The sequence below is a fragment of the Nicotiana attenuata genome, unplaced genomic scaffold, assembly GCF_001879085.1.
Source record: "Nicotiana attenuata strain UT unplaced genomic scaffold, NIATTr2, whole genome shotgun sequence".
Classification (NCBI taxonomy): Eukaryota; Viridiplantae; Streptophyta; class Magnoliopsida; order Solanales; family Solanaceae; genus Nicotiana; species Nicotiana attenuata.
In genome coordinates this window covers 78,578-149,961 of record NW_017670552.1, presented here as the reverse complement: position 1 = coordinate 149,961, position 71,384 = coordinate 78,578, and the positions used below count along the sequence as shown (strand labels likewise).

The window sequence follows — 71,384 nt, the reverse complement described above, 5'->3', positions numbered from 1 at the left end:
CTTAATGAACTTTGAAACTTCAAACTTCTACAACCGATACCGAAACCTATCAAATCACGTCTGATTGACCCCAAATTTTGCACATAAGTCATAATTGATATTACGGACCTACTCCAACTTCCGGGATCGGAATTCGACCCTAATATCGAAAAGTCCACTCCCGGTCAAACTTTCCAAAAATTCAACTTTCGCCATTTCAAGCCCAATTCGGCTACATACCTCCAATTCACAATCTGGACACGTTCCAAAGTCAAAAATCACCCGACGGAGCTAACAAAACCGACGAAACTACATTTCGGACTCGTCTTCACACAGTTCAAACTACAGTCAAAATCCTAGGACTTAAGCTTCTGTTTTAGGGACTAAGTGTCCCAAATCACTCCGAGACCAAAAACAAAACTTCCTGGCAAGTCACATAAGCAATAAATCATACGGAAAAAGCGGTAAATAGGGGATTGGGGCTAATACTCTCAAAACAACCGGCCGAGTCGTTACAGGAGCAACCTGGCTAGGCCTGGTCTGGGGCAAGATTGGGGACCTAGCCAGGTTTGGTGCGAGATTGGGGACCTAGCCAGGTTTGGTGCGAGATTGGAGACTTGGCTAGACGAGGTATGGGGCAAGATAGGGGACCTAGCCTCCTACATGCCTTGCACCAATTCTCCTTTCTTTCTCTACTCTTGTACTTTCAACATCGTTGTATGCACTTTTTATTCTTCTTCGCGTTCAAATGGTTCTACACATAAAATCAATTCAGTTATGCTTAAATGCCATACAATTTATCATTAAAACACCAAAATATAAGGTAAGTAGCGTACTAAAAATATAGAATTATAGCCAAACATGAGTCATCATCTCCAAAGTAAAAAATTTTAAACAGTCAGAGGACAACAATTTTACATACTCTTTTACACTTAACACTTCGATACAGTGGCGGAGCCACTCATTGGCAAGGGGAGTCAATCGACACTCTTTCGTCAGAAAATTATATTGTGTATATACGTTATATTCTTAATTTATGTATTTATACTATACATTGACTCCCCTTGATTTCTTTGTGTGCTTATTTATTTATATTTTGACTCCCCTAGTTAAAATCCTGGCTAAGCTTCGATACATAAAATGTTGCACATGTGGCATCAAAATTGTTCCGCCAATATCTTTGCCACAATCTCAAATATAAGTACATTAGAGGAAGATTCCATGTTCAAATAGCAAATGGCACATGTACAATTCGATTACCTCTACAAAAGAACAATCAATCTTTTCCGGAACAATCAAAACGGCTAGAAAGAAAGGAAAGAGAAATGCCAAAGAAATTAAGCAAGGTGTCAATTGGAATACGTACGTCAACTGGAAGCCTCCACCAATTGTTTATATAGATACCGGTCCAATATGGCAACTCACGATCACACATTTCCCAAAGCAAAAGGGATAAAACACACGGGAAAAGGGAAAACAATCAGTAACTGTGAAACAAGATTAGTCATAATCTGTAGTACCTTATATGTCAAGATAATACCGACAGACGGAAAACAATTCGAGAAATTATACGTTCACAATCTCTGAGAGACATTGATGAATTAAATTAAAAATTGTTACTTGATTTTCACCGAGATAGTCAAACTTTGTGTTAGTGCTTCATCTATTATATTACTGCGGTATCAATGGGTAAAAAGTTAAAATGATGAAGAAGTCTTACCATTTTTGTAGCCTCAAGTTATTTAAAAAAGAAAAAAGAAAAAAGAAAAAAGAAAAAAGAAAAGCACATTGTAGTTAGAACTTAGAAGTCATAGGCTATAGAAACTCATGTCATGAGAAGCAAAGCCAAAGAAAGCGCTCAAAAATACTAGTTAACGAAAAGGAGTCAATCATATCTTTTTGGACTTGGGTTGCAAATGGCTAATTCGGGCATGTTTCACGTGCCCCAATCTGAAGTTACCATCACACGAGCACCACGCACCAACTCACACTAAACATGCTTCTTTTTCTTCTCTCCCATCTACCCTCACACACCAGCCATCCAACCATTTCAATCAAGACTCTTAGTCTTAGGATAGCACATAATATAATGTTCATTAATACACATACTTAATTATTTAACAAACGGAAGAATAGTGAAAATCCGACAAACTTCCATACAGAATTTTAATTGTAACACTTTGACAATCAGTTTTTCCTTGGGGAATAAATTTTTTTTTTTTTTGCGTCTGGAGCTGTAAATAATAGGTAGAATAGCCTTTTGAATTGTTAAAATAAACACGATTGCGTAAGTGAACTTTTTTTAGTTTTAAAAGAATAAGTATCCGATCAGATGCTAACCCACACACGTGTTTTAATAAAACTAGTCTCAGGGTACACGCATTACGCATGTATCCAGGTTAATGAGTATTTAATTTAAAAATTAACATAAATATTATATTAAACATTTTGTTTTAATATAATAAAAGACAAATTCTAGAAGTTCATGAAACTGCTAAATGTTGATCATTTTATCAAACTCAATAAAAGACGGAACTTTGTGTGGTTTAAATCTTTGAATCTTTATTGTAATTTTTATATATAAATTTTGATTTGCTTTAGAAGACCCGATAGAGTTGTATTCACATTACTCGCAATAGCATTTTAGTCCTGGTATGACCTATAAATTCTTTTAGGAGCCAACTTGAAGAGGCTAGCTTTAATCAAAGACACCTTTCATAGCCTTTCTTTTTTAGGGAAGGAGAAACTAAAAAGACGTTAAAAATGATAGCTCATGATACATATAGGACCATGGTCGATATTATGTAAAAATATTTGTTAATTGTTTCGATCAGTTTATATGGTTGTCCTTTCATTCACGGCCACCTTTTTCATTTATAAAAATGTTATACTATATTTCTGCTTGATAACTCTCAAGTATTTTGCATCCCCAATTGTTGATGACTAATTACCTATCAAAAGTTTGTTTCGCTGCTTCTTCCAATTGATCAAAGCTGCAATTTGTTACCAAAAACTCAACTTAATAAAATAAATTATTGATTATCTAATGAATGTCACTTGGACTTCTAAATACAGCACATAAAAGTGCTCTAGATTTACTATCCCGTTAATTATGTAAAGTTCCATGTAATAGTTCAAATTTGGAATGACTTTTATAAGGTAAAATTTTGATTTAAAATCGTCAAATTATAGGATTCCCAATATAGTATTTAAAATAGGAAAAAATCAATAATCAACTTTTTAGTTGATTTCACATTCCTAAATATTAGGAATATAATTATTTTACTATTTTGTCGAATGTATAATCTATTTTGAAAGGGTAAAAAAGGCGAACGACATTTCACTAAGAGTCTTCGTGCTTTTAATATAACTAGTCCCTATATTCGTGCCACGCACAAAATATTTTATATCAAATGTCACAAAACACGTAACTAAATTATAAACTTTCACTTACCTAAAAATTCCAATTAATAAAGTTTCAATACTCAGTTCCTTCAAACAAAAAAAATGTTATATAATCGAACAACTCATCTTCTATACTATATTAAAAGTGGGAAGCCCTTAAGTCAAAAGTTAAATTACTGTTTTACCCTTTTTAAAAATTCAATTACCCTACTTATTCTTTAAAAAAAACGTTAATTATAATATTATTCTAAAGGGTTGTGTATGTTAAAATATTTCATATTAGCAATGAGAGTCTTATTTAATCGTGCCTTTTCATGCGCTCATTTACAACGAATAGAAATCGAGCGCAAACCTTAAATGTATAAATCCATTCTACAATCATTCACTTAACACAAATTTGTATAATTTATTAAACTTTAAAGTTTTCGCTAAAATGCTCAACGCCAAATTCTATCACTTCTTTTTGTGCTCTCAATAGGAGCTTTGGTGTGCAGCATTGATGCTACAAAATTACCTGATGAAATGTATCTCAAGTAATTTTGTGGCTGAAAAGGATACAAAGGTACGAATTCTTTTTTTATATCCATAGTTTTGTATTATTTTGAATTATCGATTTCTTTCCGTGTATGTTGAAGGAAAACAAATTATATTAGTATACTTGGTATCTGTTGAAGTACAATTTTGAATTTTTTTTTTCTTTGCATATGCTTGTTTATTTAGTATTCATAGATTGCAATCATAATAATATGTTTCTGTTTTAATTCCTTTCCTTGATTTTGGAGATTAAAACAGAGAGATAAGTATGATCTCTTTATGATTTTCCCCATTTATTTGTTCACGTGAAGGAAAAAATACGACCAACTTTCTTAAATTTTAAAGGTAACAATTGGATCAAGTACCTTGATTAATAATATATATATATCTTTGTCAATTGTCAGATAATTCTTGCTTTGTAATTATAAAGCTCAATAAAGGTGGAGTGAAATATAGGGATGAAGTTTCTTCCTTTGTTTGTTAGCTAAATAAAAATAAGAATCCTCATTTTTTTACTGTCTTTAACTTTTATTATCTATTTCTCAAATATAATTTTCATATTATTTATGTGTTTATTTAAGAAAATATACTTATTGAGTTGCGGGACACGTGCATCGTGCATACGTTAAATTTATATTGCATAAAAAATAAAAAAGTTAATTTTTTTTATTTCTCTTATTTAAATAAATATCTTACTTAATAAAATTAAGAAAAATTAAAAATCTTTAAATTCAAAATGATGAGTTGTGACTGTTGGTTTAATTTAGCACCAACTAGATGACTACTGACAACTATGTAACACGTGCTTCAACTTCGACAAGGATGTCATAGCATTACAAAATTCACCCATGCCATTTCTCTGGAGGCGCCAAATTCGGAACGATATTTACTTTCGAAAGAGGCATTTCTGTTCCCATATCATTTGCTAGGCAAGGACAACTCTAATTTCATCCATAAAAAATACGAAAAATGACTTTCACTTGCACGTCATTTTTTTTAAGCAACTCAAACATAAATGCAAAGAGAAATAGTATCCTTAGAATAGTTGAAACTCCTCCAAGATTATATATGGGGAGGTTGCGGTAGTATTTCTAACATGGTTTTCCTTTTTTTCTTTTAATTTCTTATCTTAGGACTATGGAGATGAGAAAGCAAATTAAAGGAGGATAGGAAGTTCCGGTGGCTAAAGAGACATTATAAAAGTATTAAATCAAGGAAGACGCACAACAAATTAGTAAACAAAGAACTTTATTGGTTAGACCGGAGGAACCATAATAACAAAATAATGCAAAGAAATGCTTGGAACAATTCCAATCGAATTGGCAATTGTCTTTATTAAAATCATATTATCTAATTAAACTCTGATTATTAATTAAACTCTAATTGTTTATTTTATAGGTTCAGAAAATATTTTGAAACATCTTGACCTCGAGGAATAAGTCACCATATGTTTATCCATATTAATCATTTAGAGAAACTTATATTTTAATCATGTATTACTCAAAATTTTATTTTAATAATTTTAATATTTATTTTACAAATGTACTATATGATTTAGCTTACACGTGCAACGCACGTGCGGAAAAACTAGTTAATAAAATTTTGAGAACAATATTAGGACAGAATGGAACTAAACATTATGAGTGTTATGTTAAAAGTAGTAAAATCATTTTAAAATCCAACTTATAAAGATATTATTTTGCTTCAATTTTGTAACTACTCCTAATAAATTTAATTTTAGTATTTTTGAAAATATTTGACTATAAAATTGATTTAACTTCCACTAAATTGGAATGTATACTCTACATTTACCTAGAGGAAAGTTTAGTATATTTAATCTTACGTTTCTAATTTCTTATAAGTAGTTTTATCGATAATTTTTAGTTGAATTTAAGGTCGTAAATATTGGATAAACTGATTATACGACAATCTTATCCAACATAAAATTATCTTTAGAGGGAACTTGGCTTTGAAAAGACATAAAAATCGATCAACATGATATATTTAATTACGAAAATTTTTAATTTAATATATTTTACTATAGTTTCAACATTTAATAATTACCTATTGAGCGTAAAAATATAAAGCTAATGAGTAATTAAGTATAAGCTCTTTGATCATTCAAATTTATAGCTTGTTTGGCCAAATTTTTGGGAAGCCAATTTTCTTTAAAAAGTGATTATTTTGAAAATTAAAACATTTGGCCAAGCTTTTAATGGGAAAAAATCATCTTTGAATAGCAGCAGAAGCTTTTTTCAAAAGGTTAGAAACACTTTTGAAACTTAGCCAAACATAATTTGATGCTCTAATATCGGAAAAGGTACTTTTCAAATTACCTAATAGCAGTCCAACACAAATTAAAATTTTATATCCATGTGTAGTTTAAATCGAATAAGAAGTTTATCGGTGGATAATGTTTCGAAATTACAATTACATCCATTTTAACTTGGTTCGTTAACAAATATTTTAATTTTTTAAGGGTATAAAAGTCCAGCAATATTATATGGATATTTTTGTCGCTCAACTTTTAGTGTAAATTATTCGTGCTTTTATAATAATATAGATATAGATAGATATAGATATAGATTAGAGAAAACAAACTACAATTAAGAATGTGTTAATAGACTCCTTCTACGCTATGCTCTCGGCGCACGTTAGTTAAACATACGCCGCCTGTGTAGCCATGGCGAAAGGGAGAGGCGGAGAACGAGGACGACCTCAAAAATACTCGTTAACTACTCTTGTAAGCTCGATGGTAACTGGAAATCAGCCATTGTTGGAGAAAGCAGCACCAGAAGCAACTCCACCTTCATCAATTCAAACTGCAGATCCAGCTAATTGAGGTGTTGCATGTGAATCTGGTTCTACTTCGAGCCATCCTAACATCTCTAAGAGACTAGATCTAACTTCTCCAGTGTCAATTAGTCATGTAGCAGCTACATCGAAAGTTCCAGTCAATGCAACAGTAAATGTGATCAATCCAGCTCAAAGTCAAGTAAACTCCCTAGGCTCGTCGGAGAAATCAACAGAGGCAGAGGTGGTGATAGCAAGTGAACCTGCACCTAAAGCTCCATGGACAACCTTGTTCCAGAAGAATCGATTTGCTACGAATGGTTTTTCACTATCCTATATTCCACCGCAAATTGTTGATCGTCAGCCGATGGTTCAATTAGACAAATCAGAGGTAGAAGAGGAAGAGAACAAATGGAGGTGTGCATTGATTGCATATATTTTAGATGATGGACCAGGGTATAATGCGATGAAAAGGTACATTAATTTATATTGGTCACATGTTGCTGAGCCTGATCTGTTTTACCACGATGAAGGCTATTACATAATTAGATTTCATACTATTGAAGATGCTCGTGAAATACTATGTGTTGGTCCTTATTCAATAGCCAATAAGCCTATTATTCTAAAACCATGGACCCCGGACTTTAATTTCACTAAAGAGTTTCCTACTGTTATTCCATTGTGGGTCGAATTTCTAAAGTTGCCTATGTCTTTTTGGGGAGTTGGCTCACTCAGCAGAATTGCTAGTGTAATTGGGAAGCCTATATTTGCTGATGAGTGCAATACTAAGCAGACTCGGGTATCCTTTGCTCGAATTCTTATTGAGGTTAATGTTACAACAGAGCTGCCATATGAAATTGTGGTTATGGACCCAACTGGAAAGAAGTTTTTGCAAGTTGTTACCTATGACTGGACCTGCCTATTGTGACAAGTGCTTGGTTGTTGCACACAAATGTTCAAATCAAACCAGACCCGTGATGAAACAGCCAATTCAGTCTAAGAAAGTAAGGAGTAACAAGGCGTTCATACAGGAATGGAGAATTAAAGGTCCTATACCTAATGCATCTGAGCCACTGAATATAACCTCATCTGAGACTCAACAACAAGGTGTCAACAATTTGGAAGTGTCATGACCCAACTTAACCCCTCCGAAGATGTCGTGACGGCTCCTAGTCTTTACGACTAGGTAAGCCTAATATTATGAAAAACTTAAAGAAAACACTATTATAAAATTTTAAAACATATGTTAAATAACAAGGATAGAGCCTCCCGGTATATACAAAACAATCTCCCAGGAACCGGAATATCGCCAAGTCACAAGCTTCTATAATCTATATAGCTCTATACAAAAGTCTGAAGGTAAAAAAAAAGGAAATCTCTAGGAGGGAATAGAAGAGGACTCCGAGGATCTGCGGACGCGGGCAGAAATACCTTGAAGTCTCCTGGAATCAGCAAGCACGCACTAACCTCAAGGCTGATAGGTCGTACTTGGATCTACACACGAAAACATGTGCAGGAAAGGGCATGAGTACACCACAACGGTACCCAGGCCAAGCCTAACCTCGGTCAAGTAGTGACGAGGTCAGGTCAGGGCCCTACCGAAGTGTGTGTGTATGTGTGTGTGTGTGTATGTGTGTGTGTGTGTATGTGTGTGTGTGTGTGTATATATATATACACACACACACACATACACACACACACACATACACACACACTTCGGTAGGGCCCTGACCTGACCTCGTCACTACTTGACCGAGGTTAGGCTTGGCCTGGGTACCGTTGTGGTGTACTCATGCCCTTTCCTGCACATGTTTTCGTGTGTAGATCCAAGTACGACGGTACCCAGGCCAAGCCTAACCTCGGTCAAGTAGTGACGAGGTCAGGTCAGGGCCCTACCGAAGTGTGTGTGTATGTGTGTGTGTGTATATATATATATATATATATGTGTGTGTGTGTGTGTGTGTGTGTGTGTGTGTGTGTGTGTAATGAGTTAAGCAATAAAAGATATAATAGAGGTTACTATAAAATAACTAAAGATATTACACAATTTTAACAGTAAAGGGAGCCATCGGCTTAGAACAAAGTAAACACAACAGGAAACTCTCCCGGGATACCGTCCCGTAGGCTCCGAAATGATTATGCAGTACAGGGGGATCTCCCGAAATACGTCCATGTTGATACCCAATTTTTTCCTGTATATTTTTATATGCAAAATATCTTTAAAAATAGCATATATATGCATATATAAGTATGTCCAAGCATCTTACTATTTTTCCCATAATTTTTAAGGTTTTTAAATTGATTTATTTCCCTTTTTCATCCATAAAAATCCAATGATTATTTCCAAAATTATTATTTTGCTAATTCATTTATTGGAATTTTATATTTATATTAAAATATGGCTAAGGTATTTTTTACACATTTTTTTACAAATTTATTTGATATTTTTAAGGATAGAATTGCATAATTGCAATATTAGCCATTTTTAGGTTTAAATTCTTCTCATATTCATAAAATGAGATTTCATATTTTTAAATGGATGATTATGTATTATAGATCATTTTGGTGCTTTCAATTTATTCCCAGAAATCAATTTACTATTTTTTATAATTTTAAAAGGAAAAATTGGCTATTTAAATAATAGCCCAATTTGTTTCCATTTTAGCCTAAAATATGACCCCAAATTGGACACCAATTTCCAGCCCAATTTAAATTAAAACCCGACCCAGGCCCCAATTACCCCTACCCGACCCAAAACCATATTAAATCTTGGCCCTTGATCTAAAACATCAACGACCCTCATCCGTTCTTACCATTTTAAGCCAAACGACCCCCCCAAAGCCCTCATTTGCCTCACTCGTCTTTATCTCTCTAACCTCTGGTTCTCTCTAGAACCTTCTCCCTTCCCCTCCTCTCCGATAAGTTCCCTTCATCTTCTCTGACCACCTTTTGACCTGAATCCATGGTGGTTTCACCACCCACCAAGCCACCTATGGCTCCTTACGTTTGGTTACTGAATTTTCATGACTTGACCACGAAGAGTTGGTTCCAGACCTCTGTCGATTCAAGTTCCATGGCCATCTCCGGCCTTGCTCCGGCAAGCCGTGTCTGTTCGAGCCTGGCCTCAACTCCTCCTGCTTAGATCCAAGCCTTTCTCACCGTTTGGGTTCCTCTGAAAACCCTAGCTTTGAGGTTTTTCTGATCTCTTTAGATCTGTTCCAGATTTATGCTTTCCCTAAGTTTTAAACGATTTTCTGATTTTTTTTCAAAACAAAAAAAGTTATGCTTTCAAAACCTTTATTTTCCGATCTAGGGTTTTAAGTTATGTGTGTTTCTCTGATTTTCTTCTTCTCTTGTGTGTTCTCTAATATGTTTCTCCTGCTGTGTTCTTGTTAAATCTCTTCTACCATGTTCTTCTATTATGTTGCTCCTACTGTGCTCTTGTTAATATCTCCCTACATGATCTTATTTGTTTCTTCTACCAATTCTTCTACTGTTGTTTCGCATATTATTTTTCGCTTTATTTCTCATGAGTTTCTATTACTGAAAAGCATGTCGAAGGTCCCAGTTCCTTTCTGAGACCTTTGAACTTGTTTCGACTAGTATCTTTTGCTGTCTTGATTACTCGCCCTCTCATCTCAGCACTCGATTGATGGTAAAACCCTAAAGTTTAGGGGGTTCATCCGGGTTTGAGAACATTGGCTATGTGATATGTTTGTTCTTCATCTTTAAAGCTGTCTGATTTCAGAAACCCTAACTATTTCGAGGTTCTGAACTTGTTTCTCAACTGAGTCTCGAAATTCTTTGTCTCAACCTCTGTCTCTTTAAGCAATTCTGATTTTCCACTAAAACTTTTCTAAGGTCTTTTACACTGGATCTTTTGTATGCTACTAGATGCTACTTCTCTTCTACATTGCTAACCTATGTGACTACCATGCTCTTATAGTCTATTATCTACTGATTTTGCATTGACACGTCATCTTCTTAACATGTTTGTATGCTCTTTATATGTGCTGAACTTCCCTCTAAAATGGCTTTCAAATTTTGATTAGTTTCAGACTTCCTTCTGTATAGGTTTGATTGATTTCTTTCCTTGTTTGCTAATTTCCCTATGACTCGATTTAAGTTATTTGACTTTCCTTAACTTTTCTGACTTGGTTCATTCATGGACCGGTGATTACAAAATCCTGATCCTTGGTTTACTGGCTACTAATTGATCTCTCTTACCTTATTTATGCAACCGTGTATTTCAAAAGCTCTGCCCCTAAAATAAACTTCTATGTATTTACCCCTAATTGCCTACTTTGCAGAAAATGCTTGTTTGATTTCTTTCCTTAAATAACTTTTACCGTTTGAATCTGAATTCCTTAATTAAAGGAAGTCTTGTGTGATTGATTCTTAATTGATATTCGGTTCCTTAACTGTTTTCTTACCTTATTTCTGCCTGATTTTCACACTATAAATGCACGACTCTTTCATTAACACACATCACTCCTTCATAGTCTTTCTGAACTCACACTTACACGCAATAGTATTTTCTCTTATTGTCTGCATCGTGGCCTGTTTGCAAGACTTACTGCTTTTCTCTACTTGTTTCTTTGAAATTGGTTCTGATTTAAGTTTCAGCACCACAACAATGTGTCTATCCCTGTCTACTTACTGCTTTTGTATAGTCCAGCATTACTGATTTCTTTTCCTGCTTGTTCTGTTATGAATCCCTATTCCCCACCCCCTTGTGTGTTTAAGCTATGGTTTGGAGCATGGCAATATGTAAATTGTTGCATATGAATCAAACCTGATCCCTTGGTATCCTAGCCCCTAGTAATGTGTGTTTGGACAAGCTTATGGTATGCTAGCGTTCTCCATTGCTGGGCATGCTCACAGCCTGCCCTTGCCTCTTTCAATTTCCCTATTCCCCTGAACCCCTTATGTGTACTTATTTCCCTCCCCTTTTCCCCTTTCCCCTCTCAGAATTCTGCTTCTGCACTTGCACTCTCTCTTAGTCTTTAAGTTCTGCCCCCCTCTTGTGAGCCTTTCCTTGGGACCTTGAGTTCCCTCTGAACTTGGACACTTGAGGGCTGGCCTTTCCACACTGCACTTGTGTTAATCTGGTAATACATTTGGGTGTGAGCATTGCCCGGAGTCCCTTTGAAGCTCTTAGGGAACTTTGACACACTCAAATGGGAGAAAGGCTTTGGATCATGATCTTATGGAGTTGGTTTGCCTCATATTTCAGACATGAAGTCTGAATCAGGCTCTCCTTGGTTGTACTTGTATTTGTATTTTTTCTGATGTATTTTTTTTACTTTAATCTGGGCTGTAATAACTTGTAATAAACTCTTGGGGACGGCTAGTGAAAAGGGCGGGAAACTATGCATGCAAAGGGTAGATACCATGTCTATAGTTATTTTGAATTCTGCATATTCAAATGCATATAGAAATCATGCCTATAGGTACCTTTGAATAATTTCTGCATATAGAAATCACGTTCATAGGGTTCTTAAAGTAATTTCTACATTTAGAAATCATGTTCATAGGGTTTCAAATAACTCACGCATATAGAAATCATGCCTATAGCCCTTCTAGATCCTGTGTATTCATTATCATCTAGAAATTATGTCTATAAGTATCTAGAAATCTGAATTCTACATATGCATATAGAAAATATGCCTATAGGACATTTCAAATCCTGTATATTCATCTTTTCATCTAGAAATCATGCTCATAAGGTTGTAAAACAACTTCAGCATTTAGATATCATGTCCATAGGTTTTAACAATTTTCGCGCTTAGATATCATGTTCATAGGTTTAAAACGAGTCTTCTGCATTTTTATACCATATCCACAAAAGGCTTAAAACCAGCTACGCATAGAAAGTATGTCTATAGGAGCTATTAATTGAATCTGAATCGCTTCATTCGCACATAGAGCTAAAACCAGTAATAACGATGTATCATCATTTGCAGAACTTACAACATTCGTAAAAACTTGCCTTTCTTTAATAATCTGACTATCTTTTAACCAGTACGTATTCAGTTTATTGTTATTGCGTTCATAATTCAGTAGATACCATGCCTATAGGATCCTTGTCCAACACTTAGGCAAGCCTTAGGGTAAAATTAAATCTGTTTCTGTTAATAGCTACAACCAGCAGGCAGGCCGGATTCGGGCTTCTTATCTGAATTATGTAACAAATCAGTCTGCCTCAATCTTTAAGTTCTCGCATGTTTAATGCTTAATCAGACCTTAACTAGTACGTGTAAGTCATGCTAAATATGTGTTTCTTTGTTAAAGGGTATATATCTGAGCCTTTGCGTGTTATGTGCTTTTCCCCAACTTGCTATACATGTTTTGTATGTCGCCTTAGAATTTTGCCTTTAAAACCACAAATAAGCCTAATATCCGTACCTCCCTTAGGATTAGTAGTCCTAAATGCCCCGGGACTGATAGGATTGGGACGTGTAGTAGCATGCAATAGGTAAGCGAGACCATTCCATGCTTAATACCTTAACGGGTTGGGAAGGGTAGATATGGATATGATGACCACGCGATAATGTCACGTGTAGCCCCTCATTGAGGAGTGATTACCGGGCATTGTATGGGGTGATCCATATTATTAATAAACCTAGGACCCCCCTCCCTTTATCTTTCTTTCCAGTATTTTAAACTACTTTTTTTAAAATCAGCTTTTCTAATTGTTCTTTCAAACCTTTATGTGATAAAAATCCCCTCTTATTTGAGCCTTATTTGTCTATATGTTAATTGTACCCAAGTTCACAATAATAGTCTGGCCGGGAACCACACTAGTGGATTCTGAGGGGTGCCTAACACCTTCCCCTTAGAATAATTTCAAGCCCTTACCCTATCTCTGGTTATTCAAATCAAACCTCCTTGGTGTCCTAATGCACCCTAATCATTAGGTGGCGACTCTTTAAATTAAACCCAATCCCAAAAGGAATGAGTTGTACTCCCCAAATGTCACAAACCCGATTTCCGCGGAGGAAAAAGGGGCGCGACAAATCTTTGTGTTTATCTTAGTAATCAATTAATATGAGTTTTCCTTCATCTATTTCTTGTTTTTCTTCTTTAATTATGAGCAGCTAGACCCATAAGCTAGGGTTGTGGCTCAATCCTAGTGTGGGTAATTGATGGGTCTTGTATTTTAGGGCTTGATTGACTATGGGTGTTTGATATTTGGGCTAATTCCATGTTTAATTGTTAAATTAGTGGTTGCAAATACTAGTGTGTGTTTAGTTGACTTTTGCTCTTCTTGAGAAAGAGAGTCTAAGTCTCTAGAATTAGTCCAACAAGGAACTGGGGCGTACTCAAGAGAATTGATAGCCCTAATTAAAGGGTTAAACCGAGAGATCGTAATACCCGACTTGAACCCTAATTGCTTGTGCAAATTTGCATACCCAATTGATCTTGAGAAAGTCAATTCGGGCAAAATCACTCAAACCACCGAGAGGTGTAGAGTGGGTAAAGTCGTGCAACGGTTATATCATACTCCCCAAAAATGTCAAACGTGCCTTAGACTCAAGTACCCGTCAATTGACCACATAGGCGGAAGTCACTACCCTAGTGCCTTTTAAACCATTTGAACAATCCGTAGCATTATAACTCTTAGCTTAATCTAGTTGCAATTACCTTTTAAGTTTGATAAATAGTAGAAGTAAACAAAAACCTCAAAAAATTTTAGAAGTGTAACTTGGAACACATACGCAACTCTACACTAGATAGATACTCGATTCCAAATTCTAGCTCTCTGTGGATATCGATCCCGGCCCTAAATCGGGTGAAAGCTGCTCCGACCCTCTCTCGCTACTTAATTAGTAGTGCGGAGTAGGCCGCGATCAGTAAGCCCTTGAATTTCAGCTTCATATCGGCTCAAATCTCTTGGAGACTTAAAGAAAGCCTCATGATGAAGTATCGAGGCCTGCACAAACAGAAGGAAAAGAATTAGGCAAGGAGAGAAAAACACAAGTACGAAGATCGATGTTAACAAAGAAAATTAGGGTTACTCGATTCAAAGCTTGCTGGGCCTCATTGAAGAGACACGGTGCTCCCACCTCGTCCATCAGAGCTTGATCTTCCTCGGTGACCAGACCTGGAAGGTAACTGGCCATCCCTACAGGGGCGGCAAAAACTCGTGCATCCTCCGGGATCATAATAATGATAGTCCGTTTGCACCCTGGATCGACGCCGGGGGCCGAAAATTGGCTGGTCAATCTGAAACTCGAGAAAGATTCGCCCAAGCTCCTCCTTGGTATTTTTAAGTCATTCAAGTTAGCGACATCGTCGACCCCGGCAAAACAACCTTGGAAAAGGTTCTCCCCTCCGAGGGCGCCTTCTACCTGAGGGGCCTTCATGGCCTGAGCCTCCCGAACTTCCCCTTCCGAGAATGAAGGAAGCGGCGGGGAGCCTCCGATTTCTATTGCCCCAAGTGAGTCACTTGGGGCATTCTCTTCATTTCGAAGGGCCTCGGAGCCGGCCCCTTCGGACATACCCGCCGACTGCTTATTTCGGCGGGAGACATCTTCGATCTCCAACAACTCGGGGACTTTGCCCGAGTCCTCTTCCAAGACCCCCTCGGTTCGAGGCGGAATCTCTTCAACCCTCACCGACTCAATGGCCTTTGGGGCCTCGGTGTTCCCCTTCACTCGGGCCACCAGCTCGGAGCCATCATCTTCATTTTCTTCTTCTTCTTCCTCCCTTAGCCGCTGAACTACCTCCACAGGCAGGGCGACGGTGTATTTCTTTGGCTTACGAGCCAGATTTTTCTTGGGCTTTGGATCCTCGGAGGTTGAGACCCTTTTTCTCTTCTTATCCTTCACCGGTTTCGGGACTGGGGGCGAAGTCTCCTCCTCGCCAGACGGAGGCCTAATCGGCACATCCTTCCCCATACCTGCAAAAGAAAAACGAGTATGAGGAGAAATTCAGACAATGATCAAGGTTGTCGAGATATGCAAAAAACTTACCATGGCTTCGGGCCTCCCATCGGCCCTTCGACAATTCGCGCCATACGCGCTCAGCGTGTGTAGACGTCGACACCAAGCTCCTAACCAAGTTCTCTAGATTGGGAATCTCACCCGGCATCCAAGTAACCACTGCACCACGTAAAACACCGGTAAGAAAGGATGAATAAAGAGAAGATAATAAATAGAAGTTAAAGGTGGAATTATACTCACGTTTCATATTCCATTTCTCTGGAAATGGCATGCTCTCGGCTGGGATCAGGTCCGATGTCTTCACTCGGACAAATCGGCCCATCCAACCCCGGTCTTTGTCCTCATCCGTGCTCAAGAAGACCGCCTTTGAAGACCGACGTTGAAGCTTTATTAGCCCACCTCGATAAAGTCGGGGGCTATACAAACGAATGAGATGATTGAGGGTGAAGGGAAGACCCTCGACTTTGCTCACAAAAAATCGAAGCAGTGTCACTATCCTCCAAAAAGAAGGATGAATCTGGCCGAGGGTGACCTCGTACCTCTTGCAGAAGTGCACAATGATTGGATCTAGGGGACCGAATGTGAAAGGGTAGGTGTAAACACTCAAAAACCCCTCCACATGCGTAGTGATTGACTCTTCGGGCGAGGGCACCACCACGTGCTTGTCTACCCAGTTACAGTCCTCTTTAACTTGCTTTAAAAGGCCACTGGTGATTGTGCATATGTACCTCGACATCGGCTCACATCGGCCCAGAACTGAGGATGTCTTTTCAACTTTGAAATCGGAGTCAAGGACACACGACAGAGGAAAGAATTCTTCAGGGAGTGGCTCCGCCGCTGGTTGTTCGCCGGCCGGCTTAGACGAGGAAGCTTTTTCTTTCTGCGGTATAGTTTTGGATGTTTTCACCATTTTGGGTTTGAGCTTAAAGAAAGAAGAAGAGAATAAGACTTGGTGTTTTGAGAGAAGGTTGATAACAAAACCTGGAGATTATGCAGAACGGAAAAACTTTAAGGATGTAAAAAGCTTTGAAAATGATAGCAGAGATTAAAAGTAAAGTTTGGGCAAAGAGAAGGAAATCGCATTTGTAGGATGAAGATGACGGTTCAGAACCGATAATGGCCGACAACAACTGACATGCATTTAATGCCTCGATATACGAACCAACAGGACGTTTCGGTCGCCTCTGCCGCTTACGTCAGGATGCTTACCTCATGGTAAATCGAGGGCAAATTCAAAGCCTCAATTCGTTTCTTGTCATTACACTCCAAAAAACGAGGGAACTATTTGTATACGGCTAAAATCGGGCTCACCCGATTTTACTGATTTATCGGGATCCGGGTGAAGGATCGAAGACTGGGCACCAAGGCACAAAGACTGGGTACCGAGTTCGGGATTCGAGATGGCTGTTGAGATCGAGGCCAGTAGTGATCGAGGCCAAATGGGATAGACAACGGGCAAGATCGATGACTGCATAATAACGGAAATGCGAGATATCTGTGACTGGTCGAAGATCATGGCGGTAATCTCGAAACTGATCAAATCAACGGCGGTTGTTTAGGCTAATCATGAGATTTACTTCCGCAATTAGAATTGTACCATAGATAAGATTCCTCTACTATATAAAGATGTTCTAATCATTTTGTAATCACTTTACATTCACGCATATCAAAGCAATACAATATTTTCTGTCTAGCTTATATTCTTGTTCATCAGCTTGCTTATTTCTTAATTATTCGGGCACCGACCAGGTTGAGGGCATTCAAGCTCGATGGCTGAATTACGTTTTAACACTGATTTGCTTTTTCTCATTGTTAATTTCTATCATTGATTTTTATATTCGTCAATTGATATTAGGTGAATCACGTGTCCTTAAAATCGCATTATAAGTTTAATTGTTATCCAAGTTTAAGGGTAAACAATCGTGTATCAGATTGACGTATCACCAAATCTTTCCTTTCCCCTTACTGTATTTCTTAGAAACTTTCAAAGCAAGCGAATTTCTTACCTAATGTCCAATATGGCAAAGAAAACCATGTAAAGGGAGTATCTAAGATTTCCTTTCTCCACTTTTATACCATGAATGAAGAAGCATATGTAAAGACGAAAGAAAATATCACCAGCTGATACTTGATACCAGAGAATATTCCAAGCCAAATGCGTGAGAGAATAAAAAGTTTCTTGGCCATTTTAATTGATCATTAACTTGGTAGTCTCAAAATCATTAACTACTTACTATAGGGTGCACACAGTCTACAACTAAATAGCGACAAATTGGAACAGAGTAGAATGCTAAAGTCATTATCATTCTAACGGTGGCTTATTAGAAAGGATTACGATAAGTAGAGGGCAAAATCAGACTTGTCGAGCATGCAGAAAAATGCCCCTTTAAGCAACTGGCTGCTCAAAGCTCCGGGAGAGTACCGACTGAAATTTACTTAGAGGTATTTTTGTATGAACAATTCCTTATTCCTCCCTCACAAGGCCCTTGTCCTCTTCCCAAAGCAGCTGCTTATCTGTTTATCCGACCACATATGCCTCTTTATGCTGACTTCACTTAGTGGCTCCTCTATCTGCAGGATTAGAGGCAACCTTTTGTAATGGTACATCTTGAGCATTGGATAAAAGCCAGGTGATACTGAAGGCTGAAGCTGCAACTGACAAGAAAACTGGCTAACCTCAAAGAACTAGAAGCAGTTTTTTCTACTGATGCAATGGTGCATCTTCCTGAGACTTGTATTATAAATCGATCTCCATTTCTTGAGTAGCACTTTGACCCTTCTCCATAGCTGTCGTAACGCCACTTTCAACAGGAACTTGAGCCTTCCAAAATGGTGGTGGCCAAGATATTTGAGTTGTATGGACATTATCTTTGCTCTGGGGGTCCTCCTTGCCTCTGATCTGGGGGGATATATCTAATGAATCGCCTAGTTTAGCAGGCTTGTCCCTCTCAGACGAAGTTCCTTCAACTAAATCAACTCTAGCTGTCGATGAACGGCCTGTAGCAATGGTAGCTGTAGGAAAAGCCTTCTCTGGTGGAACGACAGGTTTATAGCTTGATGGTAGGAGATCATCCCAGTTCTCCAAAAGCTCCTTGTAAACCTTACGAAGAGTAACCTCAGTGAGTCCAGTCACTTTACATATTTCAGCCTGGGTTTTCCGCTTGTCTTCCAGTTGACAGGCCAAATATATAGCAGCAGCGGAGATGCTAATAGGATTCCTTCGTGTGCAAAAGCATTTATTGATGATTACCTCACCAATGTGAGTTGCCAGCTCCTAAGGCAATTGTCGTGCAAGATGAAGCCAAAAGTGTTAGTATATGTAAAGGAACCTTTAAGTATAAGTAAACACTAACTTGATGAAATAGATAAACACACTGAACTATCCAACATGAGACGATTTATTATTAGTGATCTCAAACAAATTGATCGCTAAAAGAGAGAACTTTTCTTTGGGATACTAGTTGATTAATTTGTTAATTTCACTAGCCTCTAGATTTGACCAAGGTGAACTGATTACTAGCTTTTCAATGAACCAGCGAGGTACCTGAGCAGATTTATTCAGCTGAAGAAGTGTACAAAACCTTGGCATATGGACTGATATAGAATTACTGTTGATAGGTTGACTGAGTTGTAAAGCTTCTCCAAGTATCTTTATGTACTTCCCTATTTCCTTCTGAGGTAAATTTGCTGCAACCGATATTTCCTAGTTATCAAATAATTCAAATTAGAGAAGCTTTTAAACATCAGATTCTCATGCATTATGAAGTTTATGAAATGGATGCCAGATTAACATGCGGATACAAAAGATAAGCATATAGTGGGAAAAATAAAACTCGAAAGACAACATTTCAGTTTGATCTAAAAAAGAATGTTTGATTATTTTAAGTTAAACAAGGTACAATTAATAACGATGGACAGACCCAGATCCATGTGTTCCAAGGTTTCTCATGTTACCATATACCAATATTCGCATAGCATGGTATCAAGAATGACAATTCTGCAATCTTGAGACTATCTATCTATAACAAGTATCAACAAAGTTGATCTGTTTAAACACAAGCCCCCTTGACCATAAGAGTTGTTTCTGAGACAATGAAGCGACAGCGATAGTAACCTGCAAGGTCGGCATATCCTGCAACTTTCGATTCATAATGTGTCAGGTGATGACCATTTTGTTTGGCTTATAGCAATTAAACAAGTGCTAGGGAGCAGATACCTATTAACCACTTTATAATTATCAGCAGATTTAGTGCTCATGATCAAACTATCATAGGGTATTTTTGTTGCAAATATGCTGTAATTCCAGGTTTAGCAGACTGTACTCACGCAAACTAGGGAAGGGAAGAAAAAGGAAAAAAGAAAAGTACATGATTTTCCCTACCCTTTTTGGTCCTAAGAAGACGAGGAAAAAGAACAGCGGGAAGAAGGGGAAGAGAAAAGTTCCCTTGCCCATCAAATATTTCCTCCCTTTTCTCTACTGTTATCCCTCGTTGTACTTCTCTTTTCTCTTCTCTTCCCCTGATTTCCAAGACATAAGGCATCTTTCAATTCCAACAAGAAAGAAGAAGAGAAGTAGTAAATGAAAGAGAGAGGTTAGGAGAAGGTAAAATTTTATCATGATTGAAATAAACCCTCGGATGGAAATAAGCTTGAATAAGAGAACCAGAAAAGAAATAGTGACACCCAATGAGCTGAACGTCACAAAGATTTCACTGAAATCAGATCCTGTTATGAGAAACCCAAAGTTCTGTACCTATTGATTGAAATGATAAACCAATGTCCAATAAGACGAGAACTAAGTGCTGGTGTGTTTCTCAAGAAAATGGACCTTAGGTCTAACTCAATCTAAAAGCTAGCTCATAAAGTAAAGATTGTCCAAGAACATATAGGGAGACTACAATACATACTTTTAACAACTTTAACAATGTTTGGTACGGACAAAATCTTTTCCATGGAAGATCTGAAAAGCATTTTACCTAATAATATCATGTTTTGAATAATCTTCTGGTGTTGGTTGGGTATAAAATAGGTGACATATGATAATCATACAAGGTGGATGACATGTATAACCAGTGGCGGAACCATAATTCCTATGACCTAAAGCATTTTGAACCCTCTTTACTACTATACTTGAATTTTTCTTCATGTCAAGGGGATTCAACAACTCACATATAACCAAAAAAAGATTATTTTTACTCTATTTATGTAATGTAATTTTCTGATAAAGCTTCACTCTACCTAGTTCCACCCATGGGTATAGCAATACTAGTTTGGTGAATCTTTTAGCATTCGAGATTGAAAACCATATCTACAGGTTGATTTAAGCAAATATAAGAAAGCGAGAGTTGTGATACTTGAAAAGAAAAATGACTTCCACCAATAAGTTAAGAAAGCCACTTCTCCCTTTTGTTTGAAAATATTTTATTTTCCAGTAACTTAGAACTTCCCAGAAGATATTTTCTGTCATACCGAGCACATTAGCTCTTTTTCCAATACGATACGGTACACGCAATATATTCTCCGCTAATAGTCATTACAGCAATATTTATCAAGAGTTCAACAAGATGCCAATAAGCTGAATTTAGTTCAGACAAAAGCATAGCTTAGAGCTTGATACATATTTAACATACCTGAAGAGTTCTTGGCTCTTGGGCTTCCCTGATAGCGTGAACTAGAGCAGCAGTAGCAAGCGCCTCAACACTCCGATTCCTTAAGCACGTCGCCGACGAACAATCTCTGAAGAGCTGAAACGCGTGGTCCGAAATATCATAATCCAAACGCAGAATAGAAGCCACGTCAATAATCTGCAAATAAGCCCTAAGATTTTCTACAACAACAGATGACGTAGACGAACTGGAGGAGGAAGACGACGTCGTTTCAAGAACTCGTTCGAGCTCAGCAAGGTGACCGGCGAAAGAAATGGAGGATTGGGCAAATACTGGGTAGGGTTCGAGAGACCAAGTGGAGAAAGCTGTGATGAAACCTGTGGGCTCAAATGGGTCTTCATCGTCGTTAGTGGCGGAGATGGGAAGAGTAGGGAGGTCGGAAGTGGCGAGGCACAGAGGGGAATCTTGGGCACGGGTGTGGAAAAGATGGTGGGATTGAGTTAATCGCTCCTCCACTACACGGCCGCAGGATGTGCACTCGGTTATCGGTCTGCCGCTGGTGCTGGTGGTGCACCGCCCTTGCTCCGCCGAGCAGTACGGACACCGCATTTTTTTCGACTTCAATTAGTTAAGTGTGGGGGCTGGAGTATTGGTCCTGCTTTGGAACCAATAATTTGTTATAGAGTTTGGTTATCATCTCTTTAATATTTATAGTTTGCTGATGAGTATGATTTATCAACTTAGAAGCATTTTGGAATTTATCAAATATCAAAATGCTAACAGCAATGTTATGTAAATTTTCTTTGATTATGTTACTCACTTTAAATTTATCTGAAGCTAATATTATTAAAATAAAATTATAAAAAATATTTAAATTTCCCTATTTTTTATATTAAATATCAAAATAATCATAAAATACTTTATAAATTAATTTGACTAACTTTCTTTTAATTAATCCAAACAGCTTCATAGTCGATAATTATGTCGTTTCAATTCCAGTCAACGAGATTGTCTTAGATTTTTCTTTTTAACCCAAAAAAAGATAATGTGTAAAATTTGACGCTCAAAAACACCTTTGACTTTAAAAAATTAATCAAAAACAAATTACTTCTCAAATTAATAGCCTGTTAACCTATTTGGCCAAGCTTCTCAAGAGGTCAAAAGTGTTTTTTTCCCCAAAAGTACTTTTTTCCCCTAACTTGAGGTGTTTGGCCAAGCTTTTTTGAGGAAAAAAAGTGCTTTGGGAAGAAGCAGAAACAGTTTCTAAGAAGCAGAAAAAAGTAGCTTTTTCCCAAAAGCAGAAGCAAAAGCAGTTTTGACTTTTCTTCTTACCAAAAATGCCCTTAATAAAATATAGTATATACTAAAATAACCGTTAAACCTAATACTTAGGATATTAATGTATAAATATTTTTTCTTATTTTTAGGATAGCTTTCTAATATATAGTGACTTTAGGGGTGAATGGTTTTATCTTTGTTGAATGATTTTTAATATATTTAACTTATATTAGAAGAATTAAGTACTTTTTAATTTTATTTTCATATGTTACTTAAATAAAATGAAAAGATTTAATTATTGCATGTAATAACAAATTTTTGAGATTATTTATTTACTTATAATATTTACTATTAAGTAAATCTATTCATGTCCTTATTCGTAATTTGATACTTAAAAGCACTTTCTGAAAAGTTTGGCCAAACACAAATTATTGCTCAAAAGTGCACAAATTACTTCTTTCTAAATGTACTTTTTTCAAAAGCACTTCTCCAAATAAGTTGGATTCTCCAGCTTGGCCAAACAGGCTATGCTGAATAGGAATTGCTACTATTTAAAGTATTTTTCATGAAATTGTATTTGACAATAATATTTATTTTAAAAAGAAGATTTTTGGAATTGCGGCCAAATTACAACAAAAAAAGTGGTGGCCCCCAGAAAAGATAATCGCTGCACAATTAGGATAACAGAGAATCCATTTTGTCCCAATCGACTCGACATTGTTCAGATTGAACTCTGAAAATGCAAAAAGTAAAAAACAAATTCAAATAAACCAAACGTATAAATAAAAGGAAAGGGTAACAGAAAAATACAAAAAGCCACATTCGTTGCGCAGTTGAAAATTGAAATGAAGGATGACGATGCCCTTCCCATATCAACGCCGACGGCACCTTCGTCATCATCGTACACAACTTCCAAGAAGGAAACTTCCTCCTCCTATCCCGCCATTTTCGGCAGAGGTCGTTACAAGTTTTGGGCTTTTGCCGCTATTTTATTGCTAGCTTTTTGGTCTATGCTCACCGGTACTGTTACTCTCCGTTGGTCCGCCGGCAACCTCAACGCCATCTCCGATAATATCGACATTCCTCTCCCCGAAGATCTCGACGTTCTCGTCCGTACATATTTCCCCTTTACCTTTTCCCTTATTGTTCAAAAATTCTCCTCTTTTCATTGATTGTTTGACGGAAATTATGTATATATTTTGGCAGGAAATGGAAGAAAGGGAGAAGTTAGTGAAGCATATGTGGGATGTATATACAAACAGCCGTGGGATCAAATTGCCAAAGTTTTGGCAGGAAGCATTTGAGGCGGCATATGAGGAGTTAACCAGTGATGTTCCTGGAGTTTCCGAAGACGCCATTTCTGAGATCGCTAAGATGTCTGTACGCTACATTCCTATTGAATCGCCACCTCTCCATTCATCGGTTAGCTCTCTCTATCTGTCCATTTCTCTTTGATCCAATTCTTCCCCGTGGTCAGCCTTGGCTTATGAACTCGTGATTTAACTTTTGACATTTTAGGTTGGCGATTTGGGGTGTTTTATTAGATAACTAGATAAGTTGAGAATTTTGGTTGAGAAATTCTTTTATCTGTGGTGTCGGGCCAGCTTAGGCTCACCTTGACTATTCCACCGGATACCTGCTAGCTCCCACCCACACAACTACCGGGTAACTCCTACCAAGGCTTAGGCAATAAGAACAAATCACCTAGTGTTTTTTGCCTCCACTGGGTTGTTGACCTGGAGACCTCATGGTTCTCCTCCCACTTCATTGGCCTCTAGGCCACATCCTTGGGTGCAAAAAAAGAGAGAATCTTAGTTTTGAAACTAGTTTGGTTCCTCTTTTCAATTGGATTTTTCTTTCCGGAACTATAATGTGAGGACACAGGAGTTTCAGCCAAAAGTACACACAAGATACAAGCAGCTTTTCAGGTCTCTTCAGTGATTTTTTTGTGCTGATGCAATATGAAGTATACAGTTATAATCGGTTGCGATGTAAACACGAGGTTCCACTATCAAATTAGGGAAGTAATTTAATTACAACCAAGTTAGAAACTGGTTTGTTCCATTTGTGCACTGTTGCGCCTTCTCACTTTTAAGTTTTTCCTAGTGTAGAACTTGATCTTTGTGTTAAGTTAATTACATCTTTAGGAAATGATGGACTTTGACTATTTTCAGATAGAAATATGGGTTTTCCTTTTGGAAAGAGTTCTTAGAGGGATGTTTTGTGTGCTTCAATTTTTCTTTTCTGTCACGCAACAGTATGAAGTGCGAAGGAGCAGTTCAGATTTCTTCAAGGTCTTACTTTTCCCTCTAGTAACTCAAGGTTCCAGCTTACAAGCTAGTTCCAAAAGGGAGCAATGCAATGCTTTCTGATAGCTCTGCTAGACAGAAGTGATAAAAGTTTGTATCAACATTATTTGTGCTTTGCAGTTGTGTATCTCAAGGCTCTGGAAGTAGTGCATGTAGTTTAATTCAAAGAGGTGTCTATTAGCTTTTCTGCTGTAAAATTTTAACTGTGTTTGGATAGCTATGGTCATAATAATACCAATTGAACATGGTTGGTGGGTAAATGATCATGAATATCTGTCACAAATTTGATAAATATGATACTGCTGAAACTCCTTGCTTTTTGAGGCATCACTTGCGACCTCCACTCTCACCTAAACTACTCAAAGAGATTGTCCTCCATCTTCACCAAATTTTCATTATGCACTTTATCAGAAAGCAAATAAGCAGCCAATGTTGATAGCAATAAACCCCATTAACTTGAATAGTCAATGCCACTTGCAACCATCTAAATATTGATCAGTACATGCACCCAATATGGAGTTATCAACCAGGTCAACAGCTTCCAGCTCCTATTGCCAGCTCTACTCAAGCATCAACTCTTTGGATTGCTAGTTCCACTATATTCACATTCCTGATGGGGGATACAGGAGTTATAGCCTGTTTGGCCAAGCTTTTAAAATCAGCTTATTTTGAGAAATGCTTTTCTCAAGAGTACTTTTTAAAAAAGTGCTTTTCGTCTGTGTTTGGCTAATTAATTTGAAAAGCACTTTTGAGCAATAGTGTTTGGCCAAGCTTTTGAAAACTACTTCTAAGTATATTTTTTTCAAAAGTGCTTCTCAGAAAAGTGCTTTTGAAGAGAAGCTACTTTTTTTTTTCTTCTCAAAAACTGCTTCTGCTTCTCCTCAAAAGCACTTTTTTTTTTCTAAAAGCTTGGCCAAACAGGCTATTAGGCAGGAAATGAAGGCCCTAGACATGTGGTGACCATGAAGAAAGACAAGATTCTAACTTGGCCTCTTCTGCCTCTTCTCTCCATCTCTCTTTCCCTATCCCTTTGCTGCCTTTTGTTTTCCTTAAAATTTATGTGATGTCTAGGAGACGATGGAGGCTTTCTTGTTTTCTAAAAGATCCTTTTACAAACTTCTTACCTTTCCCATCCCTCCTGTTCCTCATGATACACGTAACTAAAGGGGCCAGGAGCATGTGACAGTGGCGTTGGTTGCTAGTGCTGTCTACTGGCGTGTAAGATGTAGACATGGAGTTTCCAGGGTCATTGATATTGAGAGGAAGTTTTCGAGCTGATTGGACTGGATAATAGCACAGTTCTCTGTTCGAATTTGGTTCACCCATTCTTGTGTTATTTCTTCTTTTTCTCCCGTCAAGCTTGTGAATTTTCTCATTGCTCCTTATAAAGAGTTGAAAGTTTTCCTTATCAAAAATAAATAAATACATAAATAAATAAAGAGTTGAATAAAGTTCTCTTTGCCTCCTATAGGGCTGCGTGCATGAAATGTACAGCTACTTCTTACTTAACTACAGAGTAGTATATCTTTCTGCAACTTATTTTGTCAAATCAGCTGGTATGAAGCATAAATGCCTGAAAGTAATGCACCCAAAGCTTGACAGGTGATGGATAGTAAGATGTTGTGTTTTTCCCTCTCAGAAGGCCAATAACATTGGCTTGAGAAATAAGGTTCTTCATTTCTTTATGGCTGGATCTCTATCTTTATCTGTCTCAAACATGAACATGCACACATTTGCACAGCTCATACGCAGATGACCTATGTTGCTTTGACTCTCCGAATATGTTGCCGGATACATGTCGGATCCTCCAAAAGTAGTGTATTTTTGGAGGATCCGACACGGGTATGGCATCATTTTGGAGAGTCCGCGCTACATAGCAGATGACACAACTTAGGTAGCACTGGATTCGTTGTAATTGAATCCAAAGAGTAAGGTCTTCCTCATTATATAGAATTCCCTTAAAAAGAAGTTTGTGGGAGAGCAACTTCTTGGAAGTTGAAGGTGGCAGATGAATCTGTTCACTGAATTCTGCCAGTATTTCGGTTTGTCTTTTGTTTAAATTTCAGAGAGAGAAACCAAGAAACAAAAGTACAGATACATATAAGGTGTTCTTTATAAGTTGTCTTTCTTCTCTCTCCGATCCTGAACTCCTGCTTCTCCCAGATTCTTGTTATGCTGTGATTGCTCCTTTTAACATGTGCAGCGATTGTAATTGACGTGTGTTTGATCTCATTTTAAACTATTTCAGGGAATACGAGAATTAAGTCTAAGGCAAACGAAGAGCGAACAAACAACTGCAACAGGGAGAAAGTTATGACTTGGAGAAATCAAGAACCCCCATTTGCGTGATTGCCGCTTTTTCACACACGATAAATGGTGATTTATGCCATCTGCTGTCTGGTATTGACGAAAGGGAGCATTTGGGAGAAGATTACACTGACATGCATTGCATTTTTGCTGTAAGGACAAAACGATGTATCTATTTAGGTTTTGATACTTGTAATTTTTTTTCTCCTTTATTTTCCTGTCTTCCTAATGAAAGCACATATTGGTGAAAAACTCAAACAGTATCATGATTGGATTAATTCATGCAAAAAGAAAAATCTGGAGTTGTTGCTACAGTTTTCCACTGGAAGACATTTTCCGTAGATTGATTTTTCGCTTGTTTTTTACTGATGATGTGAAATCGCAACAGGAATTTCATTTTGGTTTGTTGTGGTTAAACATATAATTTTTGCCTTAGGGTATTTATGGGTAGACGTGAACCAGTTCGGTTTCATGCCGGGCCGCTCCACTACAGAAGCTATCCACCTTGTCAGGAGATTGGTGGAACACTTCAGGGATAAGAAGAAGGACCTGCACATGGTGTTTATCGACTTGGAGAAGGCGTACGACAAGGTCCCAAGGGAGGTGCTATGGAGGTGTCTGGAGGCGAAGAGCGTGCCGGAAGCCTACATCAGAGTGATCAAGGACATGTACGATGGAGCTAAGACTAGGGTTAGGACGGTGGGTGGCGACTCAGAAATGGGGCTTCATCAAGGATCTGCACTTAGCCCTCTCTTATTTGCTTTGGTGATGGATGCTATAACACGCCATATTCAAGGGGATGTGCTATGGTGTATGCTATTTGCTGATGACATAGTCCTGATAGACGAGACGAGGGTCGGTGTTAACGAGAGGTTGGAGGTCTGGAGACAGACTCTCGAGTCCAAGGGTTTCAAACTAAGCAGGGCTAAGACAGAGTACCTGGAGTGCAAGTTTAGCGCCGAGCCGAGCGAAGTAGGCAGGGACGCCAAGCTTGGATCTCAGGTCATCGCCAAGAGGGACAGTTTCAGATATCTTGGGTCGGTGATTCAGGGGGACGGAGAGATCGACGGGGATGTCACTCACCGTATAGGGGCAGGGTGGTCGAAATGGAGGCTTGCATCAGGAGTCTTGTGTGACAAGAAAGTGCCACAGAAACTCAAGGGGAAGTTTTATAGAGCTGTGGTTAGACCTGCCATGTTGTATGGGGATGAGTGCTGGCCGGTGAAGAACTCCCATGTCCAGAGAATGAAGGTTGCGGAGATGAGGATGCTCAGGTGGATGTGCGGGCTCACCAGGTTAGATAAGATTAGGAATGAAGTTATTCGGGAGAAGGTGGGGGTGGCCCCAGTAGATGAGAAGATGCGGGAAGCGAGGCTCAGGTGGTACGGGCATGTGCGGAGGAGAAGCCCCGATGCCCCGGTGAGGAGTTGTGAGCGGCTGGCGGTGGTTGGCGCGAGTCGAGGCAGAGGGAGGCCCAAGAGGTATTGGGGAGAGGTGATTAGGCAGGACATGGCTAGAATGCGGATTTCCGAGGACATGGCCCTTGATAGGAAAGTCTGGAGGTCTAGTATCAGGGTTGTAGGATAGGGGCTTCTAGAAATTTTCGTACTTCTGTCCCGGGGCTGGTGGGTGGGGGGGGGTTTGTAGGGCTCTCCATAGATGATCTGTGTATTGTATTGTGCCCCCTTATGGTAGTTACTGGTCGATATATTTGCATGCCATTTTATTTATGGTTTATGTTTAGATAATTATTTATGTAATTTCTGCTGGAGTTACTAATGCTCTTTTGTTTTTTTTTTTTGTTTTTGTTTTCCTTTTCCTTTTCCTGAGCCGAGGGTCGATTGGAAACAGCCTCTCTGCCCTTTCGGGTAGGGGTAAAGCCTGTGTACGTATTACCCTCCCCAGACCCCACCTTGTGCGACTATACTGGGTAGTTGTTGTTGTTGTTGTTGTTGTTGTTGTTGGTATTTATGGGTAGACACCAATCAGGCCATGACCACCGGTCTGTGCATTGTCTAGCAGTATTAGTAGTTCAACTCCTCTTATAAAGGATGGCGCTGTGTTATATACTATACTGTTTTAGAAAGTAGTAGTGTTTGAAATTAGGCAGGTTGTAATTAATGTATATCTGCTCGTTCAACTGTAGAAATCGTTGATGTCCTTGGGTATGATTTAACAAACTCTTTTTACCTATCAAAAATTGAGAATAACAATAAATCAAGTGGAAAGTCTGACTTATCACAAATTGATATATTTGAAGAGCTTTTAAAGATAATGAGCAAGTATCATTATAATCGGAGTCCCAAATTTCATTCATATCAAATATAATCCCTGTAATCAATCTTTAGTTTGTCCATTTTCTCTTCCATTTCTTTTTTCTCCTCCTACTTTCCCTTCATCTTCCTCTCCCTAGTTTCCAGTGTAGGATAAACGTTAACCTTTAATACTCTTTTTGAGATGGATAGGCACGACCAGGGGCGAATGTAGTATATTACCAACGGGTTCAATTGAACCCATAACTTTCGACGCGGAGTAAAAATTTATATGTAAAAATTCATTAAAAATGCAAAAATAGTATATATGTGAAACCATAACTTTAAAAATATAATGAGTTCAATGCTAAAAACTTTAAAAGTTGAACCCATAGAGTTTAAATCCTAAATTCTGGATCCGCCTCTAGGGACGACTATATATGTTGTCACTGACATCTGCAGATTGAAGCATTTGCATTTGAAGCTGCATACTGTGTGTTTGATTAGATGTTTGTTCTGACCACAACTTATTGACATATTTTGGGGTTAGGATTGAAGAAAGAGATGTCTTTATATGGAATAATATCATGAAGCCTGATTTTTTTTTTTTGTTTTTTTGTTTTTTGAATAGTAAGTGTGACCTTCAACTGCCTGGGTGGGATATTGACCATAGATTCATAGACAGAAGCGAATTAAAATGAGTGCGATCTTATGATATATACACTTAAAATACCTTTTATATATGTAAACATAGTTCGAGTAGAAAGTAATGTATTCAATTGAACCCACACAAATCGTCCTATATTTGCCTCTTATCGTAGATGAGGTAGTGTTCAACAAGTGGTAGCAGATACTTTCAGTTTTAATTTTCTGTATGTAAGAAACTTAAGGTGACTACATGTAGAGGAAAACAGTTTTCATATGGTTGAGGAATTTGATAGAGTTAGTAAGTGCGGAAGCTTGATATCATTGAACATTCTACGCAGGTAGTCCTCTAATTATAAATAAAAAACTAGACAAATTTCTCTATTGAACTATCTTGACAGGAGAAAAACCTTTCTGTTTCTTTATATACTGCAAAATTGTCTTAATTGCTTCATAAATATAATTTTCAACCCTCTTCTCTAGACCCGAGAACGTTCTTTGCTGAAGTCAGAAGGTGGCATGAAGAAATCAGCTGTCAAACGTCCAACATTAAAATCTACCTCTTCAATTTTCCATCTTTCCTCAAGCTGCCTCTTGTGATTTGCAGAGTGCTCTCCATATCTGAAAACTGTGACAAAAGTTCTACCACTGTGTGCAACATTAACTCCGTCAACGTATTTATAATCTTCCATAACAGATTCTGTGCTCGTCTCCCAGAATACACCTTCGTCGTCTCTGCTGGTCTTAACTGTTAGCAACCTGGAATCCTCAAACTTGACCATTAGGCCTGATCTTTGGCTAAAGTATCCCCATATTGTATGATGAAGTATTTCATAATTTGGACCACTTTGTGCCTCTAAAGCTGATTGGTTTGTATCAAGTTTGAGAATGAAACAATCCTCATCATTTATTATCTTCTCTCCTATGCATACTGCATTCGCGAACAAGTTTGCTATAGACCGAGGATCTAGTCCCTACAAGCAATGACATACCATTTAGACCTTAGCTCTACCTCTATGAGGCAATATAATTAATTAACATATTTAAGTTATACTAGTATCTATTAACGTGATACATGATGGTTTAAATATTTATTTATATGAAGGAACAATAAAATATAATTAATGAGAGATATTTTATATATAATACTACAAATATTATCTAAATAACAAAAAATATTATTATATTAGCATAATATGTGAATTCAAAATGAAATGATATCATCAGAACTTACATAACTGATCAATTTTAGTCATGTTAAGTAGATAATTATGTATTGTAGTTTAAAGGTATCTAATGTGATGGTGTCTTTCCGAACACTTCTTTATAAACGGTATTTTTTTTATATGTTTCCTTCTAATGCTTTGGTTACTCTACCATAACCAGAACTCTTGTTGTCGATATTGATATCTCTTTTGAAAGTGCAACATATAGTTATTCGTGTGAGAAAATATATTGTGGTAAATATAGTTCAATATTTAGGATGTTTGTCCTTGTGCTTTATTTATTATAACTACAAAACATAAACATATTGAAAATTATTTTCACTCAAATTAAAAGGATATTCTTTAGTTTCGATAAACGAAAGTTGAATTCGGAGATAAACACATACTTAGAAGCACATTAACCAATAACATAAGTTCTGCATGTACAACGTTATTGTCAAAAATTTTATATACTATGAGCCCGTTTGGATTGGCTTAAAAAAAGTAGCTTTTAAGTAAAGTGCTTAAAAGCACTTTTTAAGTGCTGGAGCTGGTTTTATAAATAACCAGTTACGTGTTTGGATAAAAGTGCTGGAGCTGAAAAAAAGCTATTGAAGTGTTTAGTAAACAAGTGTTAGTAAGCATTTTTAAAATTACTGAAATATCCTTAATGCTGTTAAACCTATAAAGAAGCTTATTACTATAATATTTTATTTTAAATAATATAAATACATAATAATTAATATTTTAATTCACTTTTAATTTAAAAAACTAAAAATAGTATGAAGAAAGCAAACGAAAACTAACCCAATTTCGGTATGAAGAAATCAAACGAACACAATAATTAATATTTCAAAGAAAATTAGTAAAAAACAAAAAATAGAAAGCAAACAAACGTTACCATCTGGAGAAATATGGAAAGAAAAAGAGTAAAATGAAGAAAGTAGATGCTGCAATTTCGGGAGGAAGAAGACAACAACAATTTCAAGTTTTGTACTGAGGGCTAATTTTGAGATTAAGAAAAATTATAAGGGATAAGAATGTAATATCTTTGGTCAAAGCAATATGGCTTTTAAGCCAATTTTAAAAAAATTGAGTTTACCCAACTTGTTGGTTTTGACTTTTTTTAAGCAGATTTTAGCTTCTTTTATGCTATTTTTCTAGTTGCCAAACACTTCAAAAGTTAAAAAGAGCTTAAAAGCTGGTTTGACCAGCTTTTAAGCCCATCCAAACAGGCTCTATATGTGTACTATTACATAAGCTATTCAGCGGATCTAAGTTTTTAGTAGCATGCCGGGCATAATTTCTTTTAAAAATTAACCTATATGCAATGGAAGATCAATTTTAACTTAGTCTATTATATATGTGGTGACACTAACATACGTAAGAAATAATGAACTTGACAACAAACATGTACAGTAGAAGGCCATTTGGTATTAAAGTATTTAAGTATTCTTGCTGGAAGTAAATGTTGGTATCATCTTTTGCTGAGTCAAAACTGAAAAATATTTTGTTTTTACCATAAAATTTAGCAATCAACCTTTTATTTAGTTGATCAACATATTCATTTCTGCTAGCTAAGATAACTCTTTAATTTCTATCATGTAATTTGTACAAATTGCGCTTTAATTAATGACGAAAATAGTTTCCTTATTAAATGCACTACTATTACCATTGGGGTTGATAACCAAGTATTCTAGAAGAACCAAATCATCTTTTATTGGATGCTCTTCTTCGTTTCAGACACGAAGCAAAAAGTCACTGAATGTTGGATCTGTTCTTAATTTTATATTTCTTGTCATTTGAATATTTTTCTTTTGAGATCATAAGTATAATTTAGCAACCTAGATTTTACAGTTTCTGTTTTGGTCAATTTTAAAAATATTGATCGTACTTGACAGAAGTCACCTCTCAAACTATTATTTTTCTACCAAACGGTTCATCGATATCCAATATATCTATAAAACTCTGGGCGATTGTTTCGATCGTTTGGCGCTTAGTCAAAAGCGCTTCATCCCATATTATCAATTTTGTTTTTCTTATAAATTTTGTACTATTCCTCTGCTTTGATATTTTTATGATGGTTATTTCAGATATTTGAAGAGGTATATCAAATCTAAAGTGAGTTGTACGACCTCATAATAAAGTCGTTGCTGGTATACCACTTGTTCTTATCGCTAACAATATCATCTTGATCTGATATTTGCAAGTAATGCATAATATAGAAATATTATTTTGATTCCGCCGGAGAGACCTCATAATAAAGTCGTTGCTGGTATACCACTTGTTCTTATCACTAACAATATCATCTTGATCTGACATTTGCAAGTAATGCATAATATACAAATATTATTTTGATTCCGCCGGAGACATCTACAAAGGATAATCCCGCTATACCATAGTCAGCTTTTTATAATATAATTTTGAAAGCTTATTCTTATTCAGAATGTAGCTTTGATTGTGCTTCCTCAAACACTTGTATGAACTTCTTAATATGATATTAATCTTTTTTACTTTGTAATCTATTTCTTTTAATCTCTAACACTCTTTTTGTGGAATAAATTTATGTATCCTAAGATATTTTTTTNTTCTCTTGCTAAATAATTAATTAAAAGATTTAATTATTTGGTTTTAACATAAAATATAATTTATTTTCTGTTGATTTAGAGTCTTAATATTAGTTCATCTCATGTTTGAATATTTTTTTGTAATTATAATTTTATCCACCATAATTTTTTTTCAAAGAGTAAAAGATCGTTATGACATTACACTTTTAGATCTTTATGTTTGCAAATTCCGGTTATGTCCTTTTATTGTGAGTTATTATGCTTAATGTTAAAAGGTTATTTATAATCCAATATTTTATTCATGCTTTTATAATAATATAGATAGATATAGATAGATATAGATATAAATATAGATAGATATAGATATTTCATTTTTAATAATAATTTAAATTTTAACCAATTTTCTATTGAGTTTTTCTCAAAACTTTTTCACGCCTGCAACTTGCTTTTCAACTTCCAAAACCTACCAGATAAGACCCGTTGATTTGAAACCAACTATATCTTGAGATTTATATGAATAACGCATCATAGAGATTAATCATGCGATGACAATAAAAGTAAAAGATAAACTAAGAAAGAAAAAAGTATAAGAAAATTCAGGGACTTTACGCAAAATATATTTTATCAAGCAAAAAAGGAAAAAGAAACACAATAGAGAATAAGTAAGGAAAAAGTTGGTGCCACGCTGAAAGTTGAATTTGAATAATCCTTATTATGATTTGGTACTTATTTGATTCTTTTGTGTTTATTGAATTGTTTGTGAAAAAAATGTGACCTTGGCCAAGGGCGAGAATAAACTTCCCAAACTTGAAAAAATCAGTACGAACGTATATGTTTGTGAAACCTAATTATTACGATAATTACCGTGATTGCAAATGCTTATTTGCCGGATAATATCTGGAAAACATAAGTAAGGTAGTATTTGATTATATATCTAATGCCCGAAAATATTATACTATTAGAATTCCTAACGTGCAGTATTATGTCCTAAAACTAATATGATTACAAGGCTAATGTCTAGAATTCCAGTTATGTCCTTTTTATTATAAGTTATTATGCTTAATATTAAAAGGTTATTTTTGTAATCCAACATTTTATTCATGCTTTTATAATAATATAGATAGATAGATAGATATAGATATACTGACAGTGTAATTACCTGCAGAAAGCGGCGGAGAGGTCTGGGCGGACCCTTAGAGATAGGCCTTTGTTGATTAGATGATTGTCTCCATGAGATTTTACCATTACTACCAGAAATTACTTTGCATCCAGAGATAAGTAATTCTAAACACCAAAGGTCAGGATTCTTTTGCCAAAGCACAAAGCCTCCGTTTTCGTCGCTCTTTCTTACCTTCACACTTTGATCACCTTGATGGAAATCAGATGCAGTAATTTTAATATGCCCAATTACACACATGCTGTTCACTGCATTTAGTGCTGGTTGTCCCCCTGTTGCTGCTATGTATTGTTGCAATATGTATTTAGCTGTTGAAGCTTCCTGCATATATGTCGATTCCAAATAAGATTTTAAAGAAGAAACCAAGAATAATTCAGATTACTAATAATTTTTATTGTGTGTCCAAGTATAACTCAGACTACCTATTGATCTGGTTGAATGGTAAATGTGGTCCTTTTTTGTCACCCTGGATTTGGAAATTGGCTGTCATGCATGTTTTCTAGGTCAAAATTTATCTTAAAACTGACAATCTCTGTTTCAGGTTGAACGAAAGATCCATGATTTAGAATTTATAGGTTCAACCATCATGATTTTTAGAACATGTTGTACTTCTGAAATCATGATTTCAGAATTTAATATTTGTTGAAATCTTAATGGTCTATACGTATATATCTATGTTTCGTGCCAGAAAATACCGGCAATTGAACCCATTGAACATAGGGGTAGTATGCCGGTTACGGGTTAGGCCGAACCTAGTAACTTTGGTCCAAACTGTGTATTTGTCTAAAAAATTCACTAATTCTTTTTTATTACAAATTATTGATCTAGAACCTAGTAACTTAAGATTAGTCTGAAACCATTAGCTTCAAATCCTGGCTCTCTGAACTAGGATCCATTTGCCTTGTTAAACTCAGAATGCATATGTTATCTACAACTCATATGAATCAAAATGAACAGGTAAAACTGAACAGGTAAAATTAAGCTTGGAGAATTCATGTCTTACAATGGAAGAATGCTTGACGGGACGATTAACGGATTGGCCCAATTGAATTTGGAAAGGGATAAGAGGAGATCCAACCATATAAAGGAGGAAACTAAGTTCATTATAACGAGCAGCAACAATAGGGGAAGACCATTTATCAGATGTTTGAGCTTTCATCCAGGTTGCCATATTTTGCCATCTAAGTGCAGCATTACTACCCATGCTTTTGAACATTTCATCTGGAATTGGCACCTCAAGTACTGTCTCCAGTCCATCTTCTTTGTCAACATTGGGACAAAGTGTCCTCATGTAATTTTTATTTTAAAAATTTAACTCAGAGGTATATTACCTTATGTCAAAATGAAATTAAAACTTAGTATGTGTGTGTGTGTTTTGAATGTCAGGACTCAGAGAAAGTGAATTTCGAATACTGAATGCATAAAAGAAAAAGAAGAAAGAAACAAAGAGAAAATGTGTTTTGTATGTAAGAGAAACATAAGGTTAGAGAAAGGCTCAGAGATAATTAAGGATTGTTATAATGAAAAACCAATATTCTAATTCTCTGTTTTTCTTGTTTGAAAAAAAAAAAAAAAAGTATTTGAGGTGGGTAATTTTTTGCGGAGAGATTTCGAAAAATGAAGGGTATTTTGAATACTCTATGCCTAAAGGTTCTCCCTTTCTTTTAGCAGTCGTGCGGATACAATTTTATCTAATATTTCTATAATCCTCATTATTATCAACTAAAGTTCATATTTTTGCTAGCATGTTAACCAGGGTTGAAAAAAATTTATTGGCATGAATAGGGGCGGACTTAGAATTTTATAAAATTGTTTTTGACGATAAACTCAAACTTAGCACAAATATGTAATTTTAGTAAATTTTTTAAATGCATATATAGTTCGAGTCGAATATATGATGCAAATAGATCTATTGCACATATTGTAAATCGTCTCTAGACCTGAGGAGATCTTATTATCGATTGTCACCTGTTTTGGGACCACCTTGTCACATATCAAACAATAAAATTGCGAGAACTGAATTTCAAATATGTTGGCCATTCGAAGTTTTATGTCCCCTTGAATGATCACAAAATTATTGGAAGTTATTTGTTTGCTATGTTATCATCTCGTAGCGAAAAAGTCCTATTATAATTATAAGTATGATGTTGAATGACTACAAAATCACTTATTGTGGACCGAAGAGAGAAGTATATTGTAATTCCAGCAAAAAGATAAAAGGATTGCATCACCCATTATATATATATTCGTAAGTGGATCAGCACACATTACTTTGGTTATCTTACAAAACATTATATAGATTACATTGTGATTTCACATACACTCCACATCACTTATTTTACCAAACTAGAAAGTAAAGACAACTTCTTGATGAAATCAGACAGAGTAAGTTTGCCTTTAATTATTTAGATAACAATGTACCCCCTTTATCAGGTAGAAGCAAACTCCATTTTTTTCACCACGTACAATAACTTAACAAGCAACTTCAAGAGATGGATAATCAGTATAACCCACAATTGGATCAGTCATATAAAATGTGCTCCTATCATGCTCGTTCAGTGGTGCATTAAACTCAAAACGCTTAGGTAAATCTGGGTTCGCCAAAAACAAACGTCCAAATGAGATCAAATCTGCATAGTTTTCAGCAATTGCTTCATCACCGTCAGTTTTGTTGTAGCCACCAGAAGAAATAAGAGTCCCCTCAAAAGCCATTCTTATTGATTTGAGGCAACGCGGCTCTTCCCTTGGCTCAACCGCGTGAAGATATAGAAGTCCGAGCTTAGTGAGTTCATTAGCTAAATAGGTCGCCAAAGGTTCAGGGTTCGAGTCCTTTTTCCCATGCACTTGGGAGAAGAGAGAGAGTTTTATGCCAACTTTATCAGCTCCAATTTCCTTCACAACAGCTTCTATAACTTCAAGAGCAAGACGACAACGGTTCTCTATGCTTCCACCATATTCATCAGTCCTGTCGTTGAGTTGGTCATTCAAGAATTGGTCGATTATGAAGCCGTTTGAAGAGTTGATCTCGACTCCATCAAATCCTAAGCAATACCAACAAGTGACTATTCATCAATTTTATGAGTTTTCACCACCATTAATCCCTCATAAATAACAACACTGAAAAAGTAATTAATGTATAACTCAGTACCAGCTTTAATAGCATTGCGGGCTGCAATCCTAAAATCTTCGATAATGTGAGGGATTTCATTAGCTCTCAGTTGCTGAGGTGTCGGCATGATATACTCTTTGTTGTCAGGTACTATGCAATTATATATATATATATTCATTAATTTGAATTGTTTTTTGATATTATAAAATCAATCGAAAATTCAAGAAATTTACCAACCTGCACGCCAAAATAATATAAAATTGTCGAGGGCTGAGTGAGGAATGCGGCCAGGATGCCAGATTTGACAAAAGAAGATACCACCTTTTTCATGAACTGAGTCAACTATGGGTTTCCAACCCTCTGTTTGTTCCTCTGTCCAAATTCCAGGCATATCCTTCAAATAGTTCATGTCTAAATCAGACTAATACATTGTAGTCTGACCAAGGAATGGAACAATTTACAAGCTTTAATTCCAGTTCTTTAACAATTTAGAGGGGCTAAAGTACATTTTACTGATTGCTCTCAAGGCACGACGGATTAATTAAATGGATTTGACCTTTAAGGTTTTTAGCATTAAACTCATTGTATCTTTAAAATTATGGGTACAGATATAATATATTCATTGAAATTTTATATACATTATATCCCCAACATCGAACCCATCACCGAAGGACTAAAATGCTCCTTCCATTCGATATATAGAAGAATTAACCCAAATAATCGTCCACCTAATTGCTTAAGCCAAAAAGTAGCCGGCGAATGTATAATTTATGTATACAAGCTAGAAAAAATAAATAGGGAATCTGCCCGGCTACAACTAAAAGTTTCTATAAATGTAGATAATTAAAGTTGATATTTTGAAGAGTTCAAATATTTCTTACTGCTCAGAGTTTTTGTAGCACTATATTGCTGCCTATAAAAAAACAAACACTAACAATATCTGTTAAAGATTTAGACATGAGCGCATAAAGGGAAAAAGACAGAGGAAAAGTGTTTACCCTAGCGAGATATCAGAGGCACTGGCTGATTCAGAAATGAGAAATCCGCCCTTTGTTGCTCTTTGAGCATAATATTCAATAGCATGTGGCTGTGGAGTATTATTGTATGATCTGTTCCTTGTCATTGGTGGCATCACTACTCTGCAACTCATAACAATATACAGCTTAATATACATGCACCGAAAAAGATAAAAATTAAGACAGAGTACCTATGAGAGAGCTCGAATCTCCCCATTTTGTAGGGGGTAAGAAGAGGAACTGGGGTGGAGTTAGCTCACATCTCTCTAAACTCTCTCAAAATTGATCTTCTTTTTCGTTTGCTGCAGAAAATTAGAATAGCAGACTGTCCATATTTATAAACAAGTCATGATGCCAATTTCTAAATTTGTATACGCTAACTTCAAGGGTCAACTACCAATATAATTATATTTTTAAGTATAGTGGCGTACCAAAAGATATAAAATTCTACAACTTGGACGAAAAACAAGGAGTAATCCGTCTTATGCGGCAGACTACATGATAAAGCATGTAAATATATATAAGTAAACTCAGATTATTAAAAAAACTTGACTTTAAGTACCTTTTATCATTTTATTACGAGATTTTTAGTTATATGTATTATTAGTGTTATGTCATTTAAAGGATATCTACAGCTGCAATAAAATTTTAACTTATCCAAAAGCTGTTTTCTTTTGGTTATTTTGCTTTCAAAATGGAAAGTGGATAATTATAACTTCCCTGTTTTGGCTATTTAAAAATGGCTTTGGTTTTACCAAAAAAAAAAAATACAAGAAAAGCATGTGATCCAAGTCCTAACTCCTAGAACAATTATCACGCAGCTCATGCAAGTGAATAATTAATACTACTTGAAAATTCAACTGGGAGGAGTGCTTATCTGGAGCTGTACATAGTCTGCATTTCATTTTCCAACACTGCTAAATATTTGGGCTTACTTTTCTTTTCTCTTCTTTAGAAGAGCATGAGTTTCCACATGCTTGCTTGTGGGTAATTTAAGTTTTGTTTGAGAGCATATACGTGGCTTTTTTATATCTACTCAACTACTACGTGTAGCGTTTATGTTATTACAGAGGTGGGTTTTATTAGATTTCTGTACATCACAATTTACAGAGCTTCAGATATCTTCGTCTTCCTCGTCTCTTCAACTTGTGCAGGTGCTTTTCTTATTACTTAATATCAATTTTATTGTTTTCTATCTCTTTCTCCTTCTTTTTTGTTTCAAATTCGTTAAAACAGAGTGAATTAATTACAGATTTTCGAGTTAGCGTTTCATAGATGAAATTGGGATTTTTTTTTTTTCCGGAGATGAATTGAAATCAAGAAAACAAATTCTGTTTGTTAAACTATAGAAATCAGTTGATTTTTGTGTCTGCAAAGTACAAGAATGGATACGCTTCTCTGTGATGAACTTCTTCAAGAAATATTCCGCCGCCTTCCTTCGCCTCCGTTTCTTTCTTCGCTTTCTCGGTTTACTGTCTCTGTTACAATCTCAGCCATCGTAGATTCCTCCTATCATTTATTGTTTTCAATCTCTTCATCTTGTCCTAATCTCAAGTACCTCTGATTTATGTGATTCTGAGTTGAATTTGGAAAGTCTTTTGTTGTCTGGAATTAAAGCAAGAGATAATGGTGTTAGTTTTTTATGGAGAAATTGCAAAAAGGTGAGAACTTTAAAGCTGAAAAGCTGTGAAAGGCAGCACAAGAGTCGCTAAAGCGAAAAATTGTCCGACTTCATTTGAAAGAAAAGAGAAAACAAAGCTTATAGCAGCAGTCACCTATCCCAACTCCTGCATCTTAAAATCTATTGCTATTCCTAGAGAAGAAATGAGGAAACAAAACTTCGTCCGTTTGGTAAGTGATGCGAAGAGTTGGTGAGTTCGTTATGGATTGGAATATTAGATCTCTTGTTGTTATTAGCCAAGAGAAAAATCTAAAGCTGCTCAACTTTCCAAAGTAAAAGAATGAATCTAAATATGCTAAAATTATACACTGATAAAAAGTTACTCCTATTATCTATTTAAGTTGAGTTTTAGAGTTTGACCAGTGCAAAACATAACTTTGATCCCTTTCTAAATGCCCACAATTGCACCGAAGTACCAATTTTCAAAGCATTCCTTTTACTCACAGCATTCCAATATGTAGTCAACACATAACTTGAACTTGTTTTTCCATTACTTTTGTTCATATTCCACTTTCTCAAATTACTATCACATGTTTCAAGAGAAGGCTCAATCAACTTCACTTTCATCTCAGACACATTATTCCCATTCCGAGTGTCAAATATGCATCTTCTTTTGGTTTAAGAAAGTCATTACTCATTTGCCTTTGTGGTATTGAAAGTCTGCCCTCTCCAGGTATAATATCAGTCTCAAACAACCTCTTTTCTATGACCAATATTGCTGATTCAACTGAACCTCCAATTTCTGTAATTTTGTTCTTGAAGCTTGGTTGGTCGTTAATTACAACAGGAAGTGCAACCGTAACAATAAAGTTCCGTTCTTTTTTAGCATTTCTTTTCTTAAATATTTGGAGGGTTTTTTATGGAGAAATTACAAAAAGATGAGAACTTTAAAGTTGAAAAGCTGTGAAAATGTTGCTGATCAAAGTTCTTTTATAACATTTCTTTTCTTGAATATTTGGAGGGTCTTCAATCAATGGAATTAAGAAATTGTAGAGCAATTGTTGATGGGGTTTGTTAAAATTGGTGGCAGTAAAGAGGGGTTGCTTCACTTCTTGAGTCAAAGCAAATGTTGTACTAATTTACAAAAGCTTGATTTAAGATTGAGGAGTTTAAGATTATAATTAAAGTGAAATTACTTAAGCATGAATGATTTTGTTTTTGTTTGAGTTATTCTCAGGAAACTTCAGAGCTAATATTAGTTTTTGTTATCTATTTCTATCTCATTATTAGAATGGAAAAGCTTTTCCTTTTGATTGTAATTCTGTGTGCTTCTAGCTATGTCATTCATCACATATATATTGAATGAATAGTTTTTGGTTTCAAAGTTATTTTGATAGGTCTATGGCAGATGCAATTCAAGCATATACAGGGCCTAAAATCAAAGTTTAATATGAGACAGATCTGTAGCACTTCAATTTTAAATTTATTGTCATTTGTACTTCTCCGGCATTACGTGCGGATTTAATATATGAATTGTACATCTTCCTTTTATTTTATACAGGAAAAACCAACAGAATTCATACTTTGGGAAGTTTTTATTGATCATGATGGGAACGAACTACTGGAATAGCATAACGAATACCCAGTCATTCTTGCTTGAAAAATTAGCAAACCGAAGTCATCCTCAGGTAAACTACATATACAATAATATTTTACCCTTTTCCAAATATCAAACAATCAAATTAGAACTGAATATGCGAATAAAGGCAGGATTGACGAATAGTTCAGTACGACAATTGAAATTAATCCTCCATACCCGCCGGCTACTACTCTAAGGACATGGTATTGTAGATGTGCTTCTTTGTGAGTAACACATCCAAAAATAATGTTTCACTTTTACAAATGCATGAACATAGACAAAACTAATACAGGATTTTAACTTACCTGTAGGGCCAAACAAAATCGAGAGCTAATGCTTATTGCATACACGGCAAGTGAAACAGCCTCAACATGCTCTCTTCTGTTTGTTCCTTTTGAGGAAAAGGTCATACCAATTGCTAATATCCAACAGCAACCTCTGGTAAGAATAATAAAAAGTTTTATGCATTCTTCTGAGTTTTCAATTTTAATTTTTGTTTTGTTGGGTAATTGATCACGTCCAACTATGCCTTATAAAAAGGATTAAACGGTCGCTGCAAATATAATCCGGTTTACAAGTCCGGAGTCGAATCCCACAGAGAACTAAGGTTTAGCTACAACTGTTCACTATCACCAAGAAGACAAGCTCGAACAATTCCTAACTTATAGATATTAAGATTCTTGTGTTTAACTAATTAACTAACAAATTAAAATAGTAAATTAACAACTAACGACAGTGAGGGTTAGAGAAAAAAGATTAAGGAGGTATAGAGTTATGATTTCCCCTATTGTCGGAATCCTTCCCGCTATGTCTTCTATAATTTCGCCTAAGTATTCTCTACCGATCATGAGCACTCTTATTACCGTAAATCTCTCCCGAGTAATTACGACAATTTACTAGACGCACTCTCCCGAGCTACGCTAGCTGGCTTTTAATACAGCTCACTTCAGATCGCACCCAAGGCTTCGTTATCCCTAATCCCACATTTAAACCCTCGGTTATTGATCCCTCATATACTCTGGGAGTGGTGTAGTTCAACAATTACCTAAATATGCACTCTCTCCCGAGTTATGCATACTAAATAGGCACAGCTAATTGAGAGCTCTTCAATCCAACAGAATATAAACGTAGTTGAACAAATAGAGAAAAGCTATGGCTCAATTATATAAAAACATAACAAGAATTTATCCTACAAAAGGTTGTATCAAAACTCTAGATAACAAATTAGCTATTCATAATAGTATGTAAAACTACAATACTAAAAGTCATAATCAACAATGAAAAATAGGAAGAGGAAGGAAAAACTCGTAGAAGAATTCTCCGCCTTGCTCCCAATGTGTTCTTGCCTCCTTAGGTCGAATCTATGTCCAAAATATGTCCCCCTCCCTTCAAAATAGGTTTAGGACCCCTTTTATACAAGTTGGAATAGCGTAGGGCCGAAATAACCTTGTCCCGGACGAAATAGGACTTCTTTTTGACGCCTGGAGCGGCGCGGTCGCGGCCAAAACGCGGTAGGACCGCAACCAGACAAGCTCTCTGATTTCTGCAGCGGTTGCGGTTTCGACCGCGTTTTTCACCCTGTTCCGTTTGGAAATTGGAAAAACGTAAAACATGAAAGTTGTAACCCTTTGAATTAGCTTTCTAACCATATATTGTGGAGCCCAAATGGAGTTCTGAGAAAAAAGTTATGTCTATTTTACTAGACAGTGTGCAATATGCCTCCTCAAGTCTTCGTTCGTACTTAATTATCAAATTTGACCCCCGAACACGATCCCGGCTTAATTCCTTGAGCTTTTACTCAGACTTCAAAGCTTCAAATCACTTAAATTCATTCCATAACATCTATATAGCTCGGAATCACACCTACAAGGCATAAAACACACAATTAGTGCAAAACACTAGCGATTAAAGCGCAAACTGAATTAAAGTGCAGTAAATTCAAGTGTAATAAGCGACTAAAATATGAAATTATAGCCTATCATCAACACCCCACACTTAAACCATTGCTCGTCCTCGAGTAATCAAACTACACTTTTTTTATAAACACGACCTTTTTAAACAATTCTCCTAACTCATCACACCAAGAGTATTTAAAATAGACTAAGCACAAAAGCGTAACATCTTCACCTCAAAATTTGACTCACAAGTACCATACGTTATTCACAACTCACCCACTTACTCTAATATAGAGGTCACTGACATTACCTTTCCTTCATGAATCAAGTGCCCTCACACCACAAAAGAGAGTAGTTCCACACAATAAAATTTAAGAACACTTAGGAACTCAAGATAGAAAGAATTCACTCACTCTCAGAAATAACATTCATATGCCACAAAAGATGCACCATAAGCTTGCCCGTAGTGTACTACTCCACTAATCGAGCTCATTCAATCTTGGATCAATTAGGACTTTATTTGGTTGTAATGTAGGCTACGGGACGGGTAGGATACATTTAGATATAAGAGTGACTACACCTCCCTAAGCACTTTAATACATATACTTTAACATTCAAACCCCATACTTATGTCAAACCAAACTCCACCTTCACATGTAAATTACCCCATTCTTCTTTAAGCACACTTACGTCAAGAACCACCACTTATCAAGGAAATATTTTTTTTTACAACAATCCAACTATATTTTTTTCAATTCAAGTGGCTCTTCCTTTTTCAAAACAGAGCATCTTTCTCCTTATTCAATTAGTTCCACTCAAAAGCCAAACCAACCACCCCACACTTTAACTTTTACAAAGTAATAACAATTCAAGTGCTCATGAGAGGTGAAAAGGTTTAAATAGATGGTTAATTCAAACAAATGGGTAAGGCTTGTAATGTGGTTGCCAAGGAAACAGGATTACAGGCTCAAAGGGGTTAACTACGATACATAACAATTAGGTGAGTAAAATATGATTATATGGCTCAATAAGAAATGCTTATATCACTTCCAAGACTGAACAAAACTACTATTTCGCTTTGCAAACACACGGGGCAAGTTCTAGGCATCAAATGCAATGCACAGAATAACACAAAACCTTACACACACATGGCACATAACTCACTCAGGATTGGATTCATCAAGACACCCTAGTCAAAGCAGTTAAGCAAAGTTAAAATCATACAATTTAAGGTACTTCTACAAGAGTCAAAAACTGAGCCTAAGCGTCACAACCAAAGTACTCACTGTTCTCAAGGCATAACCAAGTCAAGAGATATTGCTTCAATTCAAAGCACAACACAATGGTTCTTATTCCTTAAAAAAAAACTAACTACACCCGGTTCAAATAAAACTCTTGGAAAAGAACCGTGGTTTAAAGAAAAACCAAGGGGTAATTGCTACACTACCTAACATAAAACAAAAAATCTTTTTGGTATTTTCTTTAGACTTACTTCCCTCAAGAAAACTGTCTAGAAGATCCGTCATCAGGAAAAGTCCAATCTTTTAAAAAAAAATTATTTGATTAAACGAACACAGCTAAAGTAGCATGAAAAGTCACCCAGATAATCTCCTCACCCCACACTTAAAATTATGCATTGTCCCCAATGCACACCCATACATACAAGAGGGTAAAAGAAACTCCCTGGCAGGCCAAAAGCCGAAGCACTAGCAGTTCATGGGGTACTCAGACTTCTCCCAAGCTTGGTCCTTCGTGTGGGTACCTCACACTTAGTTCCAGCCATTTGGTTTGCTGATGCATCCTTCCAATACCTTTGCTTTCCATGCTCCTAGAAAATAAAAAAATTGACACTACAAAATAATACAATTAAAATAATTAAAAAAAAGCAATAAAGCTGGGTTGCCTCCCAACAAGCGCTTGATTTAACGTCACGGCACGACGTGAATCACTTTCTGCCTCCACTTTGAACTTATGAACCGGACCCCAAGTTTTGATTCTGCTCTATGATCATGCTCCTGGGGTGGTGGAACGAATCTGACTGGCCCAATAAAATAATGTAGTATTCTGCACTTCTTGGCCTTTATATGAGGTGTGTAATCCCGACTTTCTGGCAAGAAGAATTCCAGAATGCAAGCACTTTGTTCCTCATTCCTTGACTCCTCAAATGGATCGGACGACTCTATTTCCATATCATCATCTAAACACAATGTGGAAAAATGCTTGGAGTGAGGACCAATGCGCCCAACTACATGAACATTGGGACTATCTACATTCTCAACACTAATGACAATAGAGTCAACTAAATATGTATCCTCAATATCCTTGGTTGACTCTAGTATCTCTTCTACAACATCGACATCCTCAAAATCTAATGTGATTGATTGTTGGTGTTCTACTCTAGCCTCCTCCTCTAGCTCATCAGTTTCTGTATCTAATTCACGCTCTTCTTGGATACTATTCACAATATTGACTTGTTGAGCATTAAAAACTTCAACCACTTGACTCATGTGAACTTTCAAGTTGTGAATAGTTTCCTCCTGCCTTTCTATCCGCAGTAGTAATTTACTCTGTTGTTCCAAAATGCACTTTAACATATCTTCGAGCTTCTTTAGGTCAGCTTCCCTAGGTTCTTTGTTCCTATGAACTTCACCAGAAAAAGAAGAACCATCAAAGTAAGGGGTTGGGGAAGGTAAGAAATATAAGCACAACCGTGAAAGTGACCATCTTGACCACCACACATATCACACACATTCCACACATAAGATTGAGTTGGTGCACAAAACTCGCTCTCAGGAATATTTTGATAATTTTGCCCTGGGTGGTTTCCTTCACAATATGCATAAGGAGGATCAAAAGTAGAATTACCAATAACAAAATTCTCATAATTCCATGATGTCATGTTTCTCAAATAAACAAATAAAACTAAAATAAAAATCAAATAATAAAATAAAAGTTCAAACTTGAAACCTAGCAATATGTACACCTACAACTACACCGTTAGTTCCCCGGCAACGGCGCCAAAATTTGATCACGCCCAACTATTCCTTATAAAAAGGACTAAGCGGTCGCTGCAAATATAATCCGGTTTACAAGTCCAGAGTCGAATCCCACAGAGAATTAAGATTTAGCTACAGTTGTTCACTATCACCAAGAAGACAAGCTTGAACAATTCCTAACTTATAGATATTAAGATTCTTGTGTTTAACTAATTAACTAACAAATTAAAATAGTAAATTAACAACTAGCGACACTGGGGTTAGAGAAAAGATTAAGGAGGTCTAGAGTTATGATTTCCCCTATTGTCGAAATCCTTCCCGCTATGTCTTCTATAATTTCGCCTAAGTATTCTCTACCGATCATGAGCACTCTTATTACCGTAAATCTCTCCCGAGTAATTACGACAATTTACTAGACGCACTCTCCCGAGCTACGCTAGCTGGCTTTTAATACAGCTCACTTCAGATCGCACCCAAGGCTTTGTTATCCCTAATCCCGCATTTAAACCCTCGGTTATTGATCCCTCATATACTCTGAAGTGGTGTTGTTCAACAATTACCTAAATATGCACTCTCTCCTGAGTTATGCATACTAAATAGGCACAGCTAATTGAGATCTCTTCAATCAACCAGAATATAAACGTAGTTGAACAAATAGAGAAAAGCTATGGCTCAATTATATAAAAACATAACAAGAATTTATCCTATAAAAGGTTGTATCAAAACTCTAGATAACAAATTAGCTATTCATAATAGTATGTAAAACTACAATACTAAAAGTCATAACCAACAATGAAAAATAGGAAGAGGAAGGAAAAACTCGTAGAAGAATTCTCCGCCTTGCTCCCAATGTGTTCTTGCCTCCTTAGGTCGAATCTATGTCCAAAATATGTCCCCCTCCCTTCAAAATAGGTTTAGGACCCCTTTTATACAAGTTGGAATAGTGTAGGACCGAAATAACCTTGTCCCGGACGAAATAGGACTTCTTTTTGACGCCTGGAGCGGCGCGGTCGCGGCCAAAACGCGGTAGGACCGCGACCAGACAAGCTCTCTAATTTCTGCAGCCGTCGCGGTTTCGACCGCATTTTTCACCCTGTTCCGTTTGGAATTTGAAAAAACATAAAACATGAAAATTGTATCCCTTCGAATTAAATTTCCAACCATATATTGTGGAGCCCAAATGTAGTTCTGAGCAAAAAGTTATGTCTATTTTACTAGACAGTGCGCAATATGCCTCCTCAAGTCTTCGTTCGTACTTAATTATCAAATTTGACCCCCGAACACGATCCCGACTTAATTCCTTGAGCTTTTACTCAAACTTCAAAGCTTCAAATCACTTAAATTCATTCCATAACATCTATATAGCTCGGAATCACACCTATAAGGCATAAAACAACAATTAGTGCAAAACACTAGCGATTAAAGCGCAAACTCAATTAAAGTGCAGTAAATTCGAGTATAATAAGCGACTAAAATATGCAATTATAGCCTATCATCAGTAATCTTGAAGTTTCTTATAAAGACCCATAATATAATGCAATATGAGAAGGCTAAAAAGCATTGTGTGCTGATTCTGTTCATTCAGGTATTTCGCCCAATGTTATCATTCATGTGTACAGTGCTGCATACTATTTCTCCTTTGATATCCAACATGTGGTTTATGGTAATATGACCTCATGGTGTAATTTAACTGATGTGTGTCATGAAGGGTTGGCTATATTGTTTTCTTGGGAATGTACTCCCTAGCACTGTGTTGAAGATGCTAAATTTCAATTAACTGGATTTTTGAAATTAAGGGCAAGCTTACAATAGCGATTTTGATAAATAGATAATGTTGTATTTGTCTACTGAGTTAACCAATAATGTCCTCTTTGGAAAGAGATAAATTAGGAAAAGATAAATATGTTAAAATATTTTACATCTTGACACGTTCTTTTATAGCTACTCTAACATCTTGCTTATGTTTTTCACTCAACCATATTATTCTTCATTGTTATTGAATTAGGAGACCAGTAATCTTAGAAACATAAGATTATCAACACTTAAAGAAAAGATAATCAATTCACGAACAACTGCTGTTGCAAGGAGGTGAATTTAAGTGAATGAATGTCATTGTTTTACTTTTGTAGTATGTTTAATGGTTTAATCTTTTCCCGGATATATTACCTTAATCATTTGGCATCATAATTGTCTGAGAATACTTTGCTACCAACAAATTTAGCATTTAAAAAGATAATTCAGTTGAGTGCACTGTGTTGATTTTGACACCACTGAAAGGTCTTCTATTACTGTTTTGGGCTGCCGTTGCAGCCACCTTTTACTACTATTTTTGAATATGGTTGGTTCAACTGGTTATAGATCAAAATCTATTACCGCCTCGAAAATGTATTCATCTTTATTTCTATCGGTGTATAGATTGTGTTGTCTGGCACTGATTACAAGCAATCTTACTAAAGATACTAAGTATTAAAATTATAAATAATAGTCCCTTGAAATAACTGTTCCAAATAGAAATTCAAAAGGGTATGATATGTAGTTATTTTGTGCACTCCTCCAATTTTTTCTTTGCTATATCTCTGTAAAATCACAGCTAATCAATTAGCCTGCCTGTGAAGAGCTGTTAAACTTGCACGAAAAAACTCTTTCTGGTTTTCTTTCTTTGTTTGTTTTTTCTTCATACCCATGTCAAATATTTACGATTGTGAGTATTTGTTAGCTCTAAGAATGAGAGCTTAGGACATTACAAAAAGTTAATTCTTTTTTATCTTTATTATTTTCTCCAGGAAAGCTTTTTAATTCCTTACAAGGTCTTATGTTTCTGGAGGCCTTTTGAGACTGAGGGCTTGTGGCTTGATTAGACCAATTAATGGTTTGTTAAATCAATCTCCCTGCTATTTACTCTGTTTAGCTCTTCTCCTGTGCAGCCACCCCCCCTCCCCCACAAAAAAAAAGCTTCGTGACTGCTTACAGAGTTAGTTTATTCTTGCTGACTACGGGAAAGTAATTTAATTTTAAATTTATTACTGAATGCATTTGTGGTTATTAGATATTTTCGGATAGTTCTCATTATACATCATGTGAGCTATTAAAAATTTTATGACATAGACTTTCTTATATCAATTTTCTAACTTGCTGAATCTCAGAATGCTTACTCTTAATACGATGATAATTGCTTAAAGTATTACATACCTAGAAAAGATTGTGATAGCACACATTGCATTTCTTTTCCAAGTTGAATATGTTGAGATTCATGAAATCGCTTTATTTTTATGCATTTGAATGTCTCCTATTTTCTACAACCTTGACAACTTCACTAAGGCAGATGATATTCTCGTGCTTCTTTGTTTACAGGTCTTATTTTTGTCAATACATGCTCAGAAGAAGCCAAGAAGACTAAACACAATAGTTTCATGCAGCATCGTTACGTAATATGTAGATAGTTAGCTAATATATAAATAGCTATGCTGTATATGATGTTGTCCGAACCATTTACTGTCATGGATATAAAAGTGTATATTTTGATCTAAATATATGTCCATAATAGCCAGCAGTTAAGCACATAGAGTTGCCTACCTGATGTGCAACTTTTATTATATGCAATTCCAAATCAATACACATATGATGTTGTATAGCTGATTCAATCCTAATAGTTTCAACTTTCACAATATTGGGCATGTGGTGGCACAGTCCATCCCTAACTAGTATATTTATATTAGTATATTAGAAGCGCTTGAGTTTCGACGTGTCTGTTTAGTGTCTATTTCAAAAGTTTGAGGGCAATTTAGTCATTTAACATTACTTTTGTTGTATCATATATATACGTGGCTTTGTTTGCCTACCCATAAGTGTCTACCTGTAATTGTTATATGACTCCAGGTGTGCATCTCTTTTCTTTAACATCTTAATTCACTTTTCTCTCTTTCTACTCAATATCCCAATCTGGATTTTTTCTAGGCATGCACGAAGAAAAAGCAGTACAGCAACAATTCACCACAATCAAAGCGTAGCACCGAGAAAGGGCAAAAACCAGGTGATGATCCCTTTTTGAGTTGAAATTTGAGTTTGGTCTTAAGTCTTTATGCTCGATTATTGCCCTATTCCAGCTTTTCCTTAAGTTTCTTCTTCACTCTGGCCATTAGCTTGTACTTGATTTCTACATTTTTTCATTTGCTCTTTGGTTTTGTGGTTTATCATTTATGTGAATTCTGCGGAGTTTTTTGGTGATGGGATTTTGATGATATGTGTTGGTTTTTGCAGTTTCCTTCTTTGTGTTTTTGCTCTGTTCTATTTCCTTTATATGGCGATGAGATTTTGATAGATATCTTTTGTTTTTCTTCTTATTTTGGACTATTTTGATAGTTGTGTGAAATTGATGAAGGGTTGTTGTGATTACTTTGCCCTAATTGTTTTGGGATGGCTAATTCATATCGCACTTTCATATATTTCCCTGAAATTGCATGCCATATGTTCGACCAATTGGCTGAATGACATTGGAGCCTTAGAACTAACAATTAAATACGCTCAAAACTGTTTTCAGTCGATATGTTTTGCAATACTTGTTTTAAAATATGCGCTGGTGCACATAGGAAGCGGTGATGTATTTGTACGATGACAGCAACAGCCTCTTTCTTTCTTCACCTTCAACTAATGCTTCTTCAGTTTTTTACATACTTACCAATACACTTTTGCACTGAAAAGAGTACGCCTCTCTTCCATTTGCTTCTAAAGGATGCTGATTCCACGTGTCTTTCAATTCAACAGAGACAACATATTACCTTTTCCTAATATTGCAACTTAGTTGTTTTCTCTGGTTCATCGCTTTCTTCTTATCTATCTTGGGTCCATTTCTATTATTTTTGCTCTCTATGCTTTTGTTGGAATTTTTTGGGTATCTGGTTTGCTTCTATCGGCATATTCTGTATGTGTTCGTCGACTTCTTTTTCCTGGGTTTTGTGAGTTTGCTTCTGCGATTTCCTTTGGTGTATCTGCTATCTCAGTTTTGGTGCGTATTCCATTTTTTTTCGAATATTCATGTGTTATCACATTATTTTGTGATTGTAACACTTTATCAGATCTAGCCTGATACGCAGATCACTTTATTTGTTTTTCTATTTCTGAATTATTTTATATGTGAAAATATTATTTTTGAATGTCTGATTTTGACTCCGTAACTATCTGCTTTAAGGTTTCAAGAGATTTCAAAAATCATATTTCAGGTGGTGGGACCAACTGTTTCAACGAGGAAGTACCAGGTGAATGGGAAAAATGTTTTCAATTATGTTCTGTCAATATGTAAGTTCATACATGGCAGAGTATGATAAATTAATACCTCCTAATGTGTTTTAACATCTTTTCCCCAGGGGGCAAATTCTTAGAGGCAGACTAAGGTTCTAAAGTGGATTGAAGCTCACATTAGAGTTGTCCACATAAGCTATCAAAACTTTATGAAATCAGAATTGTGTTACAGAAAGAATTATGCTTTGAACTCTTTCTTCCTTTTGCAGGAATATTATGGCTAAAGATGGACCAAGATGTATAAAGACAAGTAAGTTTGCCCATTTGTCATTGCATGTTTGACTGTTGTTATATGTAAATTTTCACATTCAGATTCGGGGTTTGGATATAATACTTTATCTATGAACTCCTTGCATTTGGAATTTATATATGAGGATGGAACATATTCTTGGATATTATAAAATTAGCAAAATCTAGCTATTGATATATTTTAATTTTCCTTTTCCTCTAACAGAGATGCATAATATCCCGTTCCCTTTCCTCTCCTTTAGGAGAGTAACTTGATAAAGTATAACAATCTTTGCTAAAACTATCAATGTAGATATGTCCAGAACTTGAAGCAAACTACTTAAATAAAGTTTATCTGCGGAACACTCTCCTCCTATGCATTCACTAGAGCATAAGCAACTAAACTTCAAGCTTTTTCTGTTCTGCTTATAATAATAGGGAGGCGAAATAAGTGGATAATCTAATCATATTGGTGAGTTAGTATACAATTAGCTCTAGGTTCTGTTGACTCAAGTCTCAAGTTATGTGGACACATGCTTATGATGTGTCGTAACCAAGTTAAAAGAAGAATTTTACAATTGAAAGATCTCATAACGGTATAATAAAATAAATGAACAAGACTGGATGGTACAGGAAATGTAGTTTTCTTTTCTGATGACCTAGATATTGGCGAACCCTTGGGACCAACTGCAACCTTCTATAATCGTGAAATTTAAATATCATGCTTAGTTCGCATGGCACAGGGCTCGAACTTGTGGGATAAGCTACAATTCCTCAATCTTTGCCACTTGAACTACACTCTCGGGCTGATATACCTGACGTATTGCCAATGTGCATCTTCACTTGCTCAACATTAGGTTCATACGACATAGAATGACCGTAGGAACTAGGAAGTGACCACAACAACTCAAGTTTATGTTTATCTAATGAAATATGACAACATAATGATTTTGAAAGAGAGATTTTGAGTGTTGGTGTTAATATATGACTCCATGGCTATTATATATTGATATTTTGCTTATCCTTTTTAAATTCAATAGCAAATTAAAAGTTTCGCACCAACACACATCATCAGTTATAAATAATAACAAAAATTCAATACAAAAATATAGAAAAAGTAGACTAACACGCAAAATGACCACCAAGTCAATTCTTTTAGTTACCAATGTTGTCAAATTTTGAATGGAGTGAGTTTTTTGGTCTGAACTTAAGTCTTAAGGTTTTGCTACATTGCTTAACTTACTATATTATTTTAGAGTTGCTTTTTGTATTTCTTGTCAAGAAAAGTTGAAGCTTTTGTTCATTATTTCAATTAGTAGATACTAAATGGAGCTATTTTCATATCTAAACATCCTTACCAAAAGTATGTTTAGTCTTTATATAATGGATATGAAAGTTTAATACGAGTAGCTATATCTCTAAAGCAAGGACATGCCTTTTCGGTATAAGTGGTTGTTGTAAGATAATTAGAAGCATAACATCTATCTGCTTTGAGGAGGTGGTCCACGCGTGAAGGTGGGACGGTTTGATGAATTAATGGTCACTGGAATGAGTGTTGCTAGGATCTCTGTTGATGCAGCCCCGGTGCATGCTTTAGTAGGAAATGCATTTACTTAACTGGTTCAAGATGCTGCATCTGCGCATAGGTTTACTTATTGCTTTTGAAGTGAGTTAGAAGCTGGCACTTATTATGCTTGCTAATACCAGTAGTTGAATAAATGGGTATGATCAAATCAAATTCATGAAAGAGTTCAATCAAATGCACGAGTTTGTTTGAGTTGCTGGTAAAATTAAAACATATGGATAATCAAGTCTGTGAGTTGCTCTCGAACACCAGTTGAATAAATAGACTAGCCAAGATAGAAAGCTTGCTAATAGTATCTCAGATGGTTAAATCATTATTACTTTGATGTTAATGTTACTGACTAATCTTATTTTTCACAGATTATGTTTGAGGAAGCAAGTTAAGTTTTGAATGATGTTGTTGGGAGCATAAGAATTGTTGCGTCATTTTGTGCGAAAGAGAAGGTCATGGAAATGTGTAGATAACAGAGCCAAGAGCCAAGGCCTACTGAATGCAAGAAAAAGTAAGATTTCTTAATTGCAAGTAAGGTGTGATCTGTCAATTGCTTCTGTTCTATCTTATGCAGACTTGCAAAATAACTTTTTTGGGCGTTTTCGTGCATCTCTGATGCCGCTTGTTTTATTATTATTTTTTCCTAAAATTTTAGTTGAAGCTTGTTAAGAGGGCTAATTTGTAGTATTTTGCAGCTTGACAAGTTTTTTTCCCTCTGATGATGGCAACTATATTTATGTCCCAGTCAAGCTCATTGGCACCAAGTATAGCCAAGGGTGGCTGTGCTTCAATATGTGCTATTCCGAACAAGAAATCGGAATATTCAAGTGATGATTCTGGTATTACACAGGACACTCTGAAAGGGAGATTTTGAGCTATAATATGCAGCCTTCAGGTATCCATGAAAGCTAGATATTTAAATTTGGGGGACCGTTGCTTGATCATTCGCTGTGGAAAGCTGAATAGACAATTTGATTCCATTTATTTGAAGTCTTCTTTCTCTTGGAAAAAAAAATGACAAAGATCTTTACTACTGGATAATTTATTGGTGAAGTATGAATGGGATGCAAATCTATGAATTTTGGAGTATTTAGAATTTAAGAGATCTTCGGATGCGGTTCTTAGTTCAGTTCGAGATATGAATTCGGTCTTACATTGTCAAATGTCAAGTATGATTTTGCAATGAAAATTTGCAATCAAAGTTGAATGCTACGTCATTTGAAATATCTTATCTTTCATTTTTTCTAAATATTTATGGGCAGGAAGCATCAAGGCAGCTCAAGTACAAGAATTGAAAGAGAATCTGGATAGCCATCATTTACTAGTGTTTTGTGGAGCTTAAGGAAAGAGAGAGATCTACACATGTCCGAAGCCACAGTTGATGTTATTAAATTAGACTATTCTATTTTAGTTCAAAATCATATGAACATCATTTATCTTTGACGATTTATATGATGTTGTATTGTGATTTTGTCTTCATCTAATTTGATGAAATTTTTATTCTCTGCGAATCCAAAACCAAAAGAAATTGATAATAATAGTTTTAACTTTCAAAATATTGGGCCCGTGCTGGCACGGGCTATCCTTACCTAGTCTATTATATAGAAGAGGAGTTTCGACGTGTGTTTCATGTCTTTTTTATAAAGCTCGAGGGTAATTTAGTCATTCGCATAAGCTCCTACAAATTTCCTGTACGTGGCTAGGTTTGTGTACGCAAAACTATACGTGTAATTTTTATATAATTCCACCTGTATTTTAAGAAGATTGTCACGTTAGGTTTTTCATTAATTTCTTTCAGATTACTTCTCAGTTTACAGTCTTCCATGTTCCTTTTCTCGCTCAAATTGCAGGTATGTTTCACTTTCAATCAATTTTTCCCATATTTTTTTCTCCTTTTTCCTATGTTCTTTTCACTCAGGGTTTTTCTCCATCTGCTATGAATTGTGTTGATTTTCTCTGCACTCTGTTGGTATGTTGGCAGATATGTGTTGGTTTCCTTCAAACAAGAATTTGATAAAGCACAAATAGTCTATGTATTGCTTCCTATTTTCTTGATTTCTCAGTTGCTTGTCCCTTATTAATTTTTTTGTTTCTATTATGTTGCGCCTTTTTCCAATTTTTGAGTTGCGCCTCCCTATTTCTGATGTTTTTGTTGTTTTGTTTATTTCATCAGAAATAGTTTTATTCTCATTCTTTCGCTCAAGTGCTTTGTTATTTTTTTTTTCAGTTTTCATCTGGTACTTAATTCTTCTTTTTTAGTTGCAGTTATCTGATAGTGTTGGTGATTTATTATCTTCCGGTCCTTCTTGACTATCCGAACCAAGTAAATGTTCAGAGTGATTCGGTGTAAGCAGGGTTGGAGTTTTCAGACCGCTGATTGGCAATTTTGAGGTACATCCCTTTTAATTATAGTAATGGATGGAAGTTTACATGGGCTAATACTGAGATGTGGTTTGTATGTGGTTTGGAGTTATCTTTTGTGGTCTTAAATTTTAGCTCCTCCATTTACTGAATTCTTCGTCTTCTTTTTTCTTCAATCTCGCTCCCAATATTGATTATCATCTCCATTCTCTTGCTTCATCTTGCCCAATTCTCTGTTTCTGTTGTCTTCCTTCTTCCATTATAATCTGGCCAACGTTTTGTGCAATTCCGAGCCCTTTCCATCACTCCATCAGCCCTGCTTTCCACCAAGAGATTGGAAGGTGCAACTTAAAGAGAGAAACTTGCTTTCTTCTTGTGTTGGTCTGGAATCTTTAATCTTGAATTCATAATTTTCCCTGGATAAAAAAATTTCCCCAATTTCATCCATCAAAATCCTAACTCGAAAATTTCCCAAATCTTCTTGAATATATACAAAATCAATATTTGATCCAGTTTAATTTGTTGATTTGTCTTTGCGTCAATGATTACTGTGAGCATATTCGTTAGATGTTACTTATTATTAAAAAGTCTGTGGTAATTGTTTTCTTAATTTCTTGAAGTGGTTGATGCATAGGGCACTATGGCTGTGTTGATAAAAAATGCACTTTATCTGAAAAGGATTACTGTTCACCTCTGTCTAATTTTCTTTCATGTGTTACAAGAGATGATCTATACAATGAGAATGACTAATGGATGCATACCTACGTACAATGCCGTGCCGTTTAAAGTAATGATAATAGACTGGATACATGTCAAATTTTAGATTGTGAATCTAACCATTATGGTCCCTATAGGCAGCATACTGGACTATTATGAAGCAAATAAGCTTGACCTTAATAAAGTGAATATTTTTACTTGCTAAGAGTAATAAGGGAATATACGACGGATTAGAAAATCACTAAAATTGACTTTAGTCACTAAGAAATCAACATGTTTAATCAATGTTTTGGATATCATTTTGATGATTGTATGTATTGATGAGTATTGAAGCTACAAGTCCTTGCTCAGATGATCATCTTTTGTTCTTGCTCAGTTGAACATCTTTTAGTTTGCATATAGTTGTTGCCTGTGACTTTTACTTTGATAGTTCTTAGTCCCTATCTAGCAGATACTCCGTACATCCCAAAAGAAAAAGAATTATTTTGATCTTTATGGTTGGAGGTGGTTGATGTGTGTTTTAGAGTGGAGGTGGATAGGAAAGCATTCTTTTAGTTTCTTTATTCTCATAACTGTAAATATAGGAATGCTTTGTACCATGGATTCTATTGAAAGGGTCCTCCAAATAACATAGTTAATTGTTTTCACAATTGTTTTAACTTGGAGGCTAGAAGAAAAATTATTTTTTGCTAATTTTCTTGACCATGTTAGCTGGACTATGCCGTAATGCATACAAAATTAGTTGTCAGCTTCACATTTAATAAGGATATTTCTTTCCTATAAGAATATTGAGTCTGGTCCAGTGAGACATCAAGTGCTTCTGTAAAGGATTGGAATACCATACATTTTAGAGTTTATCAATTTGCTCTTTAAGTTAAAGAATTAGTTTTTATATTTTGCTAATACAAGCACAAACCATATCCTGTTTGAATGTCTTCTTTATATATGGAAGTAAAACTGTGTGTAAGATCTATTCGAAATAGCCATCTTACATGTCACTTTTGTCAATGGGGAACTTTATACCTTGGATAGTATTCGTAAACTTTTTTTGTTTTGTAAAGGCTCATTTAAGTTTATTGACCATCCAACAGTGCATGAGTTCAGACTGTATATATCTATTATTGAGAGATCTTCCCTTCCACACCAGATTAAGAGGTGAAACATACCCAACATGGTGCTAATATGAATACAATGATCAGGATCTGTAAGGGCTTGTCTGTTCGCATATCTATTTTTTTTCCTTTTTCATGTTGTATTAAAGAGCCTCTAACAATATCTTTATTGTATTTGATCGTGCAGGTATGTCTTAGTTTAGAAGCTACCTCACTCATAAAGTAATATGAGAGTAATATGATGGTTAATATAAGATAGTAGCACAACAGTTGAAACTTGCTGATAGGTTTGTTTCTTTTGAAGTAATATGTATCCGGTCTATTTGGAATATTGCATTTATGAGGATGAATCTCGCTATATATACATTCTCTATGCTTCAGGTCATATCTGTGCTCTTGGTGTTCTGTTAGGTTCTTTTACTTCTGAAATGATGACAATTTCCAGCACGGACCATAACCATCTATATATTAGAAGAGCCAGAGTTTCGACCTGGCTACTTCATGGCAACAAAAGTAAAGTTAAGGATATTTTAGTCATTTTAGTGTAAACTCTATGTGGCTTTTTTTACTGAACCCACATCATACACTTATCCTTATTTCGCTATTCTTCTTCATAGATAGCTTTCTTCTCTCTCGATCTTCCTCGGTGATGCCTCTGATTTTCAATGAATTTTACTGATAATACAGAACTAGGTATCTTTTTTTTGTGCTCAATTCAGGTTTTATTTTATTTTAATTTCAATTCAGTTAGATTTTTTAGGTTTTTCTGCTGTTGTATATAACTAAATTGCTATTTGTTCAATTTCAGAGTTAATTATGGAAAGAGCATTATGTAGCGAATAAGGTGAAGAAGGGGTCGAGATTGGTACGCTCAATGGACATGTCTCTCTTGATAATTTGAAGTAAGCTTTTTCTTTTGCACCATTCGTCTTTGATGACATGCAAAGCCTTTTTGCTACTCGAGTCACTAAGGTTTAGGAATTTATCCTATTGTTGAATTTGAGGGGTTCTGCTTCTTTGTTTTTGCAGGACTTTGTTATTGTAGAATAAAGGTATGTATATGTACTGCTAATAGATTTTCAGTGTTGTATATTTCCATATAGTTGGTATTTGTGTTGAAGCTAACGACCACTTTCGTTTCTCTATTTTCATGACTCGAATCTGATTTCTTAAATAAAAAATTCTTTGTCGCCAAGGTGTATGACAAAATTCTTCAATGAATTGGACTGTGTCTTTGGTTTCTTATGCATCCTCCGAAGGTAACAGAGAAAATAGAAAATTATGAATGCATGTACTATCATATTCTCAACAGGGGAGAGCCGAATGTTTGACACGGTTAGCATCTGTAATTCTTTACACCTTTTTCCTTTCTCCTTTTTCACCACACAGCATGAGATTAAAATTATAGAGAAAAACTTTGACGAGTTTCTGTTGTAACTGTGGATTTTCTGTATTTCATATTTTTTTTACGAATGAAATAAACTGATATTACCCAAATCTGTTGTGGGACTTGAAAATTTAAATGCGGTATAGAGAATTTCAGATTCTTGGAAGTATATTCTTGGTTCTCTTTCTTCTCATAGAAGCTCCTTATCGCTAGCTATATGTAATTGTGTCTCATTTGCTAAATTTTCATGAATTTCCAACACAATCACTCGGGAAAGTAATAGGCTCAAGTTTGCTTATAGGTATCTGTATTTGTATGGTCCCTTTGGATGGAACATTACCAAAAAATTACAAGTTAGTTGACTGATGTATGGAGCTTCTGTAAGGTGATTTCTTTGAAAAGATTCAAAGTATGGATTGCTTTATTTAGATGGAATTTGTATTAATATTTCACTACATGAGACAGTAACATTTAAACCTTAAGAATTTTGCTCCAATTTCTGCAATTTGTGATTGTAACTACTTGGACTTGTCTCATTTTTGTTCAAAAAAAGGGACAATTCACTGCATTCAAGTTATTTTTGCTTCTTGTATACAAGAAGTGATTAATTTGTGTTATTTTCTACTTTGATTAATAAATTTGGTACATTTGTCTGATCTTTTCATTCAAAGTTCAGTCCCTTTTGAAGAAGAGATACGGGATAGAGACCTAAGACTCCAATGAAGACTTCAACATCTTTCAGGATGAAAACATTCTTCTATAGTCGTGAACTTATAGGAAAACCTTGCCTTCTTCTTTAGGAAATAGTGGTAACAGGTTATGGTGGTTGGGGATATTTTGGTAGCATTTTCAGCATCAATGACGTCTTTGAACATTTGCAGCAAGGTAATATTTGGACTTTTCAGTTCAAGAATTAAATGTCTTTGTTGAATTTCGAATCTTTTACTTTTTCAAGAAAACATGTTTATGTTTTAAGATGATTGTTTGATTGAAGGATTCTATTGCATATAGCATAATTCTTTCATGGTTTTTGTTCTGTTTATGGATTATAAATCTTGTTAATGGAAGTTGTTTGGATTGAGTAATTCCTCTACATTGCAGAGATGATCTTCTTACTTTTTGGAGACACTAAATTCTGATAGAATTTCCTCTTGCTCTTCAGGTGATTTTCACTATATATTTTCTTTTTGTACAACTGTCTACTGTTTGGAAGAAAATAAAATTATATTTTGAGGTTTTCACACCATGCTAAAGTTTTATTTGACATATTTCTTCGATGATTTAATATTAGCTCACTCATGTTGTATAGACGAAATCTTTTCTGCCAAAGTTGGACCCAAAAACTTGAGATTGAGGGGAAGTCTCTACGAAGTGGAATGTAATGACAATGGAGATAGTTTGGGCAGGGGTAATTCTTTAATATATAATGACTATTGGCATGGTAGTTCCTTTACATGTAAAACTATATAGATACTATCATCTTTACACTTAAGCATCTAATTATCATATTGCGCAATGGATGTAAAGAATGTATTATTCGCCATAATGCAACATCATGATGATTATTTTGCTCCAAAATGTATGTAAATCGAGCAATTAACATGTCATATTGTGCGATATTGTCTATCTAAATTGATTCCAACTTATATGGATCAATTTTATGCTTTGCACTTTAGTATCAACGCAAAATTAACAAAAAAAAATAATAATTGCTTCAACTTTTACAATATTGGGCCCGTGCTGGCACGGGCTACCACTACCTAGTTTAACAATCAAAGATAACAACGAGAAAACTAATCACAATCACTCACTTGCCTATTTTTTTTTGATGGCTTTGGTTCTCCTAATGAAATACAAAAGCATGTGACCCAAGTTCAAACTCCTAGAATATTTATCATGCAGATCATGCTAGATGAATAATTAATACTAGTTGAAAGTTCAATGGGAAGTGCTTATCTCCGGCCCCTCCTTCCTTCCGCTATGATGATGGCCCATCTAGGCCGATGACAGGGACTCACCAGAACGAGAGAGGTATGCCTCCCTTGTTGTCTGCTTACAATTTTTGTCTGCTTACAATTTTTGTGCATCACCTATAGAAATAGTCTATGCCCTGGAGAAACTTGGAACCAAGGTGAAGTGGCTGCCAAAGATGAGGTCCGACCCGAGCACCAGAAAATCTGACGCCCTCTGCATATTCCACCAGAAACGCGGACACAAGACAGAAGATTGCATTGCCCTAAGGCAGGAGGTTATGAACATGTTGCAGCAAGGACATCTCAAAGAGTTGCTGAGTGACAAGGGGGGAACAACTTCGCCAGAGGTCGTGAACGCCAAGGCTCGCCGAAGCCGCCTCCACCGGCTCGTACCATCAACATGATTATTGGCGGCAGCGATGATGCCTCCATCAACGACGTTAAGTTCACTGCTACTCACAAGCTCAAAAGATCTATCACCCACGAACGGTATGACGGGCTCGAAAAAAGTATCATCTTCGACGAGTAAGATGCTAACAGTTTGACTTTCCCTCACAACGATGCCCTCGTCATTACTTTACAAATTTTAGATACTGATGTCAAACGTATCATGGTAGACGATGGGAGTGGAGCGTGCATCATCCATCCTGAGTTCTCTCCCAGATGAGACTCGAGGACAAAATAGTGCCACGCTACAACACACTAATCGGTTTCAATAATGCAGTTGAATAGACTTTACACTAACCAGTTTCAATAATGCAGTTGAGTAGACATCGGGTGAAAGTACACTCCCTGTCTTGGCCAGCGGCATAACTCTGGAGACAACGTTCCACATCATGGACCAAGCCACCGCATACAACGCCGTAGTAGGACGACCATGTATACATCCCATGAGAGCGTTCCCCTCCAGCCTATACCAAGTGATCAAGTTCACAACACGTTGGGAAATATTCAGCATACGGGGAGAACAACGCATGTCCCGGGAATGCTACCGCATCGCTCTGGATAGCATGACAACCCAGCAGAAGAAAGATAAGGAAAAAGAGGTATAACAATCAACAGGGTTGAGGTCGACACAAGAAGAGACCAGGGATGTCATCATGGACCCCGAAACGGCCGAAACCGCGGACTCAACTATAGAGGACCTCGACACCGTTCAATTAGACCCCAGCGACCCCAGCAAAAAGGCCCATATCGGCTGCAAACTCTGAAAACTAGGTAAATTTGACCAATTTTTAATAACTAACGCCGATTTATTTGCCTTCAGCAGTGCGGATATGTCGGGAATCCCCAAGGTTATCGCCACACATAAATTGAACGTCGACCTATTCTATCCCCCGATAAGGCATGTCAGACGAAAGTTCAATCCTGCCATCAATGATACCGTCCATAAGGAGATAGAAATGCTATTAGAAAATGGCTTCATCAGGGAGTCGAAGTACCCCAAGTGGATCGCCAACGTAGTAATGGTCAAAAAGAAAAATGGGATGGAGGATGTGTGTATACTTCACAGACTTGAACAAAGCATGCCCAAAGGATTCAAACCCGTTACCACATATCGACCAACTCATTGCCGCGACAGTCGGGCACGAGCTGCTGTATTTCCTGGACGCGTATCCGGGCTATAGCCTGATACTTACGAAAGAAGAGGACCAGGAGAAAATCATATTCATCACCCACCGAGGAACATACTGTTATAGGGTCATGCCATTCGGGGTGAAGAACGCAGGAGCCACCTATCAAAGATTGGTCATAAGAATGTTCAAAGACCAGCTTGGAAAGACCACGGAGGTATATATCGACGACATGCCGATCAAATCCGTAAGGGCGGAAGACAATATCAACCATTTGAAGTAAGCATTCGAAATACTGAGATGATACAAAATGAAACTAAACCCAGAGAAATACACGTTTGGCATAGCCTCAGGGAAGGTTTTGGGTTTCTTTCTTTCCTTTAGTGTGTAACCGATTTATATATGTTAAGCTCCCCTTTTTTTCTCTCCTTTGCTTTTCTTTTGCCCCTCTTTAAAGTAAAGCTGCTTCTTAGAGTTGGCTTTTGCAATTGCAATCTGTCTCTGTCTGGCTCCTCGCTTTGAACTCAAATAAGATGTGTCAAAATGAGGGATTGAAGTCAACCCGGACCAAATCAAATCTATCGAAGGGATACCATAGCAACTGACTACTAACAAGCAAGTCCAAATATTGACTGGTCGAATCGCTGCCCTATCGAGTTTTGTCTCACGGCCATCCGATAGGTGTAACGAATTTTTCGGCGGGCTAAAAAAGGATAACGGCCTCGAGTAGACGCCCGATTGCGTACAAGCTCTGCTAGAACTAAAGGCGTATCTGTCGTCACCACCTCTGCTCTCGAAGCTCGAACCCGGGGAAGACCTCCTCATCTACCTCGCCATCTCTGAAGTGGCAGTAAGTGCAGTCCTAATTCGAGAAAGTAAAGGTACGAAATATCCTATTTATTACTGTAGCAAAACACTCGTCGAAGCTGAGACGAGGTACTCACACCTCGAGAAACTAACCCTGACACTGGTCGTAGCTTCACGAAAGATTAGACTCTATTTCCAGTGCAAGCCTATCTCGGTTGTTACCACCTTTCCTCTAAGAAGCATTTTACATCAACCCGATTTGTCGGGGAGGCTGGTCAAGTGGGCCATCGAGCTAAGAGAGCGTGACATCATATATCAGCCGCTAAAGTTGCAAGTGCTCGCCGACTTTGTCATAGACTTCAGCGCAAAGATAATGCCTGAGGTCGAGAAGGAAGCCGTCCAAGCTTCTCTCCAAACACAAGACCTCTGGGTCCTATACACCGACGACCCATTCAATGCTTCCGGATCCGGACTGGGACTCGTATATTACTAATAAAGAGATAAAAATAATGTAAACTAAAAACTACTAAAGAAAATAAATAAATAAGTAAAAATAAATAGAATAACAAAACTGACTGATCCACAAATATATCACCAATCACAAACTACGCCCGGCAAGAGCACATGATAAACAGTAGTAAAACAAGCCCGGCAGGGGGCAGGGGCACACAATATCCATACAAAAGCATAAGCTCGGGAAGGGCACAAGTCAAGCATCAATGTATAAATAAAGTATACTCCCTAAAGCCACCCCAACTAAAAACACTACAATGTCCTCACTGCACAATATCAGAATATAATAAGAGTAGTTTGAGGGTCTCCTTGAGGTCTGTATTAGACTAGCAAACTGCGGGAAAAGGCTCATCACTGCCGTGTAGAGCTCTCGGCCTCATCATCATTAGTATCAGCATCAACAGCATCGACAAGAAGGAATACTTTTCACTATCATCTTTGTCCTCGACCGGTATCTTCCTGTTTGGCTGCCCCTATTTGAAAATGGCCTTGATGCCTCTCCACATCTTTACCATGAACTTGCCCCGCTTCTTATTTCTCTCTTTCTCCTTTTGGAAGTCCGCCTGAAGATTTACATGTGCCTTGGCCATATTGCCATAGCCGCCTCGAGCCGTCTAACAGAAGCTGCCAACTTCTCATGAGACTCTACCTGCTTTTTCTGGGCCTCCAGGTAGGTCTTCATTTCTTCCCTGGTGAAATACTCGGGCATAGGCTGGAGTGTGAGGGCCCACTAGGGAGATGTGACTCTAAGTCAAGTTGGGAATTTAGCATTCCAAATGGTCCCTTGGCTTGAGTAGCTTGTGAGGAGGACCCCTCACCTACAGAAATCTTGTCACGACCCAAGTTTCCCTCCGTAGGATGTCGTGACGACACCTAGTCTCTAAGACTAGGTAAGCCTAACAATTATGCGGAAAGAACTAAAATAACGTCTAAAATCTCAACATCAACAGATATATATAACTAAAAACTGCCGCTCGGCATGTGCAAGTAAATCTGCAACTCAGAGTAAAAACAACTCCCAAAACCCGGTAGTTATAAGCCACAAGCTATAAAGGAAATACTAAATATCTCTATACATTAGAGTCTACTGAGAATAAGGAAAATAACATAATAAGGATATAGAGGGACTCCGAGGTCTGCGGATGCTGGCAGATATACCTTGAAGTCTCCAAGCAGCAGCACAATGCTCTACTATCGAGGCTGATAAGATGTACCTGGGTCTGCACAAAAATATGTGCAGAAACGTAGTATGAGTACACCACAACGGTACCTAGCAAGTGCCAAGCCTAACCTCGGTAGAGTACTGATGAGGTCAGGTTAGGGCCTTACTGAAATATAAGAAATAAGGTAGAAGGTGAAATGATAAAAATAAATGGCAGGTTAATGAAACAATGAGAATGTACAGAAAAGCAAAAGCACGGGAAGACAAGAAGACATTTACAACACGTAAGAAAACGAACATCTTACAAGTTAAGGAAAACAACAACAACAAATAATACAGCAAATAGAGGAAAACAGTAATCGCACGGCAAAAACCTTGTACCACAACAAAAGTCCGCATGGCAGAAACCTCGTACCACAATAACACTCCGCACGGAAGAAACCTTGTGCCAATAACACTCAGCATGAAAAAAACCTCGTGCCAATAACACTGCGCATGGAAGAAACCTGTAATGATCCGGCCGGTCGTTTTAAGAGTATTAGCCACGATCCCTACTACTTCCTCTGTTTCATTTTATGCTTATGTGACTTGCTGGGTTAGTCGGTTCGGGTCCGGAGGGATTTCGGAATGAATTGAGACACTTAGTCTCAAGGTTGGAAGCTTAAGTTGAAATGGTTGACTGGATGTTGACTTATGGGTAAACAACCCCGGAACAGAGTTTTGATGGTTCCATTAGCTCAGTTGGGTGATTTTGGACTTAGGAGCGTGTTCGGATTGTGATTTAGAGGTCCGTAGTTGAATTAGGCTTGAAATGGCAAAAGTTGGATTTTTGGGAAGTTTGATCGAGAGTGGACTTTTTGATATTGGGTCGGATGGGAGTTGTAAGTTGGTGTAGGTCCTTAATGTATAATGTGACTTGTGTGCAAAATTTGTGGTCAATCAGACGTAATTTGATAGGTTTCGGCATCAGTTGTAGAAGTTGAAATTTTCTATAGTTCATTAAGCTTGAATTGGGGTACAATTCGTGTTTTTGATGTTGTTTGATGTGATTTCAGGGCTCGTATTGTAGGACTTGTTGGTATTTTTGGTTGAGGTCCCGGGGGCCTCGGGTGGATTTCGGATGGTTAATGGATCAAATTTGGACTTAAGGAAAAATATGGAATTCTGTCTTATGGTGTAATCGCACCTGCAGAATTTTCATCGCAGGTGCGAGCTCGCAGAAGTGTGATGACCCAAAAGGTCATCACTTGATTTACGAGTAAATTCTGTGTTTCGAGGCCTTAGAAGCTTCCTTTTTCCTCACCTCGATTTGCGTGCGCGGTCGCGGCGTATATCCGGAATGCTTTTATGTGAAAATGTGATGAAAATGTTAATTTGGCCTTGAAAACTGAATGTAAGTTGACTTCGGTCAATATTTTGGGTAAACGGACCCGGACCTGTGATTTGACGGTACCGGAGGGTCCGTAGAAAAATATGGGACTTGGGCGTATGCCCAGAATCGAATTCCGAGGTCCCTAGCCCGAGAAATAAATTTTTGAAAGAAATTGTTTTACTGAAAATATAAGAGTTTTTTTTGGAAATTTGATTATATTTGAAATTTATGGTATCGGGCCCGTATTTTGGTTCCGGAGCCCGATAGAGGTTCAATATGACATTTAAGATGCGTCTATGAAATTTGGTAAGAAACGGAAGTCGTTTGATGTGATTCGGACCCGTTGTTGTGAAATTTGATACTTTGAAAGTTTTGAGATTTTTCTTAGATTTCTATGCTAAATTCGTTGTTTAAGATGTTATTTTGGCGATTTGATCGCACGAGCAAGTCCGTATGATGTTTTAGACTTGCGTGCATGTTTGGTTTAGAGCCCCGAGGGCTCGGGTGAGTTTCGGATAGGCCACGGGATGTTTTACACTTAGAAATGATTGCTGGTTTTCTGTTCAGCTGCACAGTGATTTATTGTGCTATGCGATCGCAGAGTAACTACCGCGATCGCATAGAGTTAATTCTGGGGGTCACCATTTGTTCTATGTAAACGCCAGGCTTCTCACGCTAGCGCACTGAGTTAACTAGGCCTGGGGGAAGGGAAACCTATTTTCCTCTATGCGATCGCACTCCCTGACCCGCGATCGCAATGCCCAACCCCCCTTACCCTATGCGAACGCGTCCAATTGTTTGCGAACGCATAGGTTCCCTGCCCAGTTATTTTAAAACAGTAGCAAAAACGGGCAGAACCCATTTACTTCTTATTTTCCAAACTAGAGAGCATTGAGGCGATTTTCAAGAGACAAGTTCTTCCCTAAAGCATTGGTATATGATTCTAAACCTTTTTCTTTCGATTTCCCATTGCATTTCATCAATCTTCATCCAAAAATCTAGGGTTTTTATGGTATAAATTAGGAATTTGGGTAGAGTTAGAGCTTTTTGATTAATTGGGATTTAGACCTCGTTTCGGGGTCGGATTTCGAAATTAATTGCATATTTGGGCTCGTGGGTGAATGGGTGATCGAATTTTGGTTCGAACCTCGTGTTTTGACCAAGCGGGCTCGGGGTCGATTTTTGACTTTTTGGGGAAAATAATAGAAAACCTATAATTTAGCATTGGGATTGAATTATCTAGCATTTATTGATGTTGTTAAATTAATTTGGACTAGATACAAGTAATTTGGAGGCGAATTCTAAAGGAAAAGCGGTGTTTGAGGCTTGAGTTGGCCGTGGAAGTTCGAGGTAAGTGTTTGGTCTAACCTTAGCTTGAGGGATTAGGAGTCATGTCCTATTTGCTACGTGCTAATTGTTGCGTACGACGTATAGGCATGGTGACGAGTATCTATACGTTGGTGTCAAGCATGCCCGTGAGTCTTATACTATGATTAATGTGACTCCGTTTTGTATTGTTCATGCCTTATGTGACATTACCATTGTTGAACAAGGCTTGTGGAAGTAAATTGGGTAATTGAACATTTAAGAGCGTTGGCTCAAGTTTTGAATTAATTTGTGAAAGTATCATGGGTATTTGAACATCGTAGAGCGTTGGCTTAAGTTGTGAATCGAATTGTGAAAGTATCATTAGTAATTGAGCATAGTAGAGCGTTGGCTCAAGTTGTAAATTGAGTTGTGAAGTAAATGTGAAAAAGAGAAGAGGATTATAATATTATCTTCCTTGCCGGGATGTTGTTGCTTTTAATATTATTCCCTTGCCGGGATGTTGTTGCTTTTAATATTGTTCCCTTCCCGGGATGTTGTTGTTTTTGATATTGTTCCCTTGCCGGGATCTTCATTGTGATTTCATTTATTTCGTTGCCCTTATTGTTTGTGATTGTTGTTTGGGTGAGGAAGAGTGTTAAAGCACGAAGGGTGATGCCGTGCATTATTGGTGAGAGAGTGTTAAAGCACGAAGGGTGATGCCGTGCATTGTTTTTGTGAGAGAGTGTTAATGCACGAAGGGTGATGCCGTGCCGCACGATGTACCATTCCGTGCCTTTATATGAGTGATTATGCACGAAGGATCATTCCGTGCCATGATTATGCGAGGTAAAAGCACGAAGGGTGATGCCGATTATATTGATATTTGGTGAGGACGATAGTAAAAGCACGAAGGGTGATGCCGTGCACTTGTTTGATTTCCTGGTTATTGTTGATATTTGAGTTACAATGTTCTTTACGGTTAATTAATTGTTTCCTGTTGTTACTTGATATCCCGCAGCATGTCTCTCTTCCCCCTTCTTACTTTTGAGTTGTAAATTTCTGCCTTTATTTTCCGCTGTATATGATTTAACTGCACATGTTTATTTGGTAATCTGGTCCTCGTCTCGTCACTACTTCGCCGAGGTTAGGCTAGATACTTACCAGCACATGGGGTCGGTTGTGCTGATACTACACTCTGCACTCTTGTGTGCAGATCCCGATACTGTAGCTTTTGGACCGCAGTGAGGTTGCTGCTTCCAATTCATCAGGCGATCCGAGGTAGTCCTGCATGCGTTTGCAGGCCTTGGCGTCTCCTTCCATCCCTTCATTCTGTTTCTTTTATGTATTTCAGAGACAACGTTGTATTTATCTTTCGGACCCTTATTTGTAGTATTCTTAGGCAGTCTGTGAAATTGTGACACCAGTTCTGGGTAGTCTATGTTTAAGGAATTGTATTGGTGATATTTTAATGGTTATGATTTGCTCTTCCACTTGTTTAATTCCGCTGATTATATAATGTTGATTTATAACTGTTAAAGGATTAAAAATGAGTAAAAGATAAATATTTGAAATGATTTGGCTTGCCTAGCTTTCACTAGTAGGCGCCATCACGACCCCGAGGGTGGGAATTCTGGGTCGTGACAAGAAGCAAGGAGTGAAGCGCAGAAGCGGCCCAGGATGAGGTGTGCAGTGGTCGCAGGTGCGAGGCCTTTTCTGTACCTGCATGGTCGCAGATGCGGCGAGTTGGGCGCAGAAGCGGAAGTTGGTCAGTGGGGAGGTTTTTACAAGTGCGATGAGAGTTTCGCACCCACGGGGCTGCAAATGCGGACTAAGGATCATAGAAGCGAAGGGGGGCCTTGAGGCCTGTCCGCAGAAGCGGCATTATTTCCACAAAAGCAGAACTGCAGATGTGATTAAGTTGCCGCAGAAGTGGTTTAGCTGGGTAGAGTTAAAAACATAAGGGTTTCGTGATTTCTCTAATTTTGGAATTTGCAAACTTGGTCTAAGGCGATTCTTGAGAGGATTTTCGTGGGGTTTCTTGAGGTAAGCTACTTGTGATCATTTTTAATCAATAATCTTGTTTCCCCATTGAATTTACCACCTAGTTTGTGTGTGTTTAAGGTGGAATTTGAGAGTTTGAGGCTAGGGATTTGGAAAGTTTAATTTGGGGGTTTGAGTGACAATTTGGTATCTAATTTGAGTAATTTTGGTATAGGTCAACTCGTGGTTGAACGGATGTTCGGATTTTGTGACTTTTACCTGATTTCGAGAAGTGGGCCCGGGTTAACCTTCTGGGCAATTATCTAAGTTTTTGCTAATATTTTGATTTCATTAATTAGATTAGTTTCTTATAGTTATATTTATGATATGTAATTGCTTTTGGCTAGATTTGGGCCATTCAGAGTGGGAAAGTCGAGGGAAAGGCGTTCTTATTGACTGATTGAGCTTGGCTTGGGTAAGTGACTTGTCTAACCTTGTGTGGGGGAAATCCCATTAGGATTTGGTACTGTTGTAACAATTTTTCATATATGAGTGCCGTGTACGCGAGGTAACGAGTGCGTACACGGGCTAATTGTTGAAATTCTGGCCTTTGGTAAGTAGTATCCTGTTTATATCTTAAATGAGTTATTCCAGCATGTGTAGCCTTCATGTTTAGTCTAATCTCACATGTCTAAGTGTTTCTTCTCTCAGTTGTAATTGTACAGCATGCTTAGTTGA

The 71,384-nt window shown here is 36.8% G+C and overlaps 4 protein-coding genes and 1 long non-coding RNA gene across 36 annotated transcripts; 2 read left to right on the top strand and 3 right to left on the bottom strand.

The window, feature by feature from the left end:
• Positions 1-17,819: 17,819 nt before the first annotated feature.
• LOC109240876 (plant-specific TFIIB-related protein 1) lies at positions 17,820-21,976 on the bottom strand. Of its 2 annotated transcripts, XR_002070159.1 has the most exons (4): positions 21,290-21,976; positions 19,204-19,362; positions 18,336-18,933; positions 17,820-18,230 (listed from the first exon to the last, which is right to left on the bottom strand). XR_002070159.1 is itself a non-coding variant. In XM_019407560.1 (3 exons), the coding sequence occupies exons 1-3, from the start codon at positions 21,872-21,874 to the stop codon at positions 18,397-18,399; spliced, it is 1,281 nt and encodes a 426-aa protein (XP_019263105.1). In that variant the 5' UTR covers positions 21,875-21,976; the 3' UTR covers positions 17,820-18,396. The 2 variants fall into 2 exon arrangements, 1 of the variants encoding a protein (XP_019263105.1); XM_019407560.1 differs by having other exon boundaries at positions 17,820-18,933.
• Positions 21,977-23,231: 1,255 nt separating this feature from the next.
• On the top strand, positions 23,232-27,487 carry LOC109240875. The gene is made up of 3 exons (XM_019407559.1): positions 23,232-23,652; positions 23,750-23,965; positions 27,101-27,487. The coding sequence occupies exons 1-3, from the start codon at positions 23,389-23,391 to the stop codon at positions 27,167-27,169; spliced, it is 549 nt and encodes a 182-aa protein (XP_019263104.1). The 5' UTR covers positions 23,232-23,388; the 3' UTR covers positions 27,170-27,487.
• A 2,841-nt stretch (positions 27,488-30,328) lies between these two features.
• LOC109240865 lies at positions 30,329-36,459 on the bottom strand. Its single transcript, XM_019407548.1, has 3 exons — positions 36,009-36,459; positions 34,988-35,326; positions 30,329-31,030 (listed from the first exon to the last, which is right to left on the bottom strand). Exons 1-3 carry the CDS (start codon positions 36,294-36,296, stop codon positions 30,536-30,538), a joined length of 1,122 nt encoding a protein of 373 aa, XP_019263093.1. The 5' UTR covers positions 36,297-36,459; the 3' UTR covers positions 30,329-30,535.
• Positions 36,460-37,270: 811 nt separating this feature from the next.
• Positions 37,271-39,457, bottom strand: LOC109240874 (12-oxophytodienoate reductase-like protein). 5 transcript variants are annotated; one of them, XM_019407554.1, is made up of 5 exons: positions 39,322-39,457; positions 39,113-39,253; positions 38,352-38,550; positions 38,154-38,264; positions 37,271-38,046 (listed from the first exon to the last, which is right to left on the bottom strand). In XM_019407554.1, the coding sequence occupies exons 3-5, from the start codon at positions 38,521-38,523 to the stop codon at positions 37,478-37,480; spliced, it is 852 nt and encodes a 283-aa protein (XP_019263099.1). In that variant the 5' UTR covers positions 38,524-38,550; positions 39,113-39,253; positions 39,322-39,457; the 3' UTR covers positions 37,271-37,477. The 5 variants fall into 5 exon arrangements, with proteins under 5 accessions (XP_019263099.1, XP_019263101.1, XP_019263098.1 ...); XM_019407556.1 differs by having other exon boundaries at positions 38,352-38,508; XM_019407553.1 differs by having other exon boundaries at positions 39,113-39,457.
• A 748-nt stretch (positions 39,458-40,205) lies between these two features.
• Positions 40,206-61,535, top strand: LOC109240872. Of its 27 annotated transcripts, none has more exons than XR_002070155.1 (19): positions 40,206-40,284; positions 42,313-42,439; positions 42,518-42,614; positions 42,702-42,831; positions 50,065-50,150; positions 51,236-51,311; positions 52,498-52,533; positions 52,642-52,668; positions 52,786-52,826; positions 54,749-54,891; positions 55,076-55,275; positions 55,643-56,771; positions 58,550-58,662; positions 58,758-58,857; positions 58,952-59,263; positions 59,379-59,472; positions 59,600-60,842; positions 61,059-61,119; positions 61,267-61,535. It is a non-coding gene; the product is annotated as an uncharacterized LOC109240872 (long non-coding RNA). The 27 variants fall into 27 exon arrangements; XR_002070150.1 differs by having other exon boundaries at positions 52,642-52,698; XR_002070133.1 differs by having other exon boundaries at positions 52,467-52,533; positions 52,642-52,698.
• Positions 61,536-71,384: the final 9,849 nt, after the last annotated feature.

What these genes read in the sequence shown, in the direction of transcription:
- LOC109240876 (XM_019407560.1), bottom strand. Translation starts at nt 21,874, where the DNA reads ATGCGGTGTCCGTACTGCTCGGCGGAGCAAGGGCGGTGCACCACCAGC. An exon ending in AAGAGCCAAGAACTCTTCAG is followed by an intron (nt 19,363 to 21,289) that starts GTATGTTAAATA and finishes TTTGATAACTAG; the next exon opens with GAAATATCGGTTGCAGCAAA. An exon ending in AGCTGAATAAATCTGCTCAG is followed by an intron (nt 18,934 to 19,203) that starts GTACCTCGCTGG and finishes CAATTGCCTTAG; the next exon opens with GAGCTGGCAACTCACATTGG.
- LOC109240874 (XM_019407553.1), bottom strand. Translation starts at nt 38,523, where the DNA reads ATGAACTATTTGAAGGATATGCCTGGAATTTGGACAGAGGAACAAACA. An exon ending in TATATTATTTTGGCGTGCAG is followed by an intron (nt 38,265 to 38,351) that starts GTTGGTAAATTT and finishes ATAATTGCATAG; the next exon opens with TACCTGACAACAAAGAGTAT. An exon ending in CCGCAATGCTATTAAAGCTG is followed by an intron (nt 38,047 to 38,153) that starts GTACTGAGTTAT and finishes GGTATTGCTTAG; the next exon opens with GATTTGATGGAGTCGAGATC.
- LOC109240865 (XM_019407548.1), bottom strand. Translation starts at nt 36,296, where the DNA reads ATGAGGACACTTTGTCCCAATGTTGACAAAGAAGATGGACTGGAGACA. An exon ending in CCGTCAAGCATTCTTCCATT is followed by an intron (nt 35,327 to 36,008) that starts GTAAGACATGAA and finishes ACATATATGCAG; the next exon opens with GAAGCTTCAACAGCTAAATA. An exon ending in CTCTCCGCCGCTTTCTGCAG is followed by an intron (nt 31,031 to 34,987) that starts GTAATTACACTG and finishes CATTGCTTGTAG; the next exon opens with GGACTAGATCCTCGGTCTAT.
- LOC109240875 (XM_019407559.1), top strand. Translation starts at nt 23,389, where the DNA reads ATGAAGGATGACGATGCCCTTCCCATATCAACGCCGACGGCACCTTCG. An exon ending in CCGAAGATCTCGACGTTCTC is followed by an intron (nt 23,653 to 23,749) that starts GTCCGTACATAT and finishes ATATTTTGGCAG; the next exon opens with GAAATGGAAGAAAGGGAGAA. An exon ending in CGCCACCTCTCCATTCATCG is followed by an intron (nt 23,966 to 27,100) that starts GTTAGCTCTCTC and finishes AAACTATTTCAG; the next exon opens with GGAATACGAGAATTAAGTCT.